The following is a 72,089-nucleotide window of genomic DNA, read 5'->3' on the forward strand; positions in this document are numbered from 1 at the left end:
CATTATATCCTCCACTATAAGGACTAATAATTGATGTATATGTGTAGACAACTGATTGTGTCTCCTAAAAACCAAACCCAGTGATGATTAATTTTCACGTCATTGAATATCGAGCGAGGTGAAATGAGAAAAAGTCTCGTGAATTCCCCCGTTTTTAATAAAAATAGTTCCTTTTTGTTTTCGAAAATCATTCATTTCGTATCCTATTTATGAAAAACGTCCAATCTAGTTTTGTATAGTCCATAATCAGGGTTTAATAAGTTTGTAATTGGATGGAGATTGAAAAGACCTTTCCAAAGATATATTATAAGCCCAATTCTAAGTTATAACGAGGAAGTTATGGTCAAAATACTAAACTGGGCCTAAAACGAGTTTTATGTGCGACCCAATGATCATGTGGAGGGTCCACTAATCTTAATTATATTCCTAAACTAATTAGGATTAATTATAAGCTTATATGAGTTTCTAATAGATCTTAATTATCCTTTTTGAAAAGATAAGATCAAAACATTGAAATTGAATAAAACTTTCCTTTTTTAAGTCCTAATTCTATTCGAAATGAAAGACGTTCAAAGATGATCATATATTATTTTATTGCCTCATAATTTTTACCTAAATATTTTATGGTTGGATAGATCTTGAAATTATCTCTCCAATGATATATTATAATATTAATTCCAAGCTATAACGAAAACGATATGAAAGAAATACGAAACTCCATTCAAAACTGACACCGTCCCACTATTTCGGCCATATCTTTTATTTTACAAAAGGTTTTAATCTGATTCTAATTGGGTTGGAAAGTAGACTTCAATATATTTCCAACGACACATTATATGTCTTATTTGGACTTTTGGATCAAAAGTTATAATAAAAACAAAATCTGCAAATAACTTTTTTATCGCGACGCGATGGTCTTAATCTTGCAGCTTTGAAAGGAATTTCATCCTGATTCAAATTCTAACTCTTTTCTAATCATTTATGGTCATTTTTCTCTATAAATAGGGTTTATTTCTTCTGTTTTAATCACCAACAATCAACAATCATCTATTCCGTCTCTTCTTTCTCAAAGCAAGAAGCTTATTCTTTCTTTCTCCCTCTTTCTAAACCTAGCCTTTTCGAAATACAATATCACATTCACGAGTCTTAGACGCACATAACCAAGTTCGAAGTTGCTTTCGCCCTATATGTGAAAGGTTGATAATTTCTGAGGGTTTGGTCCCAAATCTTATTTCAATTCTTTGAGTACTGTTTTGATAGAAAGAGATACGAGGCAACAAAGTAAGTTGTTTTATTGCTATATCTATAGAAATCATGCTTAGATTATTTTAATTCCTAGTATCATATTAGGATGTCTTTATGATTTCTAGTATCATGTTTAGGGTATTAACTAATATTTCTAATATCATGTATATTTCTAGTATCATGTTTAGGTTGTTTCCTTTTTCTTCTATCAAAATAGTATCATGTTAGGAATAAAGCTTTAATCTTTGTTTAGTGGCATGCTAGCGTTTGTTATTAATCATGTTAGTATCATGCCTAGGATCTTGCTAATATTATTATGCTTTGATGAGATTTGTAACACCTCGTTCTTTTGGAACTGGAAGCGTTAGCGGAATTCGCCTGAATGGGAGGCTACTTAACTTCGATTAGAAAAAGACAAGCTTCACCTAGGTCTAAAGGTGAAAGTTAACTCATTCACACATACAAATTAAGTTGTTTAAGCTAAGCGCAAACTAAGTGAACAAAAGAAAATAACAAACAAACTTAAACATATACCAATCAATTAGATTCAAAAGCCAAGGGCAGAACAACCCTTATCGGCCAAACAAAAACCAAACCTAACCAAATTCAAAGTACTTAAATAATCAGCTAACAACAAAAGGCATACAAGCCTAAAAGTTAGGTTCTAAACTCTCAATCCCCAACCCATTGTCATAGAGATCAAATAAACAAATGAAACCTGCAAATTATAACAACGTTCCACAATCAGTGGGGAGCAACTAGCAGTTCTCCCTTAAATCAGAACTAGATGATTTTAGACTTAAATTAACAGAAAGAAACCACAACCACAAACAACTTGAAAACTCAAATGAAATCACTTAAAACCATAAAACCATACAAACAATGAAATATTTCAATTAAACTTAGAACAGGAATGTCGACATTAAATCACTCAATTTCAATCATGATATATAAACTTCAAATTATTAATAATTTAATAGTATAAATATTTCAAACTCAAAACCTTCAAAATAGTAGAACTGGCATGGAGGGAACTCTAGTGGCCTCGCAATCCACTTCCTAAGGTTTTTCAGGACGAACCCCCGGTCATCTCGCGTCGCAGAGACCGTGTCTAATATAATATATTTAACCATCGGGAAGCATTTTCATTAACCATCGAGAAGCAACTTGGCCTCACACCCGACTATGGCCCCACACACAATTCAAAAATCACTTAAAATAGATAATATAATATATTTCACTCAAAAATCTGCAGAGAAGCCAAAAATGGTCTTACACTCAATTCAAACAGCATAAGAAAATCATATTTCTTAAATTCAATGGAAACTCCAATTAAAAATACATTTCAACTTAATAAATCACAAAAGGTATCGTCTGAGTTCGGGAATATAATTAATTATCGGAATCAACAGTTAAGTGCATTCACAACTCTTGGCAAAGTAATGCTAAAGACAGTGTTATTCTTCTCTAAAGCATTACGACGTCGACAGTACAATTACAACTCACCCATATTCAAACACACATCAAAATATTTACTTTGGGGTTTATAATACCCAAAATTCACACATAACTTATTTTAAATATAATATATAATACTTACAATAAAAGTTACATAAAATCATTTAATTAAACCAAAAATCCAAACTACAAATTCATAAACAACCAAAACGGGACAGCAACATACAAGTCCAATAATCATCATAAAAACCCAACCAAACATGCTTTGAATGCAAAATAAAAATTAGAGCATATACATACACTCATTAGGCATCATATAAAACCATTCCGGACTTAAAATTCAAGAGAGAACATGCCCAAATAAAATTATATATACAACAACCCCTACACTAATATGCAACAACACCAATCACACCAAATCTCCCAAAAACCAACCTTAAACATGAAACTAAGCTTAACCCATTTTATTACACACTCTAAAAACATAATAGGCCATGTTAAACATGCATTTGCGCTTAGAAATCAAGGAATTCACAATTGAAAATCACCATCTTTCACACGCCTAACAGATTAGGGGTAGCAACTATGTTGCACTAATTTAGGCACTTTAAACTGTCTTAAATTATATAAAATCATGCCAAATCAATTTAGGGAATATCCTAACATGATGCTAATTCAAATTAGGCAATAAAATCAATCAAGGTAATTAATTTAAGACCTAAGAAGATATATTCTTGACAGGTTACAAAGGAGTCTTGTAAGAACCTAATGATTATTCTTGACAGGTTTGGTGATATTTCGGACCAGCACTTAAATCTTGGCAAATCTTTTGTAAAGTTTAGTAAATTGGTGCCAGCTCACAAAGTGGAGGAATTCAAGGAGATTCTAAAGTTTGGTCAGGCCTAGAATTTGGGGCTCCACCTAGGGGCTCCAATCGATCTTGCTCAAGGAAAAAAAGGAATCTTTTCAGTTTTTAGTGGATAAGGTGGTGCAGAGGGTTATGAGCTGGGGGTCGATGCGGATTTCCCAATCTGCAAAACTAATTTAGATTAATTCAGTGTTAATTAGAATTTCTTCTCATGTTATGACATGTTTCAAGCTTCCAGGGTCGATTGTGGGTAAAATTGACATGCTGATTTGGAAGTTACAAATCCCTCTGAAGTGGAGCCTGTTTTTATGGAAGTTGATGTTGAATGGTTTAGCTATTAAAGCAAATCTGCAGCACAAGGGAATTCATGTAGATGCGTTATGTGAGGTTTGTGGTGTTTTTGATGAGGATTCTCAACACGTTTTTCGTTTATATTCTTTTGCTAGGTATGCTTAGCTCAATTGCTCGTTGCGTATCATCTCTGAAATTGATGGGTCTACTCCTTTGCAACAATGGATCCAGAGATATATCCTGCTGTTTTATAGCGAGGATGGTTTTGCTAGTGACCGTATCAACACTTTTATAAGTGTTTTATGGGGTCTTTGGATGGCTAGGAATGGGAGAGTTTTTAGATATGAAAATGATCATATTCCAGACCTCTTGCGCCATCTAGAGAAGGGTACCAAGGACTTAACTATTTTCTTGAAACCGGATGACTGGAGTCTGGGAATGGTACAAGAGAGGGGTTCCACTGGGGGACCACCTCTTGGTTTTCAGAGAGCAACGATGGGTTGCAGTACTGTTAGTCCATCTAATGATTTCGATAATAATTGAGATGTTACAATCTTGTGTGACGGGTCATGGCACAAACATTCGGGGAATGGAGGGTTTGGGTGGGCCTTCGCGCTTCCTGGGGGGGTTATGAGGATGGAGGTGGAGGTTTTTGCAAAGCGGTTTCGGCCTTATATACCGAACTTATGGCCTGTCTTGAGGGGGTTTGGTGGGAGATTGCTAAAGGCTTCAGAAGAATTTAGGTCTAACCGAACTCAAGTGAGGTGGTGGGATTGATTCAAAATCCACAAATAGGGGATAAGCGGTTTTACTAGACTATTCAAGAGCTTCGACAACAGGGGGATCAATTGCAAAGCTGTGTGGTTTGGAAGGTCAGTAGGGATCAGGTCCGACAGGCACATGTCTTGGCAAATGAGTGCAGGACTAATTTAAGAAGCTTTAGTGTTGGTTAAGGTTTTTTCGTTCTTCGTTTAGTTTGCTATTGTCATAAAAAAAGAAGATATATTAAACATGCTGCCAACAGTCCAAGATTTAGAATATACATGCTCATTAAAAGGTAGAATTTTGCCTATAATCATTGAATTTTACTATGATATAAACTCCTAAATAATTCTAACATGATAACCTAGAATATATATTCAATTGGTCACAAATTTAAGATATATACATGCTCATAAACTCTATCTAACATCACGTCCTTATTCACGTTGGCAGCACAGCTTGTCTCGCAAAATCAGTCATTTGGTGGCCTTAAACACCTCCAAATTTTACCTGTAATATATCAAATCGATTGTAAAACAACCCTCTACAATAATATGAAATATAATTGTTAAAATTAAGGCTTAACCACGACCAGAATGCACTATAGAAACAGTAGTCTCACACACACACATCAGTATGTACAGTATACTTGTAAGCCCCAAAATCATTTGATAACTTGATTAAAACACATAAAAAAATCATAAAACAATTAGTGATTGATATTAAACCAAAATAGGCATGATTTTTATGTGTTAAACACAAAAAATAAGGCCAAATCCATTCCAAAAATTGACATAATCACTACATACGAAAATTGAAACCACTTCTAACCCTAACATGATTTCTACCCATCAATTCAACCCTAAAACCTAGCATTTCTAATATAAGGGAAGAAAGGCTAGTTACCTTGATGTATAGGCCACCAAAAACCAAAGAAAAGGGCAGCAACACCACGCACAAACACCCACCCAAGCCGCCTTGTTCCCTTGCTTCATTTTTGCTTGTTTTAGAGGAGAGATGGAGCACGATTTTGGCAGCGATTATGGCATCAAGTTAGGATTTGATTTCCCCTTGATTCCCACCTTGAATCCCACGAAAAAGAGGGGGAGAAGAGGAGTGATTTTCTGTATCTTTGGGTGGAGAAAAACTGATGTATTTTGGCCTTCTTTGTACATGAAATGAGAAGAGGAAGAGAAAGGGTTTAAGACGCAAATTAATAGGTTTTATTAGAATTAATGAAATTGAATATGGGGTGGGGGGGGGTTGCATAGGTGGAGTATGGGCAGCTTCTAATCCCTCAAATATGCTCTGTAAAACAGCCTAGAATGGGCTCAAATGAGGCTCACAAAAAGGCCATATAAAGTTAGGATTCAAGGCTTCTCTTTTGGGCTTGATTGAATAATTAATTTAGGTGTAAGAATGGGATAAGGAAGCTAATAAACAAGCATATCTTAATCTATTTAGTCATGGAAATTGTAAGGCAAAACCCGACCCCTAAATAAATTCTAGTTGGCCCGAAACTAGATTAGGAAAGGAATGTAACGAGAGGCGATTTAAAGTATGTTTTTAAAAAAAATATATAGATTATATTATTGATAACTCAATAATAATATAAATAGTAATTACAATAATAATAATGAAAACAATAATTTAAATCACGAAACAAAAATATATATAAAGTTTATATTTTACAGAAAAACAATATAAAGAGGCGATATGCGAAACCAATAATATTATTCATTTATAATGACCTAATTAATAAAAGGACATTATAATGAGTTTTATAAATATAAATTAAAGAATAGTTTATAAACAATATCAATTCGATAATCGATTTGATGGAATCACCCATTACCACTTTATACATCGATATTGATACGATTGAACGTAAAACGTCTTTAAAACCATAGAATCATTTTATACATATCAAATTGGCACTTCAGTCAAGGAATCACCCATGAAGACCCGTATCAATTTCAATAAGTTAAATATTGAAATTACATATAATTTAGAAACACTTACTGAATTGACGCTTAAGCTTAAGGAATCACCCTTTAAAGCTAATATCAATTCAGACATGTCAAATATAGTTGAAATGATTAAAACTCAAGTATTAAACCTTTTTAAATAATAATTTCAATTTCTTTATCAAAATATTATAATTAAGGTTTCAAAAGTTTATAATGACCCTTAAATCAAAATAACGATTTTAATAATTAAATAAAGATTTCACTTTTGAAATTGGGATTTAAATAAGAAATTAGGTTTAATAGATTTAAATGCACATAAAATAGTGGTTAGAAAATACGGGGTGTTACAAGATTATTATGATGATGATTTGTTGTGTCGTATAATTATTATGTTGCTTGAAATATCATTACTGTTATTTCTTGATCACGCATTTTCGGCAGGATTAAAGGGAATTTGTACTTGAAATCACGCTTAATAAAATAATTAATAATTTTATTTAGGCTAATATGATTTTAATTCAAGTGATCGCCAATAATTGATTTTTTTTGTGCATTAATATTCAACCATCATAGATTAAACATGTTTTAGGGTTAATCTAATGATGTTATGTTAGTCAGAAAGCGCACATGAATATGAGAAGAATAAAGTAGATGCCTGTTTTTAGGGCAGGTTCAATCTCTTTTAGGTTGGATTTGTACCTTCATCCCCGAATAACATGTCATGGTTCAGGACCATTTTGGAGTTAGCGATCTCATGGATCATGAAAGGTTACAAGTTCCGAAAACTTGTTGGCAACTCTTTTGCTCTAGCTTCCTTCCCTTTGGATGCCACCATGCTTAAGTGTACGATTACAATGGGGCTCAAATGTGAGATTCTTGAAATATTCCCTACAATATGCATGGTCTTTGTCTCTTGAAATTGGAAGCCGATATTTACATACTAAACTATAGCTTTAAATAATTAATTTATTATGTTATATCAAACCAGCTTGCAGGTGTATGTAGCACATAATTCATCCGAATATCACAAAGTCTTGTAGAACATAGTTTGGGCAAATAAAATCACCGTATCATGACCTGCAAACTACATATATAAATCTATAATGTTATATAGTTAGCTCCTTGTTAGCAGTTATTCTCTTTTTGATTGTCGAGTAGAATTTGTGTATATGTTGTTCTTTATATTTTTTAAAAATATGATCTACATATATATATACTAAATGGATGATTAATATGTTGAATTTGGTTCAATAAATTAAGGATGGACAAATAGCACATCATTGTAATTGTTGCCGGAAAGTAAACTAATATTGTGTAAAAGTAAGCTTAATATTTATAAAGTAAATTGAGTAAAGTTTTGAGAGGTTTTGTGTAATGGTTATTAAGGCATACACTTTTGTTGTGGTTGTGAGGAAGTATATATGAAATGAATAAAAAGGCTATTTGACTTTGAGGTCTTTTAACCATGTGGAATTATGATTTTTATAATGGTCTAGGGAACTCTTCTAATGGTTGAAAGATGTATAGATTTTATATCAATGGTCTCTAAAGGTAAATAAAAAAAACAAATTAAAGTGAATAAAAAAGACTTTAAAGTGAACCTATTAGCTCCAGTGGTAGAGCAATATGTGGATGCATAGAGGTGTAGGTTCGATTCCTACATAGGTTGTTTCTAAAAGTAAATATAAAACACTCTAAAGTTATATAAAATAAAATACCTCAAAAGTAAATCAGAATCTAATATATATATATATGTCAATTAGTGCAATGGTATACAAACTATTATTTGGCGTTAATGATTAATACTTTGGACACTTAAAAACCCTCCAAGTCATAAATATGAACACTTAAGACATTAAAGTAAACACTATTACGATATGAGTCAAGCTATAAGAAAAAAAGTACATGAGCTTAAAGTAAAAATTTTCAAATTAAAGGTAAATAAAACAATACAAAAAGTAAACAAAAAATGTAAATAAAATATTTCAAGAGTATATGTATAATGAAATCATTGAACATAATAAATGAGCATAGAAATAGAATCATTGACTTTCATAATGATATAAGATGTGGAACAATATAATAGCCTATTATACAAAATAAAAAAAATAATTAAATAAGAAGTGTACGAGGTTAAAAGTAAAGGTTTTCAAATAAAAAGTGTATAGAATAATACAAAAGTAAGCAAAAAATGTAAAAAAAATAAAATAAAATTCAAGAGTATATGTATAATGAATTCATTGAACATGATAAATGACATTGAAACCAAGTCATTAACTTTCACAATGATATAAGATGGGCCAAATATTAATAATTAAATAAGAAGAAAGCATATTCCTCCTATTTGCATTGATAATTTTCCTGCTATTTGTGGGGCTTGTGGGGAGGAAGAGGATGATGTAGTTCATTATGTTCTTGTAGGGTTTTAGGTACTATAATGCGGAATTTCACGAATCATATTCCTTCGCACCTAAACAAGATCTACAAGCATAACACATAAAGAATCACATAATACATACCTTTGACGCGTGATTTCCACAAGTGATTGACTGTCAATTAGAGAGATAATATAGCCCAAAGCATTGCTCCTCTACTTAGTCCACGGGATGGGATTGAACCTCCACTACTGCTAGATAGTTGGGCAAGAATACTTTGAACCACCTTCTACGGAGAGGGGAGGAGAAAGCCGAGCCACAAACAACCATGACCACCACCGTGCACCACACGCACCACTGGCGTGTGCGGTCATGAGGGAGGAGGAGAGAGTATGCACATCAGGCGTTAGGGTTTGGTTGCTAGCAAGTCTATTCTCAATTGAATGCTTAAGTGTGTTGTATGTCAAACCCTAGGCAAGGCCTCTATATATACATTATATGTAAAATTAGAATCCAAAACCAAGCCAAACTATTCCCTCTTCAATCCCATATGGTCGGCCACTCCATGAGGCCCAATAGTGGGCTTCTTTCTTTTGTTCAATCCATCAACCTTTTTTGTGACCTTATAGGATCCATTATGTTGGGATTTGGACTATTTGACTAGATAAAAGATGATTGATCATGTCTAGCAACAGATAATGACGATCCAAAAGAACGAACTTAATTATCTCCATAATTTGATCCATTATATATCCAGTAATTGCAATTGACGAAGACATAAATCCTTCAATCTCCCACTTGTCTGAGACAAGTGTGCAATATTCAAATTCCTTAAGTCAACATGTTTCGATTTGATAATATAATTGCATCACATGTAGAGACCACATTAATCTACAAATCACTTCTTGTAATTTGAGTTTAAATTACAAAACAAATTATTACTGAGTAATACATTTGAGCGCGGCCACGCATTCACTGAATTCTTCCTCTTCAAGGCACGATGGCACATTCCTAATTAAATAGGTATCTTGTGGCAACCAAAGCTCCCACTCAATTATTTAAGTAACCAGGAAACATCCTTTATAATCTTCAATTAAATTACGGGTAGACGTTTGAATGTACCATAGTTTAATCAATCATTGAATGAAAACAATGTTCCACTCATGTCAAAGGAATCCACTAATATATCCGGAAACTCTATACTTGAAATTCAAAGTAGGTCAATAGTTTAATCATGCATAATTCATGCATATCCATGTGATTGACCGAGCATCACTATGCCCCTATAACCCATGAAACCGCGCTACCTAATCAATCTTACATGCCAGTTGTAGACACCTAAAAATGTCTCCTCAAAACCAAACCCGATGATGAAAAACCTTTCACCGTCACTATTGGTCGGGTTCAGTATTTAATCCCGAGAGTGCTTAAAACATCCTCTTAAATTCGTATTTTTGAATAGTCTATGGATCAGTCTTGATGTTTGGTCAAAGCATAGATTTTTTAATTTCAGCCCAAACCTTTTTTATTTTATTGTTTTATTATTTATTTTGGCCCAAACCTTTTATTTATTTTATTTACTTATTTTCTTTTTTTAGCCCAAATAATAATAAATCAGAAATGGCCCGAAATTATCAATCGACACTTAAAATGCTGAACGAAATTAGGGTTAAAAATGAATTTAGACGGAAAAACGGACAAAAAATTCCTGCGTCACGACAATAGTCCACCGTGTCACGGGAAACTGGCCCGTCTGACGGTGGGATTTCCCGTGACACGGGAAACCTGCTGTGACACGGGAGTTTCCGTGTCCGTTCCGCGTAAACCCTTCACGCGTTTTATTCCCCGTACCCTAAAATATTTCCCGCGTCACACAACTGTTCACTGCGTCACATGAATTTTTCCCATATGACGGTGGGAATTCCCGTGTCACGGTACACAGTGCCGTGTCGCGGTATATTTTTTTAGGGTTTTTTTTTTATCATTTTAGGGTTCCGTGTGTTCCCTCGGCAAATTTTTTCTATAAATACCCCCTCATTTCTGATGTACGGGGCATCAATTAATTCTCTATTTTTTTTCTCTCTTATATGCTCTAGCCTAAACACTAGCCTACCCTTCTTCTTTCAAAATTCCTTCTTCAAGCAGTCCAAGGAGTCCGTACTTTACTCGTGGTTCTGTCCTTAAGCCAAGGCGTGAAAGGTAGAACTATTTGAGGGTTTGGCCCTAAATCAACTCTACTTTAGTTAATTTAATTCAATTATTGTTTTATTATTATTTCCTTGAAGTTACTAACTCGTTTATTATTTTATAGTTGCAAGCAAACAGAATCAAAGTAAGAATTATGTTCCTTTTATTTCTATTATTTTTCTAACGATTTTATATTGTTGGAATTATTGTTGAATTGCTTCCAATATTAATGTTTATTCTACTTATTTTATTATCACCATATTGCATGTTAAAGGGAATATGTAATTGAAAATCACGCCTAATAAGATAATTTGGACAACCGGTTTAGGTTCCTTCTAATCTTGTTATTAAATCAAGTGATCACACTATATTAGAATTATATGTTGCATTAATTTTAAACCAATTTAGCTTAATAATAGTTTGGAGCAAATTGAATCTCTGTTTGTATGCCTTTGAGATCTCAGGAATCACTTTTCACTATAAGAATCGAGTAGAGGCAAATACGGGCGAAGTGGCTCCATGAATCACTTCGTACCATCATCCCCGATCCTCCTTTCGTGGTTCCGAACCATATGGAGTTAGTAATCTCATGGATTATGAATGGGGTGTAAACGGGTCAATTGTTGTTGCCTATCGTTGTCCCTTATCGTGGTTGCCTTTTTATGATCCGTGAACGGTTTACAAGTTCCTTAAAAACTTGTTGGCGGCTCCCTACTTTCCTTGTCCCTAATCGTATTATGTCAATTCCCACTTCATATGAGTGCCAAGCATATTCACCACATGCTTTAACGTAGGCGCACTTCGAGCGACGCCTACACCAGTCCATTTATTGAAATCATTTATGTCTACTTCAATGATTTCAAACTAGGAACTTAAATAATGTATGAATTTAGTTCACTTGTAGGGTTTCATTCACCAGGTCATCAACTTGATGAGCGCATCAATCCATAACTATTTTGGACATTTTATTTAATTTCAAAAATCATAATTAAATAAGATTGAAACTTCATTTCAATTTGTAAACATAATTCTGCAAGTTAATGTATTACTTATGCGATATGCTTTCTCAAAACATATACAACTTAAATTACATAACTTGCTTCAATCCAAGAACTTTAGTGTGACTCTCATACCTTGGTTATGGAAGGGGTTTAGTAAGTATAATTCATGAGAAATTCTCATAGATATGAATTTTTCAACTTCTAAATTTTAATAATAATGTTCATCTCCATACCCAAGAATCTTCCTTCATCCTTTCACTAAGAATTAGATATTTCTAATTGTATTCCAACATTTCATTGGATTTCGATTGAAATATATATCATCACTTGTTCTTGAAACATGTGAATCAAATAGACGAGTGTAGTCCATGACATGCATGATGCATCGTTTTGCAAATTTCATAAGGTGCGTCACTCAAAACATTAATTTCATTAACCTTTCTCAAAGCATTGAGTCTTTAAGCAATGTGCCATGTTATATGGGATTGAAACCCTTTTTAACATAATATTGAACCTCATAAGAGTCTTATCAATATAAGCTTCTTAACTAACCTTAAAACATCCTTAAAAACCTATCTCTATAGATCTTGAATCCAAAATGTACTCATCTTCCTCTTCAAGATTTTTCATACAAAATGCATTAGCCATTACTTAACCCTACAAGCAATGAATAATTGCTCTTTGTACTGGACCAAGAAGACTTCATAGCTCCCACTAAAAATCTTGTATACATAACATCTTCATTTTATGAGAACATCAAAAAACTTTGAGTATAACAACTTTAATTAACTCACAAAATTAAGAACATTAACTCCATCATGATTTCTTTGATCCATAAATAGACCTCTTACACATCCTTAGGATTATTAGATTTTTAAAACTATTGTGATTGTATCATATACAAATCTTCTTTCATGAACAATTTCAAGAGAGCATTTTGAAGTCTATTTACCAAATCTCATAAGGTAGAAATCACTAAAATATATTTAATAGATTTTTGTAACATGACTAATGTAAAGGTTTCATTTTAGTCATAGTCATAGTCATACTATGAATTAGTGATGTAAAATAACCAAGGAAAACAAGAAAAAGGGGGAATATTCAAGTAACCACAACTTCAAAATCAACAAAACAAGATAAACCTATCTCAACAATTACCAAGATAAATGAAATAGGGGATTCTTAATCAAGCTAACACAAAGTAAATTTAGGATTAAGGTGTAACCACAAAGATTACAAAGTAGCAATCATAAAGAAAGCCAAATAATCACAAAGATTATGGTAGAGAGAGAAAGTCTATTTGATTACAAAATTAAGCAAAATTTTAATCAAAAAATTAAGTGCAAAACGTTCTCCAAAGGAACTTGAATTAAATAGTTCGTACAAAGCTGATTGAAAACGGGAAAAGGTCCGGCCAAACAATGGGTAGGTTCGGTCGGACTACTGGGTAGGTTCGGCCGAACCAAGGGGTAGGTTCGGTCGAACTTCCTTGCCCCTGGTTCGGTCGAACTTTTGTTGTTCGACCCATCCTGCAAAGATGTTGAACTCTGATTTGAAACTGCCTTGGAGGTTCGGTCGGACTCGCCTCGGTTCGTTCGAACTTCCCTGCTCCTCGCGACTGCCTGGACAGCTCAACTTCAAACGTTCATAACTTCTTCGTTTCTTGATCAAATTTAGCATGTGACCTGTCGTTGGAAAGCTCTAGAACTTTAATTTTATCTCCAACTTGAATCACCTGAATATTCCTTTTAACGAAGGACATATGACTGAATGAAGTAGTTGCATCATATATTGATAAGCTTCTTCCCTCTCATCCTTGTTCCCATTCTTTATCTTCAACCATCAATTGTAAAATCAAGACACAAGGATTAATTTTATTCACCTAAGTCAGACCATAACATATAGAATAGAATTTATCCAAAAAGTAGATTGGAGCCATAAATGCCACTAAATGGATCATATAATCGCACAACTCGTAGTTTTCAATGATGCTCCCGCATCAAACCCTCTCTCTTGAAAAGAAATTGACCTCAATTCCTAGAGATGACATAAAACTCAAACCAAACCTTGGATAATGACTTCATTATTAAAAGCAATAAATCCTTCTTGGCTTCACAAAACACATTCAACCAATGTATCAACCCGGATCATACACCAAGATGACGAACTTGAGCAAAATGAGGAGTAAAATCAAGTGAACCATTGTGTAGAGCAAGAGGAGAACAATAATATCACCATTCACATTATTGATTATTTTACCCAAGCACCCACAACAAGCACAATACGATAACCATAGGGGTTGGCCAACACATGATGACCCAACAAATAGTGTAGAATCACATTGAAAAACATCATTGAAGGAATATCCAACACTAAATGTAGAACCAATGCAAGATGTACTAATCAACACACCATAGACTAAACAATTCCTTTCAAATTGTTGTCTTGCAATACTTTTAAGAACATGAATATATGGTAAACAAGAATCTAGCTTAAAATGTTCATAAGAATTCGAAGTCATTAATTGAACAACCACCATACTCATTAAAAGAAGCTTTCACAACATCCAACTTAAACTCTTCTTTCGATTCATGCTCAATATAGTAATCATCACAACTCTCATTAACATGAATGTCAAAAACCTCACTAGAAGGAGATAAGAGAGGAGAAGGATTATATACCTCACACAAGATATTCTCATAAACCGATGGCAATGAATCTTTAATATGGAATATGGGCTCCGTGTTGACTTCATTCAAGGTCATAATTGATAATGCCTCTTTGCAATTTATTGACTTGACATCAAACACTACTTTTTCATCATAGATTGGTGGACCATAGTCTCTCTTATGATCAATTGGAAAATGTAGGGTAGATACTTCTTCATCAAAGATAGGAGCTTCAAATTTGCACATAGCCTCTTCCCTCATAGTTGAAAAAGGCTTGTGTGTCTCACCCTTTGATGCACAAGGAATTTTGAAAGAAGGTTTAGAATACCCACTAGCACTATTCACCTTAGCAAGCTTCTCAAAATTCAAAGCATTTTGCACTACATGATCAATACTTTCACGGACATAAACATCATCTTTTTGCCTTAGCTTCCTCTCAAGACAACCAATGTTCCTAGCATTCTTATGTTTTGGGGCCTCTTCAATCCCACTCAAAATAGAAAGATTTTCAAACTCCCTTGTATACTTCTCCACCATCATAGATCGTTGATTAAGAGCATTCAACTTAAGAAAAACATCATGCAAATAATCTCTAGGAACAAAAGCTCGACTCATGTGCTTCTTCAATTTCTCCCAAGATGTGATTTTTTCCCCTCAATCCTCCTACAATTCATAAAATTCTCTTATCACAAAGATGCATGTTTCTTAAGTTTAATGATGGCCAATTTACAACGTTTTTTTATCATTATATCCTTTACAATAAAAACTTTTCTCCATAGTTCTAACCCAATCGAGAAATTCATTAGGATCAAGATTACCTTCAAAGTCCGGAAATTCCAACTTGATGTCTCTGTCACGGTTGTCCTCATGGTGTCGTTGGTGGTGTTTCCTTCTCCGGTGAGGAGAGTGAGAACCATCTTCTTCACTTAGGATTCTCCTCTTTCTAGGACTTCTTTTATTCTCCAAGACCTCAAGAATTCTATCAAAATTCCTTTCTAGAGCATCCAATCTAGAGTGTTCATTTTAACTTTCATCATCTTCATAATAATACCTATCACCCATGTTTCTAGATAGAAAGCTTGTATCTTTGAGAGAAAAAATTTCAAATTTTTGTGGAAAATATGAGATCTTTTGAGAGGGGGAAAGATAAATTCAAAAAGTAGGATCTTTCTAGGCTAATAACCTAGGCTCTTGATATCAAATTGATGTGAAATAGCCAAAGAAAACAAGAAAAAGGGGGAATATTCAAGTAACCACAACTTCAAAATCAACAAAGCAAGATAAACCTATCTCAACAATCACCAAGATAAATGAAATAGGGGATTCTTAATAAAGCTAACACAAATTAAAGCAAGGATTAAGGTGTAACCACAAAGATTACAAAGTAGTAATTACAAAGAAAGCCAAATAATCACAAAGATTATGGTAGAGAGAGAAAGTCTCTTTGATTACAAAATTAAGCAAAAATTTCATCAAAAAATTAAGTGCAAAAAATTCTAAAAAGGAACTTAAATAGTCCGTACAAAGCTGACTGAAAACGGGAAAAGGTCCAACCGAACAATGGGTAGGTTCCGTCGGACTACTGGGTAGGTTCGGTCGAACTTCCTTACCCCTGGTTCGGTCGAACTTTTGTTGTTCGACCCATCCTGCAAAGTTGCTGAACTCTGATTTGAAACTGCCTTGGAGGTTCGGTCGGACTTGCCTCGGTTCGTTTGAACTTCCCTGCTCCTCGCGACTACCTGGACAACTCAACTTCAAACGTTCATAACTTCTTTGTTTCTTGATCAAATTTGGCATGTGACCTATCATTGGAAAGCTCTTGAAATCTACTTTCACCTACAACTTTAATCACCTAAATATTCCTTTTAACGAAGGTGATATGGCTGAATGAAGTAGTTTCATCATATATTGATAAGCCTCCTCCCTCTCATCCTTGTTCCCATTCTTTATCTTCAACCATCAATTGTAAAATCAAGACACAAGGATTAATTTTATTCACCTAAGACACATCATAACATAGAGAATTTATCCAAAAAGTATATTGGAGCCATATAAGCCACAAAATGGATCATATAGTTGCACAACTCGTAGTTTTCAATGATGCTCCCGCATCAGTTGATGCGAGAGCATGGACACTACTTTTGGGCCATATTCACTATTATTTACTTGATCAAGATTGAAAAATATTTGAGCTTGATTTGAATTATTTAGATGATTTTCCTCGTATGTGGGATGTCACCCAGGTTGTATTTATTTAGTTACTATCTTGTAATTAATCCTAGCCTTTTATTTTGTATGGTTTAGATTTAATGAGGTTTAGGGTTTTATTTCATGTACTAGTGTCTCCTTATAAAAGGAGTTACTTTATAATGTAATAAAATAGATTTGTTTTGAATATTGAAATTATGAGAGTTTTTCTCTTCTTTGAGTTCTTTGTGATCTCTCCTTTGTGGTAAAATCTCAATCTTTATCAAACTTTGTGGTTGATTAGATTGAAACCCTTGTTTCTCTAGACTATGTGACTAGTGAATCAAGTTATTTTGCTAGATAATCTTACTTGGTGTTGATTATTTTTTCTTAGATCTTGATCCAAGAATTCCTCAAAAATAGATCTTTGTTCTTCTTTTTAATATCAATTAGTTTTTAACAAGTCTTGCTAAATTAGAAAACACTTTTCTTTCTGGTCTATTTTGCTTATATTGGGTCTCACCCAATTAGGCAAATTAATCAAGTGTCATACACTTGGTTACAAACTTAGATTTCTATTAAAGATTTCCATGGTTTTTAAACCACATGGAGTTATAACTTGTCAAATCATCTTTATTACTTATATAATCATCATTTTCCAAAATAAATATTTTAGAACTCTTAGTCAATATGAAATCATATTTCTTTGGCTAAGTTTTACGTATGCTAGTCATCATTGTGGGTCTTTATGCAACAATTGAAACTTGTACAACAACTTTGTTTAGTTTTTAGTGAGAAACGACAATTAAAGGTGTGCACTTGGAATGTACTATCTTCGACACATGGTTATTATTCCCATTACACTTAATGAGACCACTCGTTGTTATTTGTAACTGTAGGCGTCATTCAAAGTGCGCCTACGTTAAAGCATGTGTGAATATTATTGGCACTCATAGGAAGTGAGAATTGACATAATACGATTAGGGACAAAAGAAAGTAGGGAGCCGCCAACAAGTTTTTAAGGAACTTGTAAACCGTTCACGGATCATAAAAGGCAACCACGATAAAGGGACAACGAAGGCAACAACGATTGACCCGTGAAGGTTACACCCCATTCATAATCCATGAGATTACTAACTCCATATGGTTCGGAACCACGAAAGGAGGATCGGGGATGATGGTACAAAGTGAGTCATGGAGTCACATTGGCCCGTATTGACTTCTACTCGATTCTTATAGTGAAAAGTAACTCCTGCAATCTCAAAGGCATGCAAACAAAGATTCTAAAATATTTGTGATCACTTGATCAAACAATAAGATTAAATAGGAACCTAAACCGGTTGTCTAAATTATCTTATTAGGCGTGATTTTCAATTACATATTCCCTTTAACATGCAATGTGGTGATCATAATAAATAATAGAATAAACATTAATATTGGAAGCAATTTAACAATAAATATCGTTAGTCAACTCGAATATAAAATGACCTAATCATGATACTAGCAATGTTAAAATAAAATAAGTAATTAAATTAATTAATTATTCACATTCCGCGTGTTCCTTTAAATTGCTACATCATGAATAAATTGTTATTAACTTCAATAAAAAAATATAAATCAAATGAAAATTAAATTAAATAAATGTAGATTTGATTTGGTCCAAACCTTCAGTTATTTGTACCTTTCACGCCTTGGTTTAAGGACAGAACCTCGGGTGACGTGTGGACTCCTTGGAGTGCTTAAGGGAAGAATGGTGTAACTAGAAATATAGGTTTAAGACTTAGAATATGAGGGAGAGAGAAGAGAATAATTTTTGGTGTAAAAGAGAGAAAGAGAGAAGGATTTCATGCCCCGAACTGCAGAAATGAGGATCTTATTTATAGGGAAAATGAGTAGAGGGAACACGCGAAACCCTAAAAAGATAAAAACCCTACAAAATAACACCGTGATACAGCAAAGAGCACCGTGACACGGTGCCTGGCACCGTCAGACGGGGCAAATTCCCGTGACACGGTGAACAACTGGAGTGACGCGGGACAAATTTGACCTACGGGAAGTGAAAACGCGTGAAGGGTTTACGCGGAAAAGACACGAGAAAATTCTGTGACACGGCACACGTACTGTGACACGGAAGTGTCCACCGTGGCACAGTATAGTACACCGTGTCACGGTATGGGAAAACGCGGAAATTACACGAAAAAAGCACCGTGACACGGTGTTCGGTACCGTGTCACGACAACAGGTATCGTGCCACAGTGGAATTTGATGTGAAAAAGCTTTGAAAATAGCACTGTGACACGATGTTCAGTACCGTGACAAGATGCCAGTCACCGTCAGACGGGGCATACTCCCGTGACACGGTGCTTTTGCATTGTGCGCGGTGATTCCAATTTTTTACCCGTTTTAAAAATCATCATAACTTTTGATCCGTAACTTAGAATAAGGCATATAATATATCATTAAAAATCTTATCAAGTTTAATTTCTAACCCAATAATAATTAGGTCAAAATGATTTGTATATTTTAAGTTATGGCCGTTTTAGTGGAAGGGTGTCGGTTTTTGGCCGAGTTTAGTGTTTTGCTCATATCTTTTTCGTTATAGCTCGGAATTGGGTTTTTGATATATGGTTGGAAAGCTTATTTCAAGGCCTATACGAAAAAATAATAATTGGATCAAAATTATAAGACCAAAAAATCAGTTTCTCTCGGTTTTGCGATGTGGACACGAAAAGTGGATAACAAGTTATGGTTTAGGGAAATGACCTAGGAAATGGATTTGTTTATGAAATGTATTGGATAGAACATGGATTTAAGCACTCCAAATATTAAATACTTAACCCAACAAATAATGGCGGTAAAAGGTGTTCATCATCGGGTTTGGTTTTGGGGAGACATTTTTAGGTGTCTACAGTAACAAGAGGTGAATCATACTCATATTGTTGCTTTTATTCGATTCTTTCTCGAATTTCTTCATGATTTTTGAATTAACTTTTCTTAAACTCTTTCAAGGCTCTCGAACTCTTTCAATATTTACACTACTTCCACTTGACCTTTTGGAAATTACATGTTTTCCATAAGGGCATCTACTTGAGCAACAAACATTTTGTGCTAAGTATGACTTGTATAGTAGTACCCCGTGCTCTTCATAGGAATTGTACGTGCATTATACGATTTAGTACAAATTTATTCCTTGCTTTTTAGAAAGATTTTATAACAACTTTTCTTATCCATATCACATATGAAACCTTTGCTACATTTTGATTTGACATATGTAGTTTTGTTTAGTTTTGTAGCTTTGTTAAAAGTATATCCCTTGAATAATGGTTGGAAGATAGGTAATTTTCATCCATTATCAAAATATATCTCATATAGATTGATAGCTCCTTTATAAACACTTCATAAGATTTTCTTTCGGACTTTCGGAGTTTGTTGTAAAACGATTTCACAACTCTTGGATGTCTGCCAAGGTTTTTGCTTAAATTCTCATTGTCACGATCATATTGTAATGAATTGAATATATATTGCCAGGTAAATTTCTTGACTCAAACTTTCACAATTATAATCATATTGCAATGTAATCATTATCTAGTCAAGTTTATACTGAACTTCATTTTGGACTTTTTGATCTTTTAATTTCAAAACTTTTCACTATTATGCTTCAACTAAGCACAAGTGATCATATACAAATAAAGTTTCATTGCCCGTCTTTAGCCTGTGAACCTTAGGTTTTCTTACATCGATACGATCAGACCTTAAATTCATATCATCATTTCTCTAAACGATGACTTTGTCCAAGTTTTCAAATTAGAATGATGTTTACTTATATCAATAGATTTATAATCTAATGATATTGAAAATCCATCACTTTGGATCTTCTGCATGCAATGTTCATTTTTCATTCGAAAAACAATGTTTGGGTGAAGAAGAAAAGTGTAGGGGAAAGCTCCAAGGTTGCTGAAAATGCTGCGATGGAAACTACTCCTCCATCATATGTGACAATCGAGGACATAGTAAAACCTTAGAGTGTTACATAATTTTATCATTAGTTTTTGCCTTCGAATAAAGTGTAATCTCTACTATGTTTTCTTTTCGTTTACTATCTAGTTCAATAATGTCTCTCTTTTGAATTTTGAATGAAATAAAATGAGCTTTATATTTTTATATTTTGAGATGATCGAATCATAAAGATTGCCTACGTATTCGCATTACGAAATCAGGTCTTTGCGTAGTTCTATTTTTTTATATATATATTATTATGTATTTTTTATTTTTTCTTTAATCTCTTAGATAGACATTAAATGAAAAAATTAATCAAACCTTGTTTAAAAGAATTAAATCAAAGTTTAATTTTATTTTCCTAGTATATGTTGTATTTAAGAAACACCCTTATTTTACCGTAAGTGGAAATCGCAACTTCAATCAAACGCAAAAATTCGGGTTGTCAGTTCGTCATCAGGTGGCGCGCGCAACTTCTGGAGTTGCGCAAGCCTGTCGCGTGCAACAAAAACAGTTGCACGTGACATCCGCGCGCAACTTTTTCAGTTGCGCGTGACACCTGTGCTACGAATGTCTCGAAAATTTTTTCTTTAAAAAATCGTATTGTTGCCCCCCCAAGTGTGAAGATTTTTTCATGATGTTCGAAAAAAATTTGAACACTTAGAACGGTTTATTATTTCTAAATTCCCCCCCAAGTGCTATGTATTTTACCGTGTTATTCGGTAAAATGCATAACACTTAGAGTCTTTCAATTGAATGCTTAATTAAAAATGGTTGTATGAGTGAACGAGTTTTATCCGGATTTCATATGTAATATTTCTTAAAGCGATCAATTTTTATTAATTGGCGAATTTCATCTCCTCCAATATCCATTAATCTAACGGCTCCTCCTAATAGGATTTCAATTACGCGGTAGGGACCTATTCAATTAAGTTTGAATTTCCCTCTTGGATCGGTTGGTGGACCCCTAACCTCCTTAGTACAAAGTCACCTTTTTTTTATATTTATAGGTTTTACTCTTTTTATTGAATGACGTGCAATGCGCCTTTGGTAGACTTTTACATGATGCAAAGCACTTAATCGTCGTTCATCAAGGAATAAAAGCTCTTCATACCTCGCTCTTACCCATTCAACTTCCGGTAGCTTACTTTCAAGTACGATGCGTAGGGATGTTATTTCCAGTTCGACTGGTTGAACTGCGTCCATTCCGAAAACTAAGGAGTATGGAGTTACTCCTATTGATGTCCGTATAGACGTTCTATAACCCCATAATACGAAGTGTAGTTTATTCGGCCAGTCTTTGTAATTTTCTGCCATTTTCTTAATGATGACAGTTATATTTTCTTAATCAATGGCAACTAATACGTACTCGTGCCCTCCTGATCCTGTTGGAAAGACTTTTCCAATTATGTCAATTCCCCAAGTCGAAAAAGGCCAAGGGGAAGTGAGATTGTATAGTTCGGATGGTGGAAGGTGTTGTAAATTGGCGAACATTTGGCACTGTGGCCAATTTTAACATATTGTATGCAATCATGTTCCATAGTGGACCAATAGTACCCTTTTCGTGAAATTATTTTTGAAAGCATTTTACCATTCATGTGAGGTCCACAAACACCTTTGTGAGTATTTTCCATAAGGCGTGTGGCTTTCGGTTGGCCTATACATAGTAAACTTTGACCATTAGGTCCTTTTTTGCATAATTGACCATTTATTAGACTATATTGGGCCGCAAGTGTTCGTAAGGCTCGTTGGTTTTTCGATGAAGTATTTTTAAGATATGTGCCATGAGTAATATATTGGAGGATATGATCATATCAAGGATTGTTTCCTTCAATGTCATTTATTTCCTCTATTGTGTTGCAATACGCTGGTTCTTCTCTTCTATTAAAGCATAATAGCATCATATTTAAGTGATTTGGAATGTTGATCATTGAGGCTAATTTTGCTAGCGCTTCAGCAAATTGATTGTCATCCCTTGGGAGATATTTAAAATCAATATGTTCAAAATGCTCGATGAGTTGCTCTAGGTGTGCTTGGTATAATATCATTGTGGAGTTCTTTATTTTACATTTTTTTAATATATGATTTATAATCAAACTGGAGTCTCCATATACCTCAAATTTTTGCACACCTATGCTAGCTGCTGCTTCTAATTCAATAATGCACGCTTCACATTCTGCGGCATTATTAGTAACCTCAAAGTCTAATTTAACAGAGATTGGAGTATGTGCTCCCTTTGGACTTATGAGTAACACTCCTACGCCACATCCTTTTTGATTGGACGCACCGTCGAAGTACATTACCCATTTGTCATCTTGTGTCATGAGAATCTCTTCATCCGGAAGATGAGTAGTTTTTGCATGACTTGTTTGAATTGGATGTTGTGCCAGAAAGTCGAAAATTACTTTTCCTTTCATTGATTTTTCAGGAATATATTTTAGTTCAAATTCAGCCACCATCACCAACCACTTAGATATCCTTCCTTGTATGGGTGGTTGTTCAAACAAATACTTTATCAGATTTTGTCGAGAAATTACATGAGTAGTGTGTGGTAACATATAATGTCGTAACTTTTTGGTTTCCCACACTAATGCTAGGCTTGTCTTTTCCAAGGTGCTATATTTTGTTTCGTATTGGATGAATTTCTTACTTATATAATATATTGCACGTTCGACTTTTTCTACCTCTTGTGCTAACATGGCCCCTGTGGTTGTGTCTGTAACTGTAATGTATAGCCTAAGAGGTAGTTTGGGTACTGGTGGTGCTAAAATTGGTGGACTTTTGAGATAATCTTTGATTTTCTCAAAAGCCTTTTGGCACTGATCGTCCCATTCATGTTTCTCCTCTTTTTTCAATTTTTTTAAATATTGGCTCACAAGTCATAGTCAATTTGTTGATAAATCGACTAATGTATTGTAATTTGCCAAGGAATCCCCTAATTTCTTTTTCTGTTTGAGGGGGAGGCATGTCAACAATTGCCTTTATTTTAGAGGGATCGATCTCGATGCCACGTGTGCTTACTACGTATCCGAGTAACTTACTAGAAGTTACTCCGAAGGCGCATTTTTGTGGATTCAATCGCATTTTATATTCTTTTATGCGAGTGAAAAATTTACGTAAAGCTTTTATATGTCCCATTCTATATTTGGACTTCACGATCATATCATCCACATACAATTCTATTTCTTTATGCATCATATCATGCAAGAGAGTCATAGCCGTTCTTTGGTACGTATCTCCTGTATTTCAAACTCTTTGATCTTTATCTTTCGGAAAGGATAAATTAAAACCTTCTAGAGAATTCTAGAAATTCCTAATGAATCCTAATTAGTTTAGGATTGGGATTAAGGTATTTGGACCATGATCATTGAGTTGTAGGCAAGGTTGACCTAGGTCTAGTTTGGGCTTGGTTTAGTATTTTTGGCAATAACGTATTCGTTATAAGTAAGATTTGGGCATATAATATATCGCTGTAAATCTTTTTTCAAGCCCCATCCAGCTATACAATAATTGGACCAGGATTAAGGACCAAAATAATCTGGTTTGGACGTTTTTATGAGTTGTACATGAAAGGAATGATTTTGGGTTTGAAGGCACGAAATAAATGATTTTGGTTTAAAATTTTTTAGGAAAGTTTATAAATGGTCAAGGATAAATTAAGGAATATTCAAAAGACTCTTCAACTCTTCACCAAAATTGTTAATCAAAATGTGAAAGGTATTTATTACTGGGTTTGATTTTTGAGGAGACACACACTAGTAGAAAAATGCAAAAGGCCACCGGTTCAAAGCCCCCTTATGCCACCGGTTTTGAACCAGTGGGAATTTGGGGGGTGGCAATAGCTCCTTTAAAAGCCACCGGTTCAAAACCCCCTTATGCCACCGGTTTTGAACCAGTGGGCATTTGGGGGGTGGCAATAGCTCCTTTAAAAGCCACCGATTCAAAATCGGTGGTAAAAACCATTATTGCCACCGGTTAACCAGTGACATTATATATTATTGCCACCGGTTAACCGGTGGAAATACTCATTCCCGCTTTTCTATATAATTTTTTTTATTCACTTGAAATATCAAACAATTAAACAAAAAAAAAAAATCCCAACATCAAAATATAAATTGAATATCATATTATCATTCAATATAATCGCAAAATTACAACATATAATAAAAAAAAAAATTACAATATAAATTAATATAATCAAAGTATCGAACCATTACAACATATAAATAAAAAAATACAATATAAATAAAAAAAAATTACAACATCAAAATCAATATTCCTAAATCTTGATTCTTCGATTTAAGATCTAAATCAATATACCTGCATCAATTAAAACAAAAAAAAATCAATTAAAATATATAAGCTGCGGAAAAAAAAAACAACAAAACAAAAACTCAGAAAACTATGCATAATCGGTTATAATCATTAAAAAAAACTCAGAAAAAAAGAATGTACCCATAATTAAAATCGAATTAAACCCAGAAGATCAAATTAAAATCGATTTTAAAACTCAAAAAATTTGATTTAAAAAACCCAGAAAAATTCGATTGAAAACCTAGAAAAATTCGATTTAAAAACCTAGAATAACCCGGAAGAAATCGAATAAAATCGATTAAAATCAAATAAAAATCAAATTTAAATCGATTTTAAAACTCAGAAAATTTGATTTAAAAAATCCAGAAAAATTCGATTTAAAAACCCAGAAAAATTCGATTTAAAAACCCAGAAAAACCAAGAAGAAATAGAATAAAATCGATGAAAATCAAATAACTTTCGAATTGAAATCTATAAAAATCAAATTAAAATCGATTAAAATCAAACCCTAACCTTGTTTAAAGTCGGTGTTGCTCATGCATGTATTCGTGGTGTTATTGTAGCGGTGGTGGTGTTATTGTTGCGGTGTTGGTCTTGGTGGTGGTGGTGGTGGAGATCGAAGGAGAAGAGGTGGTGGTGAAAAAATTGGTGGTGGTGGAGATCAAAGGAGATGAGAAAGAGAGGAGAGAGAGAGGAGGAGAGAGGAGAGAGAAAGAGTAGGAGAGGGGAGAGAGGAGAGAGAAACGGCTGAGAGGGGAGAGAGTAGGGTTTGGGGTTTATAAAGGGGCGATTTTTTTTAATATAAAAATGCCACCGGTTTTGAACCGGTGAGAATAATATTTTCCCCACCGGTTCGGTTTTAACCGGTGGCAATACTATCCCCACCCATTTTTCCCCTTTTTTTTTGCCACCGGTTCTTAAAAATCGGTGGCCATTGAGCGGTGCTTTTTTCCCTTTTTCTAATAGTGACAATCAGGGTGTCTACAAGTACCCAAGTCGAGAGTCAAGAAAGGATCTCTTAGCATAATATTTAGCTTCATATATTTGATTTCCGACCCCTGCGGCTAGCTTTGGCCCCGTGTAGAGCCCTATCATCCATATCTTTCTGAAGTAAACCTGAAAAAGCATTAGCAACAAGAATAAACAAGTATGGGGATAGAGGATCATCTTGTTGAAGCCCTCTAGTTAGAGTGTCTGACACTAGTAGAAAAATGCAAATGCCCATCGGTTCAAAACCGACAAGCAGTTCAAAACCCCCCTATGCCACCAGTTTTGAACCGGTGGGCATTTGAGAGATGCTAAAAATACAAAAATGCCACCGGTTCAAAACTGGTGGCAATTCTTTAATTTGGCACCAGTTAACCGGTGGCAATTCTTTAATTTTTGTACCGGTTAACCGTGGTAATTTTGCAATAATTTTTTTGTTTTTTCATTTTTTAAACTTAAAAATTAGGAATAAAACACATAATAAATTAATAAATCAGAAAATAAACAAAATCAAGCAGAAAATCAAGAACAAAACCCACAACAAATTAATCAATACAACCAACCACCATTCACCGTCAATAAAACCCACCGCCATTCACCGTCAATACAACCAAAAAATCCAAAGACTTCGAACACTACTACCTATATCTACTAACCATATTGCAAACCCCAACCCCCAAAACCCGAAATCCAACAGCCACCACCGATCACCAACCACCACCCATCAATTACCTTCACCACCATAAATTTTCAACCAAACATCAAACAATAAAACCTCTAGATCCGAAAAAAAAAACAACAACAAAATATGAAATCAAAATTAAGAAAAGAAAGAGATAATACTTTTAAACCACACAAGAACTTAAAATTAGGTTCACGAGGCCAAATACGACCATAAAACCATAAATCTAGAGTTTTCATGGTCGAATTCGACAAGAAAACCTTTGGTTTCATCACGAGAGGAGAGAAAATGCGAAAAAAATGGTTGTTGATGTTAAACTTGGTGGTGTTGTTACGGAGATGGTTAATGGCGGCGGTGGTGGTGGTGGGCTTTGAGGGAAAAGAGAGGAGGGTTTGGTGGTGGTGGTGGTGGTTTTGTCGCGGAGATGAAAGAAGATCGAAGGGGACGAGAAGAACACGAGAGGGAAGGAGAGAGGAGATCGAAAGAGAGACGAGAGAAGGAGACAGAAGGGAGAGGAGAGAGAGAGAGAGACAAATCGAAGGAAGGAGAAGAGAGGGGAGGGAAAGAGGCTAGGGTTATGGGTTTATAAAGCTAGTGGGGTTTTTTTTTTTTAAATTTGGCACTGGTTCAAAACGATGGGATTAATATTTTTCCCACCAATTCGGTTTGAACCGGTTCCAATACCCTTCCCTCAAAATCCCGCCCATTTTTAACCGGTGGCCATTGCTCGGTGCCAATCTCCATTTTTCTACTAGTGTGATCCACAAACACCTCCGTTAACTATGAAAAAATGAGCAACATAAGTAACACAATCCATAACCGTTGCCACCAAACTCTCCGCAAATGCCATTTTCAGTAGAAGCTTTTTAAGAAACGACCATTCAAATTTGTCGTAGGCTTTACTCATATCCAACTTCATAGAAATTATACTTTTTTCCCCTTGCACCTTTTTTTATTGTATGAAATAACTCTAAGGCAACCAGAGCATTATTAGTAATAATATAAGTCGCCTCGGAATAAAAGCACTTTGGTTCTCCAAACTAATTCCCAAAATAATAGTTTATAACCACATAACAATAGCCTTAGAAGTAATTTTATACAAGACAATACAAAGAGCAATTGGCCTAAATTCAGCCATAGATGTAGGGGATTTCACCTTCGGGATAAGAGCAATGTTAGTATTATTTACACCGTATAATTTTCTTAAAACTTTGTGTATACGCTAATTTTGCAATTATTACAACAATAGATCTTTTGTACGGCGGGTGTACGTTAATTGTATTGTAAAACGGCCAGTTTGATGAAAACTTTAACTATTTTTATGGTAACTTAAATCCCATAAAAAGTAAATTTTAATGTGTCATTAGTTTGAATTTAATTTTAATGTGTAATTTCTTAAATATTCATTAATCTAATACATTATAAATTTATTATAAGATACAGTTTATTAATAAAATAATAATAACTTTTGTTGTATAAAGGTAACTTTAAATATTTTTTAAGATAACATTCACTCGTCTTACTATAAATTAATGTACACCCGTATTTTTGGAGAATCTGTTTTATTACAAAACAAGGAGAGTATTTTTTAGGATAATTACAAAACAAGTATACTAGAATTTCAATTATTTATTAATTTCACACTCTTATAAGTCATTGCATGTATTCTATTCCCTTATATTTTGTCAATAATTGAACGACATATTAACCAATCATATATATTAAAGTTTACACTTATATATAGCTTTTAAACAAATTATATATTTAATTTAAAGATTATATATATACAATAAAAAAATACATCTATAATTTAATTTAGTATAATTAATCACATACATTTACTTTGATACATTGTCATAACCTAACACATGAGTACATGGCTTACCTTGAAGGATATGCACTACAAGAAAAAAAAATACAATAAATAATACCCAAGGGATTTTTTTCCCAAAGGATTGATACAGAGTATAAGTTTTGTGGGAATAATTAAATTTACAAAGTACAAAAGAAAATTATGTCACACCGCACTCGAATCATATAGCATTGAAAATCCACAAATAAAATAATGATGATGATGATGATGAGATAATAATAATAATAATAATAATAATAATAATAATAATAATAATAATAATAATAATAATAATAATAATAAAGAAGCTGATTTTAAATAAAATTCAAACAAAATAAAACCTAAGAGACTAGTTATCTATCAATCGCTCTCTTTAAATTTCAAGCACCACGCTAGATTGTAGAACTAGTTTACTATGGTGCACTAAGAAACTAGACCTGTTATATAGAAACCGATCTCGTCTAATTTTAATTGTACGGCTACAAGCTATAGCTATAGCTACATCATGCAAGATTGGAGTAATAATCCACTGTGGCAATACTTTAGAGACCGGTATTCTATAAAATAAAAAGTAAATAAAAAAACTAGGTCTCTTTTCTCAATTATTTTTTCATTTTTTTTGGGAATGGGGGTACAGCTATTGAGCTATACCTCTGGGTACCCCCGGATCCGCACCTACGCCATCCTTCCAAAACCCTCTTTTTCCCTCCTCTTTCGACTTCCAGCCACCCTACCCTTGCTTGCTAAACATCCCCACCCACGAAAATGTCTAATTTTGGGGTCTTTGCTTGTGGTTTTGCCCAGTTTTTTTGTATGAATTTTTATTTGCTCATTGTATGCCTGTTAATTTACTCTAGTCCTAGCTCTACGGGCTACCTGTTTAAGAAAAATAATTTATTTAATGCAATTAATTTCATTATTTTAATCATTATTATTCCGATTTACAATCATGAAAATGAGCATGAATAAACTTCATATACTATTGACGATGGGGTGGATAATTAAGAGGTTGGGTCGTCATCGGAATTAGAGTTATGGGAGAAGTTAGGAAGGGTGGAAGGGGAAATAAAGGGGTGGATCATGTGGCATGGGAATGAAGGGAATGGAAGGCTAGAAGGGGATGGGTGGCCAGGGAAGGAGGAGTGAGAGTTTTTGTTTTTAGGGAAATTCTACATGGTTGCCTGGAACTTTTTTTTCTACGTGGAAGACGATGTTTTTTTCGATCCTTTTAAGTGGCACCCAATTTAATTAATTTGGTTTAAGTAACCTAATTGTCATTAAACGGGCTAACCTACTTCAAAATGGTTCATTTTATAACCTAATTACACAAAAAGACTAACCTACCCCTGAATTAATTCATTCCCACCCCTTTTTTAATCAGTTTCCCGCCCTATCATCCTCTTCCCCTTTTTTTTATTCCTTTCCTCTTCCGATTCATAAATTAGGGTTTCATCTCCAATTGCAATCGAAAAAAATTTTGACCATGAATTTTCAGGGATCCTATTCAAGGAAGAGGGGCGTTTATGATGGAAGTTTCAACTGGGTAAGGATGAAGCTATGCAATTGCAATCCTCCTAAAAACGCTGAGGTTAGGTTTTCTGATTCCATGACCAATCCTAAGAAGCCATCCTACAAATGCAGGGAAAAAATTAGAGGCTGCGGGTTTTTTGACTGGGTAACTAAAGATGATGTGAGTTTTTTTTTTTTATGCTTCACCAAATTCAGAGGTTGCTGCAATACATAACATGGTGGAAGACCTTTCTGCTTGCTGCAAGAGGGCTATGAAAATTGCTTTTTCATATAAGTAATTTGTGTTTATTTTTTACATGAAATGATGTACTCAGGGTAATGAAGGAAAGGGGTAGTAGCAAGTAGGTGAATCTGACTTTGTATGGGTTTTATGACTGAAGTTATGTAATTCAATTAAGTATAAATAAAACTTGGTTGCCTAATTTTCTTTGTCTATTACATTTAATGGTTCTTAATGTATGGTATTTGATTTAGTTATGGAATATGTTACAAAACAGATTGAAAAGCAAACTTACACTTTAAATAATCTCTGAAATTCCAGATAGATTAATATGTCAATGATATTGCATATAAATATGAAATCAAAAGCCTGTGGCAATGTCGAAAAATAAGACAAAAAGGGGTCTAGTCACAGTACAGATCACATATCTGTCTTAAGGAAAAAACCTAATCAAAGCCAAGAAATTGCACTATCATTTACAAAAAAAAAAAAAAAAAAAAAAAAAAAACACCTAATTAAAGACTTAGTTCAGCAAGCTACAAGTCACAAGACATCTCAGACTTTGTTCTTTCCTTTTGCATTTGCCTTTAACCTAGTAACAGGTTGGCTGCTTGGACCTTCAAAAGGTTTATAGGAATGTTGAGTTGTGTTAGTGGAGGGATCAGGTTAAGAAGCAAACTTCAATGAGCTTCTTGTGAATCTTATCTTTGCAGGTGGTTGTGATGTGGAAGTACTCTGTCTTGCACTGTGTTTAGAATCTTTCTCTTCTGCTTTCTTAGCTCTTGCCTTTGCAATCTTCTTGCCATCCTTAGCACTCTGCTCAGCTATTGTGAGTCCACCCTTATAGGTCTGTTTGTTGTGTCCATAGGACATGCACTTAGCACATTGGACCGTTGTTAACCTTTTCCCTTTGTCTAGCTCATCAGTTGCCCTCTTTCTATGTCTAGATGGCCTACCCAAAGTTATTAAAATTGGGATTCTACTTTGAATCGTAAGGGGATATCAGAATCGAATCGTAAAATTGAATCGTAGAATCGTAAGATTCTACCAACATGCATAATCAAGACGTCAAATTTAAATTTAATTAAATGTATTAAAATTATGAGTTTGAAACTAATTATTGATAGATAACAGTTATTTAACCATTAACCAATCAATGCTTGACAATATTTATATATAAAAACCTATATAAACATGATTTTTACTTGTAAGGATTTCGCTAGTTCAGAAAAATATGTAAAATCGGGTAGAATCGTAAATCGAATCATATGATATACATGAATCGTAAAATCGTAAGATTCTAAGATTTAAATCGGGATTTTAATAACAATGGGCCTACCAATGCCTCTTGTCACTTTTGGTGGTAATATTGTAAACATATTAATCTCTGGCCAGTGCTCAAATCTGGGACAGAGTGTATAGAGTTGGCATAAGCTTGCTTATAAGTTTGGACTAAGAACCATGTGCTGCAGAAGTTGTATGGGTTCAATCCAGCAGCTAATATTGCTCTAACAGTATGTTTGCAAGGCAAACCTGAAATTTTCCATAGACCTCATATACAAGTCTTCTTGTTCAGTGACACGGGAAGCATAGACTTCCCATCCCTCACTTCATAATCACCCTCCTTAGATTGATAAGCTTTGCAAGTTATTGATTCAAAGGTTAACACCCTTAATCTCTTTACTATATTTGGGCAAGGTTCATCCTCATTCCAGCTATTGCACTTTTGTCTTCTTATTGAAAGTCTCACCATACACATTCTTCTTATACATAAGAAAGCATGTTAGCATCAGTAAGTGTATGTCAAATAACACTAAATAAGTTACAATAGACCAATTATACCTTCCAAAAGTGTTAAGACAGGCTTGCATCTATCCACACCCATTGTTGAATTGAAACTCTCTACAAAGTTGGTCTTGTTTTCATCATTGCAGATCTTGGGATCAAATTTGTGCCTTGTCCACCTTGACTGATCCCCTAAATCAACCAACCATTCACTAACCTTAGGATTCACAGCCTGAATCCTATCCATGACTTTTTAAAATGTTAAAGGAGATGTGGCACTACAGGCTAACCAGAACATTGAATGCATCAAAGGGCCAGGAAATGCACCTTTCCAATTGGCAGCTAGGTTTTTACAACAATACCTCCTGTCCATCTCAAGCCATATCTCAGTCAGTGTTGGTTCTATTCCCTGCAAAATACACAAACTTATAATCAGTTATTTCTTGTAATATCATAAATCAAAGTATTCCTACTAGAGCAAACTTACTTTTTGTCTGTCTGAAATGATACAACAGCCATTGCCCCTCTCAGAATCTGATAAAAAGTTCTTCAAATGCCAAAAAAAGAACTTCCAAGTGTCAGCATTTTCCTTGGGAACTATAGCCCAAGCAAAGGGAAACAATTCATTGTTTCCATATATAGCCATAATAGACAAAAGGATCCCATCAAAATGTCCTTTCAAGTGTGCTCCATCAACCCCCACTAAACTCTTACATCCTGCAATAACACCATCTATGGCAGCCTTGAAATGAAATGAATATAGTTGAAAAGGTGAGGGCTGGATCAGGTTGATTAAGTTGCTTCCATACATAGTGTACTGTGCTACAGATCCTGGGTTGGTTGCTTTGGCCATCTCACAATATTTTTGCAAATGTCCATAGGAAGTATCATACCCACCATTTATCTCCCTCGTAGCTACCCCTCTCATCTTATAAAGGGTACTGGTTGCCATGAGCACTCCATATCTACTAAATAAGAGCTCATTTAGTGTCTTCCCAGAAATGTCATTATTAGCCCTTATATCTTCCATTAGTTTTTTTGCAGCCCATTTCACAGTCACCAAGGGATTCCTTTCATCTAAACCTCTACAAGTGTGCTCAGGGTTCTTAATGCTCTTAATTGCCCAAGTAACTCCATCTAGTAGCCTACTTGAATGAAGCCTCCAACCATAATGTAAATCAAGACATGAAGCTATAAACCTCCTTGTACCGCTCTTATCAACCACTACTGCAAAGCCACATTGTATACAATAATATCTTAAGACAGACATGAAATGGTCTTTATCACTGAATATCATCCAAGGCTTCAACACTATACTGCCAAACTCAACATTAGACATAAATTCACCATTCCTATACATCCTGCTGAAATGATTTTCATCTGCACCTAGATCTCTTTGCCAGCAATCTGATATGTAAGGGTCATATGTGTCATGAATATTTCCAATTTCTTCTTCCTCTTCAATATCAACATCCATATCATCTTCCTTCTCAGCCTCTACATCTAGTTGATCTTGATGCTTAGCCCTTGCATCCATCTCATCATCCTGCTCAGGTCCTGCATCCTTGGCAAACTCATCTTCCATCCTTGCACTAGTAGTTGTCATAACCATACTACTTTCACCACTCTCATGTGTTCCCACAACCAGATCTTCCTTATCCTGCCTATTCCTAACTGCTTCATTGAACTCACTCTCACTCACCACCATTGCTTCAACCACAGTGTTATTATTCTAAGAACCCTTCTTCCTAGCAGTTGTACTCTTTGAAATTTTGTGTAGGACAAGAGTACAGGATGTTGGCAAGGCACTACTGGGGCATTTGAGAAAGTTTCTTGTTGGGGCAAGTTTTTTGTACTAGTGGTTACTTGCAGCTTTCTCTTAACAGGTAGTTTCTTAGGTTTCCTAGTTTTGGGTGCAATCTTTCTTTTCCCCTTTTGTTGAATATCCTGCTCACACTCATCTTCCTTATCAACTGCTGCATTGTAGTTTAATTCAGCTTCAACCCTACAATCATTAAAGTAATCCTCTTCTTCAAGGTAAGGTTCATTCAACCCACCCTTTATCTGAGAATGTTCCCTTTCTGGACACTTATTTGTTTTAGGTGGGCTACTTTTTGTCTCTAGAGTAGGGTTGTTTTGTTTCAGTTATTCAGCTAGCTTTCTAGCAGCAATTACACAGTCACTAGGCTTATCCCCAAACCCAATCTAAATAGTAATCTCTTCCCTATCCTTTAATCTATCCAGCATACTCATTAGAGCACTATCAGAAGTAATTTTAACATCTTTCGTCTTATAGCAGTAGTGAAATTTAGGGAATTTAGGGTACTCAAAGTTATTTTTCCTAAACCCTTCCTCACACTCAATGATCAAATCTATCCACATGACTTTGTCAACATCTTCAACAAAAACATCAATTGAAATATCCATATGGGCAAATTAGCATAACTTGATCCATTCTGCAACATAACAACAAGACGCATATATTTTAACATCAAACATGTACTGGCAAGCATAAATATATCATCTTTAATCAACATATACTCAAACAACCAAAAACAGGGCATCTACCTTATGCAAGTTTAAAAAAACCTCAAAAAACGTATTATTTAAGGACATACCTTGCTTAAGATCTGTATACCACTTAGCAACTAGTAGGAGATCGCCGATTATGCAAATTCCGTCAGAATTCCAACCAAAAACCCTAACTTGCGCTTCACCAAATTCACCAAATGTCGAACAATTCCAAACGTTAATCGCTAACAATTCCTCAATAATTTCGCAAATAATTCATTAAAATCAATTGTGGTTGATTCCTACAATTTTTTAAAATAATTTGTTTCACTACTGATTTGATGTAGATTGAAGCATTTGAGAAATTTTTGGGATTTTTTTCTTCAATGTCAAGGAATAGTGAGGAAGACTGAGGTGATGCAGTTGCCATTAATGAAAAGGGGTGGGAATGAATTAATTCAGGGGTAGGTTAGTCTTTTGTGTAATTAAGTTAGAAAATTAACCATTTTGAAGTATGTTAGCCCATTTAATGACAATTAGGCCACTTTAACCAAATTAAATAAATTTGGGTGCCACTTATAAGAATCGAAAAAAACATTGTCTTCCACGTAGAAAAAAAAAGTTCTAGACCACCATGTAGAATTTCCCTTGTTTTTAAATAAAAAAAAATCTTTTTTGTTAAAAATTTGAAAAAGAAAATATAAAAATAAAAATATACCTAAAGAACAAATAATCGGTCACTTTGGCCTAATAAAATAGAACACCCCCAAAGCTTGGATTATTGTGTAATAATTAAAAGGTTGGATTGATAAATATACATCAGTTAAAGGTCAGATTATTTAAATCAAATTTTTCTATAAAAATTAGTAGTAGTATTAATATTTGTTATTATGATTGAATATTAAATGTTAAATTTAACTATTAATTACAATATATTTTTGAGTTATTACCTCCTTAAACCTTTACATGAATTATTTTTTATCAAGTGTCCCCCTCTCTTAAATTGAGGTAGAAAAGTATACGAATTAATCAAGTATCCTCCTCTCTTAATAATCAGAAAGGTATTTGTTCTCTTCCTCGCTCTCTCCTACTCTCCCGTATCTTCCATTGAAGAATCTTCTAAGGTAAGATATTTTCTTTGTGATCATCGAATATCAATTTCACAATTTAGGGTTTATCGTTTATGTAATGTCAAGATACTTTATTTAGGGTTCATCGTTATAATTATTCTTTATGAATAATTTTAATTAACCAAGCAATTTAATTGCTATAGAAGAATTTTATTAGAGCCTAATTTGATAATTGAAACTTATTTGAATTGGAAAACTAATAATGTTGTTTCTAGGGAGTATTACTTTTCAATTGAAATTTGTAGTAATCTTAATTTTTTTGTCTTTTGTCCAGTATTCAAAAAGAAAAATGCAACCCAACAATAACAACAACGACACTAATAGCGGCAACAATAACAAACTTTCCAATGAAGATTTAGCATTCATTCTCTTTTTCTTATGTTTAGTTACCGTTGTTCCGATGTTATTGATTATTATCTTCCATGAATTTACTTCTGATCCAAAGTTTCAAGTTGATTTTGTTGCACTGTCTTCTATGAAAGTATATAATATCAGTGAATATGTAACTAATTTGGAATTTACTCTCACAATAATTAACAAGGATGAAGGCTTAATATGTTTTTACCCTATGCAAGTCTCATTAGAGAATCACCAAGACGAGTTTCTTTCATCAACATCACTTGAAGCTTTTCTTTTACATGACAAACGACAACACCTCCAATTTGGAATGCAGATCAAGGAGGATGCACACCTTCAAGATGCGACTACGGATTCAATCTCTTGGATTTGTGGGGTGAACATGTTGTACAGTTTTCTCTAGAAGCTCAAGGTTACTACGTGCGTCCACTTAAACAATATTTTGACGTATGCAGTATCAAACTGGTGTGTCAAAACATAACTATTGGGTTTTTACCTGTAAACAATTTCACAATTGGGAGTTTGATTGCCGGTCCACTCCCTTGTGAATGCAAATGTGATTGCAATTCTAATAATTACTATATAGATGCGTGGAGGGTGTGTAACGGAATTTATTTAGCATTTGTTATTTTTGATTTAAAGCTTTTTTTAGGCATTATTAATAATCCTGGATCAATTATGTTTTCTCACTTTTATTTTATGTTTTAGAATTTTAGGGTAATCTTCGTCTACAGAGTGTAGAGTGTAGGGCATTCCAATAACAAGGAAGCCAAGTCGTACAATATGATTGTGTAGTCATCACTATGTTTTTACCATACAAAAAAATAAAAATTAAGGTGTTACATTACTTATATAGTAATGTATCAAGTAAAAACTTTTATAATTTTTCAAAATAAATGATGAATCAAAGGTAAGAATAAGAAATAAATATTGTATATATATGGTAAAATCATATAAATTATTGGCTAAATATTGTAATTTGATTAATTGCATACCACAAAGGCTGACTTAAGCAATAGAATAAATAGCATTAATGACCATCTTTGTCTCAACCAAACTCGTAATTTCAACCCTCCGATTAGCAACCTAACACACCTAATTACCTGCCATTTAGCAAAACATTTATTATTGTAGGTATATTACTGAAAACACAAAATTTGGTTGAAAACCGTGATTAGAAGCTATATAAAATTGGTAAAATTGAAACTAATAATCCTACCTTTATCATTTCTGCTCATAACAATACCACCTTTTCAAAATCTAGAAACAATCCCACCTTTGCCCCCCATTTGCTTTAAATAGTCCTTTAATCGGATTTTTAAGTTGGTAACCTGTTGAACAAGGTTACTTGCCACATGTCTTCTTATGATTGGTTATTATTTTTTGAAAAAAAGAAACAAAAAAAAAACATCAAAACAACAGTCAGCAGTAGCCCCCTCCCTAACCGTAGCAACCCTCCTCCATTGCCACAGCATTCCCCTTCCCCGCCGTCCACCAAACATTAGACCTCAAGTGTGTGTGTGTGTGTGTGTGTGTGTGTGTGTGTGTGTGTGTGGGTTTTTATTTTTTATTTTTGTATTGTACAATTTCTCGATTACAAGTGTAATAGATTGAGAAAAACTGATATAAGCTTTGCAGTTATACTTTTAAATGTTGAAAAAATAACTTTACCCAACTAGTAATTACACTTTATCTCCATTAATTAAGGCTTGTTGTCAATCATTTGATTTGCAAATTGCGGAATCCCCAACAAATTCACACATTTTTCCCCTTTTTATTTTCTAGGTAATTTTTTTTGTTTATTTTTTTCCTAGGTTTAATTTCCTGGAATTTCGGAAATGATTTTACTAACAACACCACCAACAAGGACAACATGGTGTTATCAGCTTCAATTTCAAGTTTAGGAAATCTCAAACGCCATTTCTGTTTATCAAAGCTCAGGGTTCAAACCCTAGTAATTTCCGCCGCCATCATCTACGAATTTATTGTGTTGTGCAAGATTAAGCTAGGAGTGGTAGTGATGAATCAGAACGACGTCGTTCTGATCATAATCAAAGCTTTATCCTAAACATTATATAAGAAATATTAATTAACAACCTAAACATGATACTAGGAATCAAAATCAACATCCTAACATGATACTAGGAATCAAAATCAACATCCTAACATGATACTAGGAATTAAAATAACATTCTAAGCATGATTTCTATATCAAAAGAATAAATAAGTAATCAAATTTTTCACTTTGATGCTTCGTATCTCTTTCTATCAAAACAATACACACATTAGTAAATTTCAAGAAAGATTAAATCAAAAAAATAAATCAGATATTAATTAAAATATAGATTTTGAACCAAACCCTCAAAACTATCAACCTTTCATGTCGAGGTAGAAAGCAACTTCGAGAAGGGCTTAAAGTATTCAAGGCTCGTGAAGGAGGTATGGATTTTTTATTAGGGAGAGTATCAAAGAATGTGTTGGGAATATGTTTAGGCTAGGCTAGAAACCAAAAAAGAAGAGAGAGAGAGAGAATCTCAAGCTCAGAGAGCGGATTACCTGATGATTGTTGGTGATCAAGCTTGCTGATGATTGAAAACGGGATGAAATGACCTCTATTTATAAGAAAAAAGAGGGTCGAAGGATCAGAAAAAGAGAAAAAAATTCAACTCGGAGTAAAATAGAGTCCATCGTGGTGCGACATCTTTATTACAGCACGAAAGGTCCATTGCGACATGTCGGGACTATCGCAGCGCGATAGGGTCTATCGCGGCACAACGGGACTATTGTGATGCGATGCTTTTGTCGTTTTGCGACGATTTTAAAAAGATAAGAACTCGTACGAAATTCAATTTTCAATCAGATCAGGTCATTCGAATTTCCGTACGTATTCTATTTTAACTAAGATCAGTATTATTGAAAAACAAATTTTTTATCCCAAGTAAAATTTTTAAATCTTTATCTTTTCGAAAACAGAATAAATTAAAACCTTCTAGAGGATTCTAGAAGCTCATAATTAAACCTAAGGGATTTAGGATTGAAAACAACCTTCTAAAAATTCTAGAAGCTTGTAATAAATCCTAATTAGTTTAGAAATGAGTTATAGGTTAATGGACCCTCTACATGGTCATTGGGTCATAAATAAGGCTCGGTTTGGGCTCAGTTTAGTATTTTTGCCATAAATTTTCGTTATAACTCGGATTTGGGCTTATAATATATCGTTTGAAATAGGGCTGAGCAAAACTATCCGAAAACCCGAAAAAACCGATCCGTAACCGTTCCAAAAATTAGGGTACCCCCGATCTGATAACCATAATGGTTCGGGTACCCGTTCCGATAATTTGTTATCAGGTATGGTTATGGGTATCAATTTAAAATTAACGGTTACCCGATCCGATCCGATAAGCATTTTTTATTGCTTTTTTTCCCTACTTAAATATATTAATATAAATTTAAACTTTTACTTTACTTCATAATCACTTTATAATATCAATGATTAGTAATATTATTAATAATTTAGTCAAGATCATATGGTATTATTTTTAATTAGTTGTAAATTATATCATAATAACTACATAATTAAGTTTCATTATCATTATTGGATATCTTATTGGGTACCCGATAACCGATCCGAAAATCCGGGTACCCGAAATCCGGGTACCCAAACTTATCGCTTCCGGTTATGGGTATCACTTTTAGTGATTTTGGTTATCGGGTACCCGAACCGTTAGTACTAACGGTACGGGTACCCGTCCCATGCTCACCCCTAATTTGAAAGCTATTTTCAAGCCCCATCCAACTACACAAATATTGGACTAGAATTATAGACCAAAATATATTGGTTGAATGTTTTTAATGATTTTAAAGACACGAAATGAATAATTTTAAGTTTAAAGGCACAAAATAAATGATTTTGGTTTAAAACATTTAGAAAGGTTAGTAAGGCTAAAGGGAAATTCACGATACACTTCAACTACCTTTCTCGATAATTAAAGACGTGAAAGGTACTCATCACTAGGTTTGGTAATTAGGGAGACACAATCAGGTGTCTACAGACCAATCTCCTTCTTTTTGTCAAACAAGGAAGTAACCTTGGCCTCAACATCTTTGTTAATATTCCACACACATAACATGTGGCTTGTGTTTGGAAACACGCTCTTCAACGTTGTACAAAGGCCAAGCTCCCTATCTGTTAGTAATACAAACGAGTCTCTATGATGACTGATCAACAACCTCAAGCATTGAAGCACCGACCGATAACTCTCTTCGGACTCTTACCTTATGAATACATATGAAACAAGAAAGTTCTAATTAGTCGATGTAACCCCAACAATCTTTAAGAATGGCATGCCGCACTAGTTTTTCTTGTAAGTGGAATCCATACCTATCACGTACAGATATGTGTGCAGCAAATTTGTCATGATCTGGTGTGCCATGAAAGAATGTTGCAACAGATTGTTGGTATCGGTCATAACCCAAGTAATGTATTTGCTTGAGCTACCTCTCTTTCCTCAAATCACTCAATTCCAATGTTACTCCTGCAATTGTAGACATGCCTGATGTTTGGATGGACATTGTATACACCTGATTGTGTCTCCCCAAAAACCAAACCCAATGATTCCATGTCATTGAGTATCGAGTAAGGTGAAATCTTGAAAAGTCTCATGAATTTCCCCTTTTCCTAAATGTTTTAAAATCAAAATAGTTCATTTCGTGTCCTATTTATGAAAAACATCCAATCCAGTTTGTTTTGGTCCATACTATGGTTCTAATAATTAGGTAGTTGGATGCGGCTTGAAAAGAGCTTTCTAACGACATATTATAATCCCAAATCCAAGTTATTACGAGGAATTATGGTTAAAATACTAAGGCCCCGTTCTTTAAAGCTGCTCTGCTCTGCTGAGCCCTGCTCTACTCAAAAGAAATTTGCTCGGCTTTGTTCTACTCTGATCGGCTCGGCTCTGCTCTGCTATATTTTCAAATAATAATTAATAATAACAAAAATAATAATTAATATTGTATTGATGATATAATTTATTATTTTGAAAAATTATTTTTTTTGACAAAAAAAAATAATTATTCAAAATAATAAATTATTATCATCAATACAATATTAATTATTATTATTGAATTATAATAATTATTGTTGTTATTTTATTAATTATAATAATTATTAATATTAAAAATTATTTTAATAATTATCAATATCAATAATAAGTAATATTTATTAATCATAATAATACTTATCAATAATAATTATCAATAATAATATTTAATAATTCAAACTATTAAGAATTAATATTTAATAATATTATTAATTAATAATTTCTAATAATTATAACAATTCTTTCAAAAAAATATATAATAATAATAATAATAATAATAATAATAATAATAATAATAATAATAATAATAATAATAATAATAATAATAATAATAATAATAATAATAATAATAATAATAATAATAAACATTTGATATTAGAATCACAATGTGTAGAACACATTTTATGTGGGTATTGATTGTTAGTTCATTGAGTTGAATTATTTTTCAAATCTTTCCATATATTTTAAGATTTTTTTTAAAAAGAGGTTGTTTTCAAGTAGTACATTGTATATTATTATTATTATTATTATTATTATCAGGGTACAAAATATATGATTAAGAAAAATTTATAAGTAAAATCATTATTACTCATTAAATCATTTTATATTAAAATTTTTGTGAAATAAATATAAGTAAACCGTTGTCTTTTAACTTTCTACTGTTAACATATGTTAAATATGGTACACATATATTTATGTTTTCACTCACCTAAATCGTATATGCACTTAATAATAATAATAATAATAATAATAATAATAATAATAATAATAATAATAATAATAATAATAATAATAATAATAATAATAATAATAATAATAATAATAATAATAATAATAATAATAATAATAATAATAATAATAATAATAGTAGTAGTAGTAGTAGTAGTAGTAGGAGTAGCAGTAGTAGTAGTAGTAGCAGTAGTAACAGCAGCAATAGCAGTAGTAGTAGCAGTAGCAGTAGTAGCAGCAGCAGTAGGAGCAGTACCAGTAGTAGCAGTAGTAGTTGTAGCAGTAGCAGTAGTTGCAGTAGCAGTAGTAGTAGTAGTAGTAGTAGCAGTAGCAGTAGCAGTAGCGGTAGCAGTAGCAGTAGCGGTAGCGGTAGCGGGTAGCGGTAGCAGTAGCAGTAGCAGTAGCAGTAGTGTAGACACCCATTTGTGTCTCCCCAAAACCAAACCCAGTGATGAGTACCTTTCACGTCGAATCATAATCGAATGAAGCGAAAGTGTGGAAAGTCTAGTGTTGCGGATAGTTTTAATTTCTTTTCTCTTCTCTCTATTTTTGAAAACTTATTTTAAGAAAACAGCCAATCCAGTTTGGTTGGTCCATGATATGGGTCCTACGGTAGTGTAGTTCGATGGGGCTTGCAAAGGCCTTTCCAACGATATATTATAAGCCCAATTCCGATGAATATTGAGGAAGTTATGGCCAATTTACTAAATTGGGCCCGGTTTGAGCTTTATATACGGCCCAATGATCTAGGGGAGGGCCTAATATGATTTATCATTCCTAATGCGATTAGGAATGGTTTTAGTCTTCTAGAATCTTCTAGAAGGTTCTTTTCATTCCTAATTCAATTAGCATTGATAAATTGACTTTTGTTGACTTTTCAAAGTTTTAATCAAAATCAAATAGCATTTTCGAAGAAATTATATGATTTTATCCTCCAGTACGGCAAACTTATCCGATTTTCGAAAACGCGTTGGAAACAGGCTTGGCGCCTGGCGCTAGTGTTGGTGCCTGGCGCCAGCTAGCCAGGGTTGGCGCCAGCTCTGTTTTTTGTGCGTCTGACTCTGTTTTGTTTAATTTATCTTTTTGGCTGATTTTCTCCATAAATATCGTATTAAAATTTCCGTTTACATTCACCAATTCTCACGATCATTCACCTACAATCAGTTTTAATTAGCATTCTCTTATTCTCTCAATTCTTTCTTTAAACTTTCCTTTTCATACAAAATTCCGCATTCACAAGATCTAGAAACACCTAGCCATATTCGAAGTTGCCTTCGCCCTAGACGTGAAAGGTTTAATTTCTGAGGGTTTGGTCCCAAATCTCTCTTTCAATTATTTAATTTAATTGTTTTGATTATTATTTTCCTTGAAGTTACTAACGTGTGTATTTTGTTATTAGAAAGAGGTACGAAGCATCAAAGTAAGTACTTTAATGATTAATTGATATTATGATGTAGAAATCATGTTTACATTGTTATTATGATATTCCTAGTATAATGTCTAGGGTAAGTTTAATATTAAATATGATTGTTATGATGCTTCCTATGTTCTTCCTAATATTTATGATTGTTAGTATCATGTTAGGGTTAAAGATTTGATTTTTATTGCTTAGTGACATGCTAGGGTTTGTTATTAATCTTGTTAGTATCATGCCTAGGATCTTGCTTTTATTATGGTTTAACATGAATATTATTATAATTATTATTATGATTATCATTAATTATGATTGCTATGATTATGATTTTATGATTATAGTATTTATTATAATTTTTATTGTGATGATCATTATTATTGATATTATGATTGTTTTAATTATAATTTATTTTTATGATGATGATTATAATTTTATTATTCATGATTTATTATTTATTATGTTGCTTGATTATATTTATTGTTATTGCTTGATCACACCTTTATTGCATGTTTAAAGGGAATTGGTACTTGTAATCACGCTTAATAAGATAATTAATAATCTTGTTTAGGGTTAATGTGATTATAATTCAAGTGATCGCCAATAATAGATTTATTTGTGCATTGATATTCAACCAACATAGATAAACAGGTTTAGGGTTAATCCTATTGATTGCATGTTAGTCAGAAAGCGCACATGAATACGATCAGAATAAAGTAGAGGCCTATTATTAGGGCAGGTTCAATCTCTTTTAGGTTGGATTTGTACCTCTATCCCCGAACCCTTATTTGGTTCAAGACCTTATGGAGTTGACGATCTCTTGGATCGTTAAGGGGTGTGACCTTCACCTCATGAATGGTTTACAAGTTCCTAAAAAACTTGTTGGTGACTCTTTTGCTCTATTTTCTTCCCTTTTGGACGCCACCGTATTTTAGTGTATGATCACAGTGGGGTTCAAGCTAGTGGGATTTTTAAAGGCTTGAAATTTGTTCCCTACAAGTAGCAGCAGCAGTAGTAGTAGCAGTAATAGTAGCAGTAGCAGTAGCAGCAGTAGGAGTAGTAGTAGGAGCAGTAGGAGCAGTAGTAGCAGTAGTTGCAGTAGGAGTGGTAGTAGGATTAGTAGTAATAGTAGTAGCAATAGCAGTAGTAGCAGTAGCAGTAGCAGTAGTAGCGGTAGTAGTAGTAGCAGCAGTAGCAGTAGTAGCAGCAGTAGCAGTAGTAGTAGCAGCGACTGGAGTAGTAGTAGCAGCAGCAGCAGTAGTAGTAGCAGCAGCAGTAGCAGTAGCAGTAGCAGTAGTAATAATAATAACATTAATAGTAGTATTAATAATAATGTTGAAATCTGCTCTACTCTGCTCTGCTCTGCTACCCTGAAATCTGATCTGCCTAGAAGCTCAAAAGAACAAGGCCTAAACTGGACCTAAACCGAGCTTTATATGCGGACCCAATGATCATGTGAAGGGTCCATTAAATTTAATTATATTTCTAAAACCATTAGAATTTATCTTAATTTTCTAGAATTATCTAGAAGGTTATTTTAAGTTCTAAAGGCGTTAGGATTGATTATTATCTTCTAGAAGGTTCTAATTTATCCTATTTTCAAAAGATAATGATTTAGAATTTTATTTCGGATAATACAAGTGTTTTAAATAGATTTAAATCTGATTTAATAAGGATAAGTACAAATATTCAGATAACTCAATTTGATTGGAATCTAGATTCTGTACGAATATAATCATACGGAATCTATCGCACCGTGTCATATCCATCGCACAACAATGGATTTATCGGGTCGCGATAAAGTCATCGCACCGCCATAAATCTATCACGTCGCGATAAATCTATCACGTCGCAATGAAATCTGTTTTACTCCAAGTCGGATTCCGGCTTGAAATTTGATCTTTTTGCTCGTTTCTCTATAAATAGAGACAATTTTCTTCGTTTCAATTTACCAACAATCATCATCAATAATCTTCTCTTCTCTCTCCTTAAGCTAAAGTTTTTTATTTCTCACTCTCTCTTGATTTTCTAAACCTTTTCCTAAACACACACCATAAGTCTTTCACGAGACACTAGTACACCTAGCCAAGCTCGAAGTTGCCTTAGACCTCGACGTGAAAGGTTGATAGTTCTGAGGGTTTGATCCCAAATCCATATTTCAATTAATATTATTTTAATTGTTTCATTTAATATTTTCTTGAAGTTACTAACGTGTCTATTCTTTTAATTGAAAGAGGTACGAGGCTTCAAAGTGAGTAATTTGCTTACTTAATTATTCTTTTGATACAGAGATCATGTTTAGAGTATTATATTAATTCCTAATATCATGTTTAGGAAGTTAACTAATATTTTTAATATTATGTATGTTTTTAGTATCAAGTTAGGTCTAAAGCTTTGATTTTTATTGTTCAGTGACATGCTAGGATTTGTTATTAATCATGTTAGTACATGCCTAGTATCTTGCTAATATTATTATATATGCTTTGAGAATATTATTATTATGATGATTTGTTGTGTCAATATTAATATTATTATGTTGCTTGATATGATACTATTATTGCTTGATCACGCCCTCTCTTGCAAGATTAAAGGAAAGTTAATCACGCTTAATAAGATAATAAATAATTTGATTTAGGCTAATGTGATTTTTAATTCAAGTGATTGTCAATAATAGATTTATTTGTGCATTAAAAATCAACCAACATAAATTAAATATGCTTAGGATTAATTTAATGACTATATGTTAATCAGAAAGCCGCACATGAATATGAGAAGAATAAAGTAGAGACCTATTTAGGGCGGGTTAAATCTCTTTTAGGTTGGATTCGTACTATCATCCCCGAATATCCACTCATGGTTCAGAACCACTATAGAGTTAGCGATCTCTGTGATCATGAAAAGGGTGTAACCTTCACACCCGTGGAGGGTTTACAAGGTCCTAAAACTTGTTGGCGACTCTTTTGATCTAGCTTCTTTCCCTCTGAACACCACCTTGCTTAAATGCATAATCACAGTGGGGTTCAAAGTTAAGTGTTTGAAATATTCTCTACAACCATGATATGCCGAGATGGCACCTATTCTTGAGTCTTGTCACGCACTACCTTCTTAGAAGCAGCACTAAGACCGCTAATTTGTTGATGACCCTTGAGATATACAACCAAAGAATGGTTGTGAGTAACGTTCAAACAACTGAGCTTAGCTTCCAACCACTTCTACTCTCATATACTTAACCTTGAGTTTGAAGGGACAATTGTTTTCCTTGCTTTTCTTGTATTTGCGTATCGCGTTCATCAGTTCTCTTATCATGCCCTTTTTTCCACGATCACAAGTCATTTATCAATACGATTGACCACTCCGATCGTTCTTGTAAGAAAGATTTCACTAAAATATATCCGAGCGATCGACAAACATTTTGTGCCCATAGAACATCATCCACAAAACTTAAAAACACAGTGTGTCAAAAAAATGTTCGTTATAGTCCACACTCCACACCATCACCATCATAGGTTTCGGAATCCTATATGATTATAACAATAAAAACAAATCCCTACCTTATAAAAAGTAGGAGATTGCACTTATGAATAGTACATAGACCTTTATACCCTTCAAAATATTGATTTACCTTCTAACCCCTACACATTAATGAGTTATGAGCTTTTTGCCTTTCTCCATCCTCTCCATCGTTGTTCATTGTGAATAAACCAAAAGAAAACCCAAAGAGTAGACGAGAGCAAAGATGAAGCACAACCAAGAGTCTCCAGCTCTTGCTAGGATTGTCGCTATGCTCACTTCACGGTGCCATCAAGCGTCTGCCGTGAGATTATGAGCGCTCCACTTTCCGAAAACCTCCGAAGTGTATAGACGACAAAGTTTAGGTTGTTTATGGTACCTCATGCTTGCTTCTTGGAATTTCGGTATACAGGTGTTTCTCACTTTTTCTTTTTAGATCTATCGTTTTTTCTTCTATTGCTACAATTACATGTCAAACTCTAAAATTCTTGATTATTATTTTGATATAATTGTTGATTCTTTAAACTTAGGGTTTTTGTAAAGTTTTTTAAAATTCCAGATTAGGTATTTTGCAGTGGTGATTATTGATGAGTTATTTATTCTATTAAAGCTTTTTAAAACCCTAATTACTGAAAACTTTGATCCATTATTATGTTTATCATTTGACCTCTCCTTTATTTCTCCTCTATTTGTCTCTTTTCGATTAATGTCTAACTCTTCCATGGCACATCCTTTGATTTTTCAATTTTATTACAATTTTTACCCCATTTTAATACCTTTTATCCCATGGCACATCCTCTTATTTTTCGATTTTATCTATTTTTGTAAATTTTTTTACTTGAGATATTTGAGAAATTATCATAATGTTGAATTTGGGTCCAAGTTATTGAAGGGAGGTGATGGCTCTATTTCATTAGTTGGTCAATTTTTATTTTTCTTGTCAACTAGATCTTGTGGCCTTGGAACTAATTTGGCAACATTTGACACTATTATGAGTGATAGGTAATTTTTCTATTCTGTTTTTGTTTATAATTATATGAAATTATAAAATAGAAAATCAGATTTAATTATAGAGAAATACATGATTTGATAATTTGTTTGTGGGTATTTTATATGGAGCATGGGTTTAACTTTACAATTGTAATTTTTTTAGGTTGATTGTTTTAATTGTTTGTCAATTATGATTATAAAAACAAAGTTTAGAGGAATGATTGATTCGGGATATGATTGGATGTGTTAAGAAAGGCTTCATTTGTAAGAATTTTTAAAAATGGTTAGGTTGGTTGGCAGCGCTTGGAACAGTGTTGTACGGTTGTTTGTGTTATTCTCGTTGGTAGCCATTGAAGGAGGAAAAAATTCATTAGTTTGTGTAGACATCTTCTTTTAGCCTCCTGTCCTGATAGGAAGTGCAATGACGATAAATAAAACCATCTTCGTGTTAGATTAACATGAAGAACACTTATGGATAAATGATTGAATCAAAAGAACATAAAAATAATTAGCCTAACCTAAAAACAAATGCATTAAGTTCCAATCAACTAAGCCCGATCATAATTAGGCTTAAGCCCGAGCTTAAAACCTAAAAATGACGGATTTAGAGGCGCCTAGGTTAAAAATCAATGCTACCGTAGAAAAATCCGCACGCATCTCAATGAGTCGCGCTGGTCTGGCGCGCCTAACTCACAAGGCTGCGCGCAAATGCTAGTGATGCGCTTGCGGAAGATTCAAAATTTCATAAAACCATAAAATCGAATTTTACCATAATACTGCGTGCAAGACAATAAGTTGTGCTACCTATAGCCGCGCAACCAATCCACTTGCGCTGGGCTGTCGCGCGCAACTCATTCAAATGCGCGCGACACCTACTGCGGTAGAATGTTCAAAACCCTAAACGTACCCTTTCCCTATGAATAGAGGCTTAATACGAGGCTCAAACAGACATAAATTAACCTAAAACTCTGGCAAAAACTTTGTGAACTTGTGAACTACCAAGCCCTCTTGTCCTAAACACTCACCCCCTTTAATACTTGTTACTACGGTGGAGGTTACTGAACAAGAAGGAGTCCATAAGTGTTCTAAACGAAGATCTAGCAAAGAGAAGTGGTAAATTCCCGAGCACTTAGATCAATCACCTTTTTGTTCTTATTTAAAATAACTTAAATTAATTAATTAGTGTTGTTTGATCACGTTAAACGAACCTTTAATTAATTAATTTCACATAGTATCTTGCGCTAAATAAGAATAGAATTGAATTAATAATTATTGGTTGATCACTTAAGCCAAGGAGAATCTTGTTTATTTTGTTCTATTCACGAATATTGATTAAATAAGAATAACGACTTTTACAATGTAAGTCCTACGTGATTAATGCGTGTAAGTAAAATCAACTAACTTAGTTTTAGGTACCACGTTGCATATATTGTTTGGTGATGAAATTGTGAAAAAGGAAGAGCTAGTAGAGGTCGTAACTAGGGCTAGAATAGCGATTCCTCCCTAAAAGGAACGTTATTTTAGTACCCTAGCTCATGAACTCATTTCTGGTACACGTAGATCAATTTGGGCATGGGTAAACTTATGATTTGTGGTAATTATCCCTTGAAATCTACTTGGGAGAAAGGCATGAACGAGGTTTATGAGTTTTCCTAAAAACTCACTGGCGACTCCTACTTGTTTCTTACAAAAAAAGCGTGATGATAGGATCATTTCTAATTCAAGGCCTCCCAAACAATCAGGAATTCAAATCCTAATACACCTTAACAAGTGTAAATCCTAGGCTTTTAAAGGGCCATGGGAATTTAAGGAGAAATATCCCCTACGATGGGAACACCCTCCTTACAATTTGGGATTAAGGCTGTGATACCATAAGCATGTTTAAAATTGCTTACTTATATTAACCAAATACAACTACATAAAGAGTACAAGAGAATCAAAGAAGGAAATATAAGAGTTACCACAACATAATTTTAGGAGAAGATCATGGGATCCCAAAATTATAGGAATTACAATGATTGATGCCATATTAAGATGTAGCCGATTATTCCTCAATTTTGTAGAATGCATTTTTTGAGTTTTGTTGATTATTGTTATTTTATTAGATGTGAATAATTTTATGATTAAGTAGTCTATTTTTTATTGGATAGGTGAATAATTTTGATGTGTTTTCCCCTAAAACGTTTTCGGCGTTACTAAAGAGGGTGATTGGCCAAAAATTGAAGCAATAGGTACGCTTGGCGACCAAGCCCATGTACTTGGAGATTGCTCTAATGTCTCTGATTAGAATTTGGGTTCTAAAATGGTCTCTCAAAGCCATATCTTTACCTAAATGCAACTATAACAATATGAATAAGATACAATGTGTGGCTCCGTACAAGAACACTGGCATAGACAACACCTTTTGGTCAGCTTTTGATACCAATGTAATTCGTACTAGTAAGGTTAAACTATACTTATGTGCCAACTTAAGTTTGTGCATACAATCTATGACTTTGTTAATCTCTTTGGTGTTTTACGTATAACTTAAGATTGGAACCGCATTATATTCCCATTTGTAAATTTTTCCGAACACTGCCAGTTTCAGCTATACTTTGTGATACTTATGTTCTCATGTGCTAAAGAATGGATTTTTCTTCTTTAAAAAAAGATTGGATTTAGCCATTGATTCTTTAATCTGTTACATTACAAAGAAGTAAAATCTCACTTCATATTCAAATTGCAATTGTAAAACATACAATGCCTAAAGTTTAGAGAAATGTTTCATTACCAAGCCATAAACTCCATGGGAAGTGTACACACAAGCCAGGATAACTTAACTGTAACGGCTAGCTACCTCTCGCGCAACGCGCGCGTCGGCTACCCTAGTATTAATAAAAGTTAACAACCAACAAACACAACTAATAATAATAATAATAATAATAATAATAATAATAATAATAATAATAATAATAATAATAATAATAATAATAATAATAATAATAATAATAATAATAATAATAATAATAATAATAATAATACACAACTAATTATAAACTATTTAATTATCTTCAACAACACCCACAAGTTTTTGAGAGGTGGGGGCCCAGATTGTATCTTGGCTCCCCACCAATTTCTTGTAAATTGATTGACTTTGTAGGTTTTTTTGTTATTATAATAATAATAATAATAATAATAATAATAATAATAATAATAATAATAATAATAATAATAATAATAATAATTTTAACAACACACAACTAATAAGAAACAATTTAATTATCTTCAACAACGCCCACAAGTTTTTAGCCCATGAGACTCTAATTTTATCAAGATTTTATTATTGAGTGATACGAATAGTTGATGTTAAAATTGTGAGATTAACATTAGTTTATGTAACTGTAATACTCCATATTTTTATTATATTTTATATGTATAAATTAATTATTTGAGTGGGAGTAGGAATTAGTAATGCCAAAGTTGTTAATATATATGAGTTTTGTTTTAAAAAGGGAAGTATAAATACCTTAAAACCTCAAGATTTTTCCACTCAAGCTTCATAAATGCAAGATTCACAAAAATTTTTAGAGGTTTTCTCTTTTTTTTTTTCTCTCTCCTTTTTCTCCTTATTTTTCTTCTCTTTTTCTTCCTCTTTTTCCCTTTTTTCCCACGCCACTTTCTCCTCTCCTCCTTCTTCCTCCCTCACGCCGGCAACATCACCGGCGCCACCATCACTACCGGTAGCAGCAGCACCGTCGATGTCCATCCCACTCTCCACTTTCTCTCCTCTAGGGGTTTGTGCTTTATTAAAAATAAAAATAAAAAAACAACTCTTTTCTCTTCTTAAAATTAATCCTATTGATTTATTGTTTTAAAGGCATGATTTTTATTATGTTTTGGTATTGTTTTTGGGATTTTGATGCTGTTAAATTATTAATATAAATTTCAAATCTTTATTTAATCAAGAACCCCAAATTATGCAAACTAAAAATTGGGGATTTTGTATAATTGGTTAGGGATTGATGCTAGGTTGTTGTTATTGTTTAATTCATAGTTTAAACATGTTTTGGATGAGTTTAAAGCCCTCAATTTAATGCTGGAATTTAACTATACACACTACTCTTTAATTATTGAGTTAGCGTTTAATTACCCATAAAAGGGAAAAAGGTTTTAATGATTTAAATATGATTTCCTAGATAGTCTAAAAGTGATGTTTTATATTAGATAAGTATGTTGGAATTTTACTAAGTCATGAAAACTAAGTCTTTTTGAAAGGATTTGAAGTACGCACTTAAAGAAAGGGTTTTATGGCTTTTATGTCATTAAAAGGGGTTGATTAGTAAGGTTTAAAGAGTATTATAGTTGCTGGAAATTTGTGAGAATGGTGGATTAATTGTAGTTATGTATTTTTAATTGTAGGAAGTTTCGAGCTAAGTGATTTCTATCAAGTGTGACCGTTTAAGGCGATGTGCACAAGAATATTTGTGTATGCGTAGTATCATGTTAGGATTGTCAATCGTGATTTAAGTGATGAATTAGTAGCATGTTTGGTTATAATATGCTTGGAATTGATGTTAGTCGAACATGAATTTTTATGCAATCATGTGAATATGTTATTTGAAGCATGATACAAGTTGATGAATATATGTGAATCATGGAAGTATGTTTTATTTTCAAGTACTAAGGAAGCATGAAATTAATAAGCAAGGCTTATGTGTGTTTAAAAGAGCTATAATTAGAATTATTATACATGATTCATGAATTTTATTCTCACCCATTTATTATTGGTATTGAGTCAAGGAAGTTAGTTTGTTTATTTACTCACTCAAGTAAGTTGAGATTGAGTCAGGGAAGTTTAATTAGTGCATTCTATGCACCAAGGTAGTAATCGTGCAATTTTGTGCACAAAACTAGGCAAGGAACCTTAACTAAAATAAATAGTATGTGCTCACTAATTAATTCAACAACGAATTGGAAGTATGTGTTGATTATTGTTATGTTTGTTCTTGATTGATTAGTTGGAATCATCACAAGTGAAATAGGTAAATCACGTAAAGTAAGAGGATACGTACCAAAACTCTTGGAACGTATATACCTTGAGTATGAATATATGGGGAGTTATGGGGTTTTATATTTAACCATAGCTTCTACGGGGGGTACAGGACGCTGTACTTTATTTATTTATTACTATGCGCTGGCCTGGAATTCCGTCACAAGTTGACATTAGTTGATACCTGCTTGGTTAGCTCCCAAGTGAGGGGTCCCTTATTATTTTAAGGTATAGGTAAAGCAAGGAAACCCGTTTGATGTGTAATCCAAAGCTATTATTTGATAATTAATATTGCTAGTTATGGCTTTATGAGTCAAAGGCAAGTTGACTTGTGATTATATGGCAATCATGTTTTATTATTATTATTGATGATAGGATATTCATGTTAGTGTGGTGCATATGTACTCAGCTTTTGCTGATTCGTACTTTTGTGTTTGTGTTCGGCTTTCCTCTAGTTGGCCCTACTATGAACCATTTATACGATGAGTAGAGGGTTGAACTAAAGCGGAAGTGACAGGTACTTAAAGCATGAAGAGCATTATGGGAATGAGTGCCGAGAGCTATTTGTTATGTTTTCCTAGTTTTATATTTTGAATTATTGATTATGAACTAACTTCGATATGTTTATTTAAAGTTGGATTTTAAAAGGGCCATGTTTGGATTGGTTCCAACTTGTGGTTTTATTATTTCTATTTTGTTTTAAGGATGTGAACTCAAGTTTTATTTTGAAAATTAATTAGTTTTTGATTTAGACTTCCGCTGTGTGACTTTGAAATAGAGTCTTAGCCGTTATCACGGTGGAGGTAATATTTTTTATATTTCCCTAAAAGAGTTTTATTTATAGTAAAAAGAGTATTTTAAAAGAATGGAATTTAAGGGTATTACAATAACACCCCCAAATCTCCCTCTACAGAAATGCTAGTATAATACGTATATTATACCACAGAGATAGGCTTAGGTAAATTACTGACGCGTGATTACGTAAGGCTACTCAAACTACTAACCAAAACAATACTTTACAGCAGAAATTCAAACTCTTTCTTTATTATTAATAACTATAACAGAAACCACTGTCATGAGTACTCATAATAATAAAACAAAGACCAACATTCCTAATTCTAGGTGAAGAACATCCCGGGACTCCCAAATGCTCAAATATTGACTCCACCTAAAATTAGACAACACTTCTTACCATTTAGGTAAACAAGTTGAACCAAAACAAATAGGAAATACGGATTAATAAAATATGCTAAGTACGATAAGTGCAAGATAAGTAAACTCGATTTAGTTATAAACATGCCTTTAAAACCAATTCCAATAATTAGAGAAATCATGCTTCAAATCCAATTCTCAATAATAATTCCAATAACTCAACAATTCAATATAATAATGATTATCAAAATCAATTCTTTTCAAAAACTCAATTTTCTCTCTAAGTGTGTATACCCCCAAGCTAGTGTCCTACTTTACGTTAATTTTTTTTGCAAAATATGAGCTTAAATTAGATCCTTAAAGGACCAAAATGACCCCTAAATCCTTAACCGGTCAATTTAATGATTAAAAAACGACACGCTACTCGATATATTTTTTGACATACAAAATAAGTCATTTACGTTATCTTTTTGCCAACTTTAAGCTAAATGAATCCATAAAGGGTCAAAATAACTTCCAAAACCTTACACGATCAATTTTCATGGTTAAAAAATAATGACTCGCTAATCGAGATATTTTTCAACATACAAAGCGACGCATTTAAATTAATTTTTTTTGCCAATTCCGAGCTTAATTTGAACCCATAAAAGGTCAAAATAACCCCTAAAACTTAACCCAAAAAATTTGTCACGAAAATCAAGAATTTTTAATTTTTTTTAATTAAAATGAAGCAATTATAACATCACATGTGCCATGATTAACCCTGATGATTAACGGAGTTAACAACCGTTAGTCATTAATGGCACTCGGTGAATTTTTTTAAAACTCAGTGGCATTTGGTGAATTTTTAAAACCTTGATGAAATTTGGTGAATGATTAAAGTGTTCATAATATGCATATAATTTTTCGTAAATATATTAGCTAGAATTATATAAAATAATCCCGAAAACTCGGATTATAAAGCTCAATTTATCTTTAAAGAAACAAAAATCATCTTCATTAGCACTACTTTTGATATCTTCGTCGTCATCTTGTCCTTTGCCTTGTTTCATAGCAAAATTATAAATTAATGATAGAAAGAGTGAGTTTAGATCTAAGAATTTCAAAATTGATAAAATAAGAGTGATTTATTTAAGTTGGGCGAGTGAAATTTTTGAAAAAAAATCATCAATATGGAGTTGAAGAGGGTGGATGAAATAGGGTGAATTGGTGTTAGGTGGCTGACAAAATGAAAAGGGTTTTAAGGTTAAGTAAAAAAAGTACTCCTTAAGTTTAGAATAAAAAGTGGGCCAAGTAATATACGAGCCCAATAAAATATTATATTCCTTAAGTTTATAATGGGTTGTGAAATGAACATTTTGATAGGAATGGTGTCGTTCGAACAAGTGTATTATTCCAATAGAGGGTTAGGAGCTTTTGAAAAGCTATTTATTCAGTAAGTTCAAGTGATCGGAATACCTAGGTGGAGGCCGCTTTCGATCAGTAATATTAATACATAATTAATATTACAGCTTAATCTTGACTAAACCATTCGAGTCACATCAAGCAACTAACGATCCGACACGACAAATTAATTCGGAAAGAATTAATGAGTCGCTCGAGTAATAAATATTTAAACGTCTAGGAGCGTCAAAACCGAGCGTCGCAAGTCGAGTTGAATTAATTAAAAATGAGACGATAAAAACATTTAATCAACAATTTACCAAAATACCTCTAGCATCGGAATGCCCCGAGCAAACCGAGTGCTAGGGGCATGGCTAGCATGCGCACCAAGTCGAGCCAAGGTTGGCTGGTGCGTGCTAGCGCACCATGGCTAGCAAGGCTGCCAGCACATGTCTAGCAAGCTATGCTAGCACGTGTGCAGCAGGCGCAGCAAGATAGCACCGATGCGTACATGGTGCACTAGCCAGGCCAGCAGCACATGCCGCAGCATGCTAGCAGCAGGCCAGCACGCATTGTGTTACGTACGGCCAGCCGAACACAGCAGCAGCGTAGCTGTAGGCGTTGCTCGAAGTGCGCCTACGTAAAAGCATGTGGTGAATATGCTTGGCACTTTTAGGAAGTGGGAATTGACATATACGATTAGGACAAGGAAAGTAGGGAGCCGCCAACAAGTTTTTAAGGAACTTGTAAACCGTTCACGGATCATAAATGGCAACCACGATAAGGGACAACGGTAGGCAACAACGATTGACCCGTGAAGGTTACACCCCATTCATAATCCATGAGATTACTAACTCCATATGGTTCGGAAACCACGAAAGGAGGATCGGGGATGATGGTACGAAGTGAGTCATGGAGTCACATTCGCCCGTATTGGCCTCTACTCGATTCTTATAGTGAAAAGTGATTCCTGCGATCTCAAAGGCATACAAACAAAAATTCAATTTGCTCCAATCTATTATTAAGCTAAATTGGTTTAATATTAATGCAACATATAATTCTAAAATATTGTGATCACTTGATTTAATAACAAGATTAAAAAGGAACCTAAACCGGCTGTCCAAATTATCTTATTAGGCGTGATTTTCAATTACATATTCCCTTTAAACATGCAATATAGTGATCATACAAATAATAGAATAAACAATAATATTAGAAGCAATTTAACAATAATAATGTTAGTCAAATCAAATATAAAATAACCTAATCATGATACTAGAAATAAGAAAATAAAATAAGAGTAATTAAATTAATTAATTACTCACATTCCGCGCGTTCCTTTAAATTGCTTTATCATTAATAAATTTTTAGTAACTTCAATAATTTTTTTTTTCTTTTTGAAACACAACTTCAATAAAAATATAAATTAAATTGAAATAATTAAATTAAACAAATGTAGATTTGATTTGGTCCAAACCTTCAGTTATTTATACCTTTCACGTCTTGGTTTAAGGATAGAACCTTGGGTTAAGTATGGACTCCTTGGAGTGCTTAGGGAAAGAATGATGTAATTAGGAATATAGGTTTAAGGCTTAGAATATGGGAGAAAGAGAAGAGAATAATTTTTGGTGTAAAAGAGAGAAAGAGAGAAGGATTTGATGATCAATATTGTTGGTGATTCAAAAGAGGGGAGATATGACCTCTATTTATAGAAGAAAAAAAAGGGTCGAAGAATCAAGAAAAGATAAGAATTCGAATCGGATAAAACTCTTGCGATAGACAGCAGTTTTTGCGGTTTTTGTTTTTATCATATCTTTTGATCCAGAAATCAAAATAAGATAAGTAAGATATTGTTGGAAAGATCTTGAAGTCTAATTTCTAACCCAATTAGAATCAGATTAAAATATTTTGTAGAACAAAATATATAGCCGAAATAGTGAGATAGTGTCAGTTTTGGATAGAGTTTGACATTTTATTCATATCTTTTCCGTTATAGCTCGGAATTGATATTATAATATATCATTGGAAAGATAATTTCAAGGTCTATCCAACCATATAAAATTTGGATAAAAAATATGAGGCACGAAAATAATATCAGTCTATCTTTGAATGTCTTTCAATTCAGATAGAATTAGGACTTTCAAAAAAAGGAGTTTTATTCAATTTCAAATTCTTTAATCTTATCTTTTCAAAAAGGATAATTAAGATCTTTTAGAAACTTATAGAAGCTTCTAATTAATCCTAATTGGTTTAGGAATGGGATCAAATAATTTGGACCCTCCACATGATCATTGGGTCGTAGGTAAGGTGGGCTTAGGTTCGGTTTGGGCTCGGCTTAATATTTTGGCCATAACTTATTCGTTATAACTCGGATTTGGGCTTATAATATATCGTTGAAAAGATATTTTCAAGCCCCATCCATTTATTGAATCATTTGACCCATATTATGGACCAAAATAAACTGGATTAAACATTTTTATAAAAAGGACACGAAATGAATGAGTTTAAAGGACACAAAATGAATTATTTTGGGTTTAAAGGCACGAAAAGAGGAAAATAAGTTATGGTTTGGGGAAATGGTCTAGGAATTGGGTTGTTTTATGAAATGGAAATATGGATTTAAGCACTCCAAGATTAAATACTCAACCCGACCAATAATGGCAGTGAAAGGTTGTTCATCATCAGGTTTGGTTTTGGGGAGACATTTTTAGGTGTCTACAGTAGCGCGCATGGTGTTGCGCCCAGCCACGCATAGCAGCAGGCCAGCCGCACACCAAGCGCTAGCTGGGCAGCTTGGGTGCCTTGGCTTGGCCTGCCACGTGGCAACAGGCCATTAGAGCAAGTAGGAGTGTATGGCCAGTTTATGAGAAAGCCTTGGGGATCAAGTTTTGGTCCCCTCTTCGCTTGTGGTCCTTACCTAACCCCTCCTCTTAGTATGCCATTTGTTGATTAATTAGTTGTTGGCTATTTTCTTTTGTTTTGATTTAAAAATAAAAGGAGAAAATTAATTTTATCAACTCTCCTGCATTGATGGAACAGTGGATTTCTCACTTGAGTTTCCCTATAAATATCTATAGACACCTAAAAATGTCTCCCCAAAACCAAACCTGGTGATAAACAACCTTTCACCGCCATTATTGGTCAGGTTGAGTACCTAATCTTTGGGGTGTTTAATCCATATCCATATTTCTATTCAATATATTTCATAAATCAACCTAATTCTTAGCCTTTTTCCCCACACCATAACTTGTTTTCCTCTTTTCGTGTCCACATCACAAAATCAAATCGAGTTATTCTTATTTTGTGGATATATAATTTTGATCCAATTATTATTTGGTTGGATAGGCCTTTCAATAAGCTTTCCGACGATATATCATAAGCCCAATTCCAATTTAAAACGAAGAAAATATGAGAAAAATACTAAACCTGGCCCAAAATCGACACCCTTTCACTAAAACGGTCACATCTTAAAATCTACAAATTATTTAGACCTGATTCTGATTGGGTTAGAAATAAGACTTGATAATCTTTCCAACGATATATTTTATGCCTTCTTCCGATTTACAAATCAAAAGTTATCACAGTTTTAAAAATGCATAAAAAACTGGAATTACCGTGCAACAGCTAAAATGCCGCGTCACAACAAAAGCTGGCGTGGCACAGTGCATATTTTTGTGACACGGTACTCTCCACCATTCCATGGTGCTTTTTTTTGTGTATTTTTCGCATTTTCTCACGCGTACGTAATTTTGGGTAGGTTGTACACCGTGACACGGCGCCACGGTGGATTGTGCCTCGTCGCGGTGTCCTTTGTCGTGTCACGGTACACATACCATGACACGAGATTTTTATGCGTACTCTTCGCGTAAAATTTTCACGCGTTTTATCAGTTTAGGACAAAACTCCGCACCACGACACGGTAATTTGTATCGTGTCACGGTACCTATTACCGTGTCGCGGCAGACACTAACAGTGCCACGGCTCCCCAATTTAGGGTTTTTATATTTTCTAGAGCGTGTGATCCCCTACTCATTTCCTCTATAAATATGAGCGTCCTTTCTACAGTTCGGAGCACCAAAAATCATTGTCTCTTACTCTACACCAACAATCATTCTCTTTCTCTCTTGCTTTATACTAAACCCTAGCCACCTTATTCTTCCATAATACTTCCCCTAGGCAATCCAAGGAGTCCATACTTGACCCGAGGTTCCGTACTTAAACCAAGGCGTGAAAGGTATAATTAACTGAGGGTTTGGACCAAATCAACTCTACTTTTAATTTAATTTAATTTAGTTTCAATTTCTTATTGATTTATATTTTTATTAAAGTTAATAACAATTTATTCATGATATAACAATTTAAAGGAGCGCGCGAAATGTGAGTAATTAATTAATTTAATTACTTATTTTATTTTTATATTTCTAGTATCATGATTAGGTTTATTATTATTTGATTTAACTAACAATTTATTGTTGAATTGGTTCCAATATTAATGTTGAATTTTATTGTTATTATTGATCACCATATTGCATGTTTAAAGGGAATATGTAATTGAAAATCACGACTAATAAGATAATTTGGATTGCTAGTTTAGGTTCCTTTTTAATCTTGTTATTAATTAAAGTTATCACTAATATTTTAGAATTATATGTTGCATTAATATTCAACCAATTTAGCATAATAATAGTTTGGAGCGAATTGAATCTTTGTTTGCATGCCTTTGAGATCGCAGGAATCACTTTTCACTATAAGAATCGAGTAGAGGCCAATGCGGGCGAATGTGACTCCATGAATCACTTCATACCATCATCCCCGATCCTCCTTTCGTGGTTCCAAACCATATGAAGTTAGTAGTATCATGGATTATGAATGGGGTGTAACCTTCACGGGTCAATCATTGTTACCTATCGTTGTCCCTTTATCGTGCTTCCTTTTATGATCCATGAACGGTTTACAAGTTCCTTAAAAACTTGTTGGCGGCTCCCTACCTTACTTGCCCCTAATCGTATACGTCAATTCCCACTTCCTATGAGTGCTAAACATATTCGCACATGTTAACGTAGGCGCACTTCGAACGACGTCTACAATTGGGCAACTCCACTGCGGAGGATTCTTGGTTATTTATCGATTTGAGTGATCGGTATTTAATTAAGATGAGTGTATGAGATTTGAAAGATTCTTGAATCGTATTCCTGTGATTAAATTGGCATTTTATACAAATACATAGAAGTTTTAACGTCGTATTTTAGGTTCGCCTGTAGGAAAAATTAGATAACCTGATCACGATCGAAGAAAACGAGAACTACTTGAATTTTACAAGCGTCGTATAATGGCAGAGGCGCCGTGACACGGTACATAACATCGTGACACAGTGAACTATACCGTGTCATGGCATCCTCCACCGTTTCGCGGCAATTTCTTTCGCGACACGGTGCATGTAAAATTCTGCCAGTGGTTCTGTTCTTTTTCTCGTTATTAGCTTCCTTCAATTTTTCTAAAAATATGTGTGTGTCCTACATACGTCTTAACCCCAGGGAATTTAAGCTCTATCGACCCAAAAATGCTCATGGCAATAAGGGTTCATCCGAGTTATTAAATTTGAGATTATGGCCTAAATATTTCTTGAGTTTCAAACGGTAACTTATAACCTTATGAGTGAGTTCATTAATAAGGCTTCATTAGAAAGAGAGGAGTTTGAAAGAAATATGCCCCCAATCACTCTAGATTTTGAGATGGTAGGCCTTGAGGAATTTAAGGGAGATGTTGTTCAAGGTTGTGAAGAGGAGGTTGAGATTGAATCATTTGGAGTTTTTGAGCTTGAGGGAGATGTAGAACATGAGGGTTCTTCATTTGAGGATTCCATGATTGATTTTCATTCCCTCATTAGTGGTGTGAGATCTTGTGATGAGGGATTAGCTACCCCTTTTTCCCTTTCTCATACACCTTTTTCCCAAAGGTTTAACCATATCTCCTACTATCCTATGTTCCTCCCTACTTTTCTCAAAGAACCTCTTAGGGATCCTCTTCCTATCCATGCTTCCAAAGCCCCCAACTCTTTCATTGTTGATGAGGAAAAGAGTTATAATTCCAACCAAAAAGATTTTTGTGAGGATTTTTCTTTTTCTTCTTCTACTTTTTCTTCTTATTTTCTTGATTTTTCTTTTGATTCTTTTACTTTTTCTTTTCTCCCTTCTCTCAAGCATAAAGTCTCCTTGTACTTTATGCTTGCTTGTCATATGAGCATCGCGTATGCTCTATTTCTTGATATGTTTGCCGGTGCATATGACAAGCTATTGCGTTCTTTGTCGAGTTATTTACTAGATTGGTCATGCTTGGACGTTAAGCAAGCCTTTGCGGGAAGTAACCCGTGTTTTATTGCTTTCTTTTTCTTTCTTTTGTGTTTCTCATTTTTGTTTACTCTCTTGTCTATGTGTATAGGTACTCGATGCATATACTCATGTGCAAGGATTTTGGATTAAGCTCCTTGAGAAGAAGCACACCAATGATTGCTTGCATTTGGAAAAGCAACAAAGACGAGGAATTATATGAAATTGTGGACAATGTGCTCAATTGCGGGTTTCAACACCCACCTCACATTTGGTTTACTCTTTCCTTCTTCCCTCATCTTAGGTTTGCTTTCTTAATTGCATTTGGATCGAATGAATATGATTTGTTGTGTGAATGTGTTTTCTTTCTTCCCCTCCCACCCGCCCTTTGTGCTTTTATTTTGCGCATTGAGGACAATGCTCCATTCTAGCTTGGGGGAGTAGCTATTCGCTAGCTTGGGGGGGTTATCTATATCTCTTGGTGGTTTCTTAATCCATAGTCTCATGATTGCTTGATTTATTTCTCTCATACTTGCCAAAGTCTATTATTGAGATTGGTTTTCTATGTTTGGATGGCCATGAGCGCCTTATTGAGTTGACTTTTGGTATTTGTAGCTTTGATTGATCATGCTTTCATCTTGCACAATTGTATATGCATTCTTGAGTATTGTTGGTTTTGTGAATATTTGTCTGTAAAGTGTCTTTCCATGGCATTCAAGGCAAGTTTCAAAATGTTTTGTTTTAAACTTGGACATAATTGGGCTTTAGCACCTAGAATACCCTCTTTGCTAGTTGTTAGAGGTTTTTGTGCACTCGAATGTCGAGGTTGGTTCACACATATAACATTGCCAAGGTAGTATAACTTAAGGGCTATGAGACCTTAGCTCACTTGGTTTGTGGTAATATGGTTGTCGCTCTCTAGCTAGTTGAAGCTTTAAAGGTTATTTTTGCTACTCCACTACCGTCATTTTTGTGAGGATGTGTCTATTTTGTTCTAGCCTTCTACATTTCTTGCATGTGTGGCGTTTGGATCCTTGGCATTGCTAGTTTATATCGAGAATTTGGCTTAATCTACCCAAGATCGAGACCGAACCAACCTAGGGGAAGACGAAGGCAATTAGGATTTTTGTTTTGTTTTATTATTTTCTTTTCTTTTATTTTTCTTTTTCATTTGCTCATTTAGTAACCCAATTTGAGCCATTTTCCCTTCTTTGGCATAACCACATTACAAACCAATGGACCTTTGCTTTATTTTCACCTTTATTAGTTTTTGTGAAGCATTCTTGGGACTTGATTTGTATTTTTGGTTAATGAAAGTGAGAAAAAGAATGAAAAAGAAGTGAAAAACTCAAATTTTGGTACTTGTGATTATATTTGTTATGTTGAATGGTTTGAGTAAATGAGAAGAAAATAAAGGAAATGAAAGAAAAAGCCGCTCAAAGTTAAAAGAGGCGAGAGCAAAGAATAAAAAGAAATGAAAAAAAAAAGGAAGAAAATATTGAGAAAATACAAAAATATTTGTTGTTTGGCTGAAAAAGAATAAGCTTGGGGGAGGAGTTGCTAGAATTTTTGATTTGAAAGTTGGTAGTTTATTGAGTTTGAATTGAGGAATGATCAACCTTGCTTCACTTCTAAGTTTACCACCAATTTCCAAATTTATTTCCACACCCTTTACCCTAGCCTAAACGTTTCAACCCTTTTAAGACCTTTTGACCTTAGTGAGGTTTAGTTACTACCGATGGAGGGTAATCAAGCCAAGCCTATTGAGCGAGCTATCAATGCCAAGATGTCGGGTAGCCTAAATGTTTTTCATTGATTATTTCTTCCGATTCCTTCTAGGAATCTCGAGATATCACCTTAAAAGTGGATGCAAAACTAGTGAGGATGCGGGAGTTTGGTCGGAGATAAGGAAGAGTGTAAGTCCCTCTAAGTTCTCTACCCTTTGCATGCTTTATGTGTGCATCAACCTTAGCTATTCTTTTGCTTGGCTACCTTTAATGTCTAGAAAGGATTGTATTCTTGTGCATTTAGCCCATTGTTTGTGTTTCGTTTGAAATATCAAAACTCGAGTTTTCTTGATTTCACCTTTGCCTTGAATGTTATGTGTTGTCGAGAGTTGTGGGTTAAACCTCTTAGGAAACCCTCACGAGAGCTTACTCGTCCTCTTTGGCGACATAGGGGTTTAAAGGGCTTGATGCATACACTAAATGCATCCGTGATTCCTACGACAGTGAGTTAGTGTACATTCTTTCTCTTTGTTTCTATTTTGTTTCTTTTGCTTTAAATAATTCCATCTTGTTCTCTTTTGCCTTAGCTTTGCTCGAGGACGAGCAAAGGTTTAGCTTGGGGGAATTTGATGAGTGACATTTATGTTACTCTTAGGGAGTAGTTTTAGAGTATTTTCCGTGTTTATTTTTCCCTTATTTTCCTTTTATTCTCTTGTTTTCTCTTTAATAAAGTTTCTACTTTATTTTGGTAATTTTGGAGCGTTTTAGTTTATTTTCTTTATTTTATTAGCTTTAGTTTATTTTCGTATTTTATTTTACTTTATTTGCTTGTATAGTTTTTGTTTTATTTTTATTAGTTTAGTTTTATGTCTATTATTTTCTATTTTATTTTATTTATTTCTATTTTATTTTATTTGTCGTGGTTTTGTTTTATTTCGTCCTTTGTTTATTTTCATTTTATTTTATTTTATATTTTTCCCGATTCTCCCTTGTGTATATTTTGTTTTGTAGGATCGTGTTCGGAGGTCCGAGGTTCGAGTCAAATGTGCAATGCCTCTTGCTCCACGTAATTGCTGCTCATCTTGCTGCACCTTGCCCTTCCTATCCTCCACCCCACCATATCCTATCCTACACCACACCTTCTCCCCAGCTCCCCTGCTCCCTGCTACACCACCACAGCCCAAACCAGCCACACATACCAGCCTGCAACCTCGCAAACACCACACACACCAGCACCAATTCACTCACCTGCTGCCACCCTCACACCACTCACCATCAGCTAACAACCACCTGACCACCAATTACAGCAGCCACGCAACTCCCCTGCTACCACCCAATCCACGCACCAGCCTAAGCAACCCACCATCAATTTCAACCACCAGCCAACAACCACCTGACCACCGCAACTCAGAGCAACAGCCCCTGCTGCCTCCCTCACGCAACAATCAACCCCACAATCACCAACAACAGCAACCACAGCCGCACCACCACCAATCCGCAACAACAACCCAATTATCCCCTTCTCACCCTCACCTTCAACCACCAGCTACCACAACCCAGCCACGCACTTCCCAGCTCCTTCAATCACAGCCACCACTACCCCCTGCTCTCACCACTTCACACGACCACAACCAAACACAAAACACAACCAGCGGCAGCCCTTCACCACACCTGACCCGCAACTACTCAAACCACCAATTAAGCAACCAATCGACCCAAAAATCAGAGCAATTAGCGAATTAATCAAGTTCGATCAAACCAATGAGTGTTCGGCCGAACGTCGAGTCAGAGACTTTGGGGGTTTTATTATTCGAAGAGGAGTGGTCGAACATACCCATAGTTCGACCGAACCAACCCCGTAGTTCGGCCGCACCAACCCATGGTTCGACCGAACCGCTTCACGAGCCTCGCACATGATTTTTAATGAGGATCGAACGATTGAAGCTTGGTGATGGTCGTTGATCTTTGATTTGCGATGATGATGTGCGGTGATGATGGATTTTGATGAATGGTGAAGATGATAGTTGAAGCGGCCATTTTCGAAGAGGAGGCTGGTTGTGTTTTGTGGGATTTGTGGGTTTATTTTGTTTTTCTTTTATTTCTTATTTCTTTTTCTTTTCCCTTTTCTTATTTTCTTTCTTTTATTTTTATTTTTATTTTAGTTTCTGATTTTTTTTTTACTTTTCCTTTTTAATTTATTTTATTTTATTTTCTTTTTCTATTTTTTTCCTAGTTTTATTAAGTTAGTATAAATACCCATTTTTTTGGGTAATTGGAGATAAAAAATAACTATCTATTCTTCTCTCTAATTAGTTTTAGGGTTAGGTTAGGATTAGTCTTCATTGGTAGAGAGAGAAAGTGTGGTTTTCTTCATTAATGAACTTGGATCTTGAAGAAGGAGCTTGTTCAATCCTTTGTAGACCTTCATCTTCAATTAATGAGTAATCTCTTACTCTTTCTCTTTACCTTTGTTTTTGATTTTGCTTATTTGCTTTTATTTTTCTTCTTTTCTTATTAATCATGTTGATGCTTATTGATTTGATGATTGATATTGTTTTCAATATGATTTGTGAGTAGTCATCTAGCCAAGGGTGTGGGGATGGTGTACTTGCTAATTGTTCATACTTTTAATGTTGGGGTTATGTTAATGGTGATTAAAGTCTTTGCATGCTTGATATTCTTTGGTCTTTCTTGCAAGTGCACATTGTTAGTTGATCAAAGATGAGTCTTTACTAACAAGTAACGGAAGTTGACTTAGTTGAGATTCATTACTATCGATTGTTATTTAATAGTACCTCCTAGTATATGGTTCTAATGTGGAAACATAGAGGCTATGTTAGGAGAAGCCAATTGACCCCGGAAGGCGGCTAGATTGGACCCTTTACTTCGATATTCATGCATGTTTAGTTTACCATTGATATGCTACTTTGTTATTGTATGGTCAAGCGTCAACTTCACCTACCCATTTCCCTTGGTGCCTTAATGTTTTATTTTTTGTTTTAGCATCTTTAGACTTTAGTTTATTTATCTCCTATTCTGGACTAGCTTAATTGTCGATAACATTTGGTGGTGTTTACCGTTCTCTGTGGTTCGACCCCTATGCTTGCCTTATACTCGTATTAGGTTTGTTTAGGTTGTATAAATTGTATTTGATCTAGGGATAGACAATTGACGACGCGTTTATCCCCTTGTCAACCTGCCCTAAAAATAGGCTTCTACTTTATTCTTCTCATATTCATGTGCGCTTTCTGACTAACATAAAATCATTAGGTTAACCCTAAACCTGTTTAATCTATGTTGGTTGAATATTAATGCACAAACAAAACTATTATTGGCGATCACTTGAATTATAACCATATTAACCTAAACAAGATTATTAATTATCTTATTAAGCGTGATTACAAGTACACATTCCCTTTAATCCCGCAAGAGAGGGCGTGATCAAGCAATAACAATAATATATATCAAACAACATAACAACAATCATCATCATAATAATATTCTCAACCTCATGTAAGCACAATATTATTAGCAAGATCCTAGGCATGATACTAACAAGATTAATAACAAATCCTAGCATGTCATAAAACATTAAAAATCAAAGCTTTAACCCTAACATGATACTAACATGATATTAGAAAGCATAGGAAGCAGCCTAAACATGATACTAGAAACATACATGATATTAGAAATCTTAATTATTACCCTAAACATGATACTAGGAATCATAAAGACATCCTAACATGATATTAGGAATCAAAATAATTAAAGCATGAATTCTATATATCAAAAGAATAATTAAAGTAATTAATTAATTACTTGGATGCCTCATATCTCTTTCTAATAACAAAATACACATGTTATTAACTTCAAGGAAAATATTAAATTAATTCAAATAATTGAAATAGAGATTTGGGACCAAACCCTCAGAAATTATCAACCTTTCATGTCTAGGGCGAAGGCAACTTCAAACTTGGCTAGGTGAGTCTAGAACTTGTGAATGTGGAATTTTGTAAGAGGGAAGGTTTAGAAAAAGAATAGATAGAGAATAAGCTTCTAGCTTTTGGAGAGAGAATAGAGATTGGATGATGTTTTTCAATTAATAAAAACGGGGAGATACAACCCCTTTTATAAGAAAAATAGTCTGAAATCGATAGAACCAAATCAGAATTTGGATCAGAATAAAAACTGATCCCTGTCGCGAGCGACAGAGCCTGTTGCATGGCAACAAGCCCTATCGTTTGGCGACAGGCTTGTCGTTACGTGACAATATAAAAGATAAACACGCTTTTGTACGGAATCATTTTCTTAATATAATTAAGCAATTTAAACTTCGTTTAATCAATTTTAAATCAGATTTCTCATAATAAAACACTTGTTTTATTTCAAACAAAATTCATTTTTTTCCTAAAATATTAATTATCAATCCTAATGCCATTAGAACTCAAAATATCCTTCTAGACTATTCTAGAAGACTATAATCAATCCTAATAATTTTAGGAATAATAATTAATAGTCCCTCCAATAGATCATTGGGCCATAAAACCATTTCAGACCCAAATTAGTATTTGGACCATAACTTCCTCATTATTCATCAAAATTGGGCATATAATATATCATTGGAAACCTCTTTACGAGCCTGAACCAACTACACTATTAATGGACCCTTATCATGGACCAGGCTAAATAGGACTGACTATTTTCATAAAATAGTGAAGATTTTCAAAAAGAGAAAGAAAGATTTTTATTAAAAACAAACACATCACAAGACTCACACTTTCACCTCATTCGATAATCAAGCAACGTGAAAAGTATTCATCACTGGGTTTGGTTTTTGGGGAGACACAACTGGGTGTCTACATTTGGGCTGCTGGTAGAGTTTACGACTGCTGTGGGCTTCTTTGGGCGCCGACATTGATGGGAAATGGAGGTTGGATGGTGGCATTGAGGGTGGTTGAAGATGGAGTGGTGGCGGTGAAGGTGGTTGGACGGTGGTTGGGCTCCACTAATGGAAATAGTAACGGCATCAGGCAAAAGGTAGTGATATCTAAAATTTTGGGATTTGGGTGGTAGTAAAATAAAATAAAAAAAATAAAGCGGTAGTGAATGTGAAGCAGGGTGCTTTCGCTGGTAGCAAATGTGAAATTTTCCTTAAAATAACGTTTTCTTGATCTTGTTCATGTGAAAAATACATCGTCATTGACTTTGCAACAAGCATTGTATCATATTTTGGCTTATCATAGTTTGAATGTCAAGAACACGTTGCCAAGGATATGATGGGGCATCGAATATGCGAGGAGAATTTAATGGATTAAAAGCTTTGTTGTTGAAAGATTCACCTTATCATGTGCTTCCTGTTACAGTGCTCCTGAAAATGCTCTTCACATTCTCAGGGACTGTGTTCAAGCTAAAGAGTTTTGGGATTTGATTCACATGCCTATCTCCTTTTACTCTCAAGATCTTAAAAACTGGCTATCCACAAACCTTACCCTTAACCCTCATGTTGTTTCCCATCCGATCCCCAACTTCCTTGGCAGCCTCTTTTTTCTTTCATTCTCTGGAAAATCTGGCTTAAGAGAAATAACCTCATTTTTAACCAACTCAACCAACCCCCAGAATCCTCCCTTAGAGAGTCTCAAGCTTTAGCTTGGGAATTTGAAACCTCTTTGAAGATTTCTTCGGGTTTGATCTCCTCTCCCATCTCTCCTGTCTGTTGGTGCCCTCCTACTGCCCCTTCTCTTAAAATGAATTGTGATGCATCTTTCAATTCTGATAACTCTTGGGCTGGGATTGTTGGGGTGGTAAGAGATTATGCAGGGAATTGGATATTGGGTTTCTATTAGAAATGTAGAGTCAAAACTGCTTGTCTAGGGGAGTTGGCTGCCATTGCAGCTGGCTTAGAGCTGATCAGAGAAAAGGGCTGGGATAGAGTGGGTGTTTACTCAGACTCAAAGCAAGTTGTTGATCTCATCTCAAAGGAAACGACTATAAAGGATATAAACTCTAATATTCAGAAATGGTGCAGGGTCCAGCTTGAGGATATGCAGCATGTCAAAGTTCACTATGAAGGCAGGAATGCAAACAGGGCAGCTGACTTATAAGCTAAATATTATAGGACTTCTCCGAATCAAGATGTAACTCTTGTAATTTTGTATGATCCACCTGAATTTATTCGAGATGTAATTTTGGAGGATAAGCCTTCCTAACTATCTTGTAACTCTCATTGATCTTTTAATCTAATTTCTGCCCCCGGCTTTGCATAAAAAAAAAAGATTCACCTTATGCATACTATGTTCATTGTTTTGCTCATAGACTTCAATTAGCCATGGTTGCTGCAACTAGAGAAGTGATCCCCATTGAACAACACCAAGTTGGCTATCATTATTAATCTTGTGGATGCATCTTCTAAATGTCATGATGAGTTAGAAGCTTCTTAACGGGCTGAAATTAATAACAAAATTGCAAATGATGATGAATTTGAAACTGGAAGGGCACTTAATCAGCTAGGCAACCTACAATGTGCTGGTGACACTCGATGGTCATCTCATTTGAACTCTATCATCAGCATGCATAGACTCTATAATGCTACATATAAAGTTGACAAGGAGAAAACTATGTCGTTATCTAATCTTCCCTCGGTCAAACTAAATTTATAAACACTTAACAAACCTAAATACGAGTATAGAGGCAAGTCAAGGGTCGAACCCAAAGGAACGGTAATGTTCAAATGCTTTCGCTTTGGGTGCCTAAACTAGGTCGAAGCCAAAGATAAAGAGAGAATACTAACAACTAACAAAACAAGTAACCGAGGAAATAAAACACTAAGCTAGGAACGAGGATCAACAAGTAATCATGTCAATTGCAACAACTTGGGAAGATCATGCCAATTAAAGGTTGTGAAGACTAATGATAAGAGCAATCAATTGGAATCAAAGATCTATCTCCTAATTGTTAAGCTAGGGTTCACTATGAATAACAAACTAAGAGAATCACAATCAAAACCAATCGATAATTGCAATTCCTAAATCAATTGTTCGTGTCATTAGCAATTACAATGCAATCTAGCATAATTCTCAAGGACTAATAAAATTACACACATGCAAACCTTCACTAATCACTTTAATCACAACAATTAATCAACACAATTCCCAAATTAATCATAATTAATGAATCATACAAGTTTCACCCAATTCCTAGCCAAACAACTACTTAAATATCATCATCTATCAACAATCAACTAAAGGAATTAAGAATCAACAACATATGGAGAATAATTACACTAATCAACAATAAAGCATCAAAATTAAACCAAACAAACATGAAATTAAACAAAGCAATAAGGTGAGATAGAGTTAAGAATGCTCATTGATAATAGAGAAGATCTTCAACAAAATTGTCACCCTTGTATCTTCAATCTCTCAATCACCATTGAAATCCCTCACTTTCTCTCTCTAAAACTACTCCTAATCTAGAGAGAGAGACTCCTAAACTAACGTAATCCTCCTTAGAGGAGAGAGAAACTATTCTAAAACTAAAGCATTTCATGTATGAAGAATAAAGAAAGCTTTACAATATATATTAAAAAGGAGAAAATAAATGAAATCGCAAGTAAAACCCAGAAAGCTGCGCCCGCGGAGGAGAACAGATCACGAGGGAAGCCGCACCCACGGCCAAAGCCCGCGCCCGCGGGGTGCCTGCGGCCAGCTCGCGATGAGTTCCTGCCCAAAACTGGCAGAAATGAGCTGCAGCAACTCGCGCCCGCAGCCAGCCACCTCGCGCCCGCGGCTGTGCTGCTGCGCTACTAGGTGCACCGCTGAGCTGCTGCGAGCGTGGCTGCTCGGGTGCAGCGCGCGTGGCAGCTTGGGCAGCGTGGCTAAGAGCTCGGGCTTGATGCCTTGATGCTCAGGATTGCCACCTTGGAACTCGTGCTTGCGGAGCTTGCTTGGTTTGGCTTGACTTACATGCTTGGCTCCTCGAACTTGGCTCCGTTGACTTCCTTGAATGCGCTTGAGCTTCCTCCTTGATGATTAAATCTCGGGAAGCTCGACACACCTACAAAACAAGTCAAAGAAACAGAGAAGCGAGAGAAATAGCCGAGAAATGAATAAAATAATAAGAAAATCATTAAAAACATGCATTTCTCTAAACTAAAACACAAACACGCAAATCAAGCATTATTCCCTAAAAACACAACATAAAATACTACAAACAAGCATAAAAATATGAAGAAAACCTAGCCTAAGAGTGCCATAAATGGCATGCATCAAATTCCCCCAAGCTAAACTTTTGCTCGTCCTCGAGCAAAACAAAATCCAACCCAAGGGAAAAATGATGAAATTATTCAAGCAAAGAA

The sequence above is a fragment of the Chenopodium album genome, chromosome 2, assembly GCF_948465745.1.
Source record: "Chenopodium album chromosome 2, dcCheAlbu1.1, whole genome shotgun sequence".
NCBI lineage: Eukaryota > Viridiplantae > Streptophyta > Magnoliopsida > Caryophyllales > Amaranthaceae > Chenopodium > Chenopodium album.